This window comes from Coloeus monedula, assembly GCF_965178545.1.
Source record: "Coloeus monedula genome assembly, chromosome: 8".
NCBI classification, from domain to species: Eukaryota; Metazoa; Chordata; class Aves; order Passeriformes; family Corvidae; genus Coloeus; species Coloeus monedula.
The window spans coordinates 32543107-32615195 of NC_138788.1; the positions used below are offsets into that span (position 1 = coordinate 32543107).

General features: G+C 38.3%; 1 protein-coding gene across 1 annotated transcript; it reads right to left on the reverse strand.

Annotated features, from left to right (window-relative positions):
* Positions 1–17297: 17297 nt before the first annotated feature.
* Positions 17298–49143, reverse strand: RAB11FIP2 (RAB11 family interacting protein 2). Its single transcript, XM_082285639.1, has 5 exons — positions 48675–49143; positions 37522–37964; positions 36372–36831; positions 25207–25252; positions 17298–21613 (listed from the first exon to the last, which is right to left on the reverse strand). Exons 1-5 carry the CDS (start codon positions 49025–49027, stop codon positions 21386–21388), a joined length of 1530 nt encoding a protein of 509 aa, XP_082141765.1. The 5' UTR covers positions 49028–49143; the 3' UTR covers positions 17298–21385.
* Between the last annotated feature and the right edge of the window lie 22946 nt (positions 49144–72089).

Here is a 72089-nt window from a genome sequence, read left to right on the forward strand (position 1 = left end):
GCACAGTGACTTCAGAACAGTGGTGGGACATCTTCCAGGCGTGTGTGCAGCTCCATAATGGATCTTAGACACCAAAACCGGGCAGGGACAAATGAGACATCACCTTACCTCAGGGTTACAGCTGACTGACACTGAAAGCTGAAAAACGAGTCTAAGCAGCATGACTGGCCCCCCAGGGCAAACAGAAATGTCCTGACCTCTCCATGTGTTATCCTGCTGTCCCCAACTCTTTCCACTCAGGGATAGCAGAGGAAACTGAGGAAAGCATCAATGGCATCATTTCTTCAACACGTTGCCACCATCAGTATTTACTTCTCTGATTCTCTATTTAACCCAGAGTAAAACAAAACCAATGACACCATTCCTAATATCAAATATCACTGGATGGCAAAGCTCACAGCTGACCTTTTATAAGTTGGGAGATGCAAATTTTAACCATGCTGGTGAAAACTTGAAGAGGACAAGGTCACTGTGCTTCAGAGCCCATGCCCTAAGCAAAACTGTCTCTTGACCCTGAAATTGGTTACCTGTCAATAGCTACACATAAGGAGGAAAAAAGGTTCAAAAGCCTCATAAAATCATTAGGGGAACTGCTTTAAATGGATCATGTCACATGAAAAGAAAATCAAAACTTATTCACAAAATGTAAACAAAAAACATTTTCGAACAAGGCCTCTAATTATGACAGCTACCATGATGAGTAAAATAAAAGAATATTGCCAATTAGAATCTAATTTCTCTGCAGTATCTTAATACAGGGCCTCATTTTATAAACCTTTTTAATAGCGTAATAGTAGTGCCAAATTAGTGTATTCTTTTTATGTTATTAAAGGTAATCATAAATACAAGCTTTTTCAAGAGTGGAATTTAAAGTTAGCAAATGCATGATAAAATTTAGGGCTGTCTCCACAGTACAAACAGAAGAGTGTAATAACTTTTTACCTTCCATAGTCCACATTATTAAGGCAAGCTTTATGTAGGCTTTCAATTTCTTAAACCAAGTCGCTATCAAATTGCCTTTGTAGCAAAAAGGGATGGATTTGAAGAAAATATTTTAAGTGCCAATGTGCACGAAGAAGAAATCATTGATAACAGCAATGCTGCCAACCAAAAATTACACAACTCAGTCTCTATGCACAAAGACCTCCATCTAAAAATAAAGTTATAAGCAAATCATAGGAGAAAGAATCACATTTCATGTTATACCAGTGCATGGCATATTTATCATCCATGGCAGGTGTTAAAGCGTGGCTGAAACAATAGTGTTGAAAACATATCCCAATAAATTATCTCTACTGCATTGCTGAGGCAGAAATGAAAATGAAAAAAGAGAGGCAAAATTAAAAAATTTGTCAGAAGCACATTAAAAATAAAATAAAATCAGTGTTCTGTTTAATGTTCTTGCCCTGAGTAAACCTCCCAGTGGAGTCAATGAGAGATTATCTTGGGCAGGGAGTACTGAGCTGGTCTTAACACATTAAAAGATAAATCATACATGGCTGACGCAAGTCGGGGAGGGGGGAGAAATGTTACAGGAAATGTTTATCTTTTCCAAATCTTTCGTGAGGGCAGTGTTAAAAAAATGTTGATGTGATTGAAGCATAATGTCATTACTTGCCAGGGGAAATACAGGATGTTAAGAGGCTGATTAACCTGCCTTCACAGTGCAAGCATGTGACCCTAAATTTGTACCATATTAACTTTTTGTCTTCTGAAGTTCTCCAACTGCAAACTCATAGGTAAACCCAAAAGGTGCAGCCACTGCAGGTAGAGGGTGAGATGGGGGCTGTGGGACACACTGAAAGCCAGAACTCAGCTGAACTTTTTGCAAATACAAGGAGGGTCAGCTGCAGGAACTTCATTTAGATCCGTGCTTAGCTAAAGGTAACCGCGGGCAAATTATGGCCCCTTCAGCCAGAGAGAGTTCAGAGCAGTACTGCTTTTGTCAGCACTGCTTGGGCTTGCACTGAGCTCCTTGATGCAAAGAACAGAAGCTGATCTAAAACATGCACATTTATAATCTGCCCTCTATGAACTGTGTGCATAATTTCTTTATGCTCCAGGACAGACCTACTGCTAAATAAGTTTTTTTCTGCGGCCTCCCCCAGCTTTGTAACTAACACTTTTCTTTGATTTACAAAACAAAGTTCTCACCCTTGGCTGTCAGGGCTTTCTATTTTGGGCTGGGGCAGCACTCTTGGAATGCAGCAGATCATGACTGGGTGCTGCACCTTTGCTTCATGTGGGGAAGAGTTTCCCAGGAGCAGCACTTAAAGGTTTGAGGAGAGCCGACTGCTCCAGCACAAAACACCAGAGGCAAATAGATGCTTGCCAGCTCATGCCTCTTAAAACTGTAAGAACAGGCTGTTCCAGACATATATCATGAGATTCCCGGTGCTGCTGACACCTCAATGCCTGTTGGAACACCAATGAACGGCATCATTACTCTTAAATTCATTAATAAGGTCGCTTACTCTCTGGTGACTCTGCAAAGGTGTGAGCCTACCCACCTGCATTAGAGTGAGTCCGTAACTTCTCCCAGTGCCAGTAGAAAACAGCATTATGGCAAAATTATATCAAACTTCTGATTAAGAAATATTAAGAATATAAGTTTATAAAGTCAAATGTTCCAAAGCTGAGAAACAGAAGAATTAATGTTGCCTTATTATTCACATCTGATTTTTTCCACAGGATGTACTATGAAATTAAGAGCTGAAATTGCACCTCTTGCTCTCACCCCACCCTTCTCAGCTGGCAGATGAGCTTTTAAGACTCATTTCTTAGAGACGTTTACAGGCTCTCAGCTGTCTCAGTGTTTCATATTTCTTAACTATGTTACAACATCCACAGGAGTTGAATTGGTGCAGCAGTGGATGAAGAAACTCAAACCTCACAGTTGGTTTGGAGTGATGGATGAACAAAGAAGAGATTTTACAGGGAAAGGAAAAATGTGTGACACGTATTTGAAGACTATCACACTGGGAGAGTACCACTCTTGAGACAGGTGACTCAGAATACAGAGCACAGTTGAATTTTATTTTTCCAGTCCCCATGGCTATAACCACTCCAAGACAGTTGTCAGTGTCCCTATAGGCTTCTGTGCCCTGTTGGACTTGCAGATTCTTACCACACCTATTTGTAAACAGCTGCCTGGGCTCACCAGTGGGTCCTAATTAAGCCTTTTAAAGTTCTCCATTGCAGAGTCCCTGAGATCTGTCATGGATAGGATAACCTACAAACAAACCTGATCCTCTTCACTGGGACCATCCAGAACAGAACAGCAAGGCCAGAGGATGATTTGCTAATTATGTCCCCAGCCTGAAAGATAGTGGCTTTGGCTCGGTTTTCCTTCTTCATTACAGTTTTCTGCATGATTTGTGGCAAATCCCCAAAGCCATCACCTGCCAAAGGATGCAAGTGCAAAAAGCAAGAGAGGAATAAAATGTAGGCACTGGGGAACAGAAGTGTGACTCCTCAGGTCACATGTGCACCCACGTTTTTAACAGTAAGAAACCCTTGATGTTTTTAGCCCAGCACCACCATCACCCTCTGAGTGCTCAGTGCCCAGCTCTAATACTATGCCAGAACATGAGTGGCCTTGCCTTTAACACTGTACATTCAGCAGCAGCTCTTGCAGGTTGAAGGCATCAAATATGATCATCACTGCATCAGAGAACTGAGACCCTGCCTCCTGCCTTTACCAGCCCTGTACTTTGTGTGCTTTCTGCAGTGCTGGAGAAGCTTTAGCTACAAAGTGGAGTGTCCTTGTGCCCAGAACTACAACAGCCAGTGGCAAAAGCCTCTTCCTGGGAAGCAGATGGTTTGGATCCCAACACAGTCATGCAGAACGGGATAGAGAACTTGAATTTCTTACAGCTTGGCCAAGGTTTCTAATCACTAACGTGGTTTTTATCCTCTTCACACTCCCCTTTCCCTTCATTAAAATTAAATTTTAAAAAAGCCAGTATAACTTCCATTTTTAAAAGGAACTACAGAATCATCTTAATTAGAGAAGAGAGTGTAGCTGCATTATTATTTTGTGTGTTTGTGTAATTATACACAGAATAGTAATACACGCCACACATTATTTTGGCCAAATCAGTCAAAATACCAGCTTCAACATCTCATAGTGTCCTTAGATTCATCTGCATCAATGAACAGTCTGCAGTGCATTGCAAAAGCCTTTTTCCATGTATGCCAGTGAATGTAAGAAAACTCAATAACCACAAACAAAGTGTGTGGCGCCAATCAAATAATTTTAAAGTGAATCTAGAGAAACAGAAGCGGTGTCATTTTCATGCTACAGGGTGCATTTTATGTTACTTGATTATCGAACCCTTTATTCCATTTGCTGTAACAAAGGTTCCAAAATTGGAGTGCACCCACGGGAACACCGTTTACAAGATTCATTCGGAGATGTATCAACAGTTCAGGCCCACGAGGTACAGGAGAACATTGTAGAACATTCACAGTTCATAAACCCTAATATAACAACTGCCAAGCCCTATAATATCTTGCTTTCAGAAGAACAATTCACTCCTTTATACATCAAACAGCAATTTTCCTAACTGCGGTAATTTTATATGTGATGATAAATTCGGGTGGAAATTAGCCCGATAGTTTCTCAGGAAATGTAAGGCAAAGAAATTCCCTAAACTTACTGCACCTTTTTCAATATTCATGTATTATTTAAATACTTAACTATAATTGCATTTCTTTGGAAAAACTGGGTACCTGTGCTCTTAACACCGTCTTAGGTCTTTCTCTCCCAACATTAGTCTCAGTGTGGTTTGCAGGATTTACCATGACTACTTATAATCACTGGTTGAAAAATTGACAGGCAAGGTATTTTTCCAAGAAAAGTACTCTGTAGGGCTTAAGAAATAGATATCTTGGTAATCGAATTCAGAAGGGGAATGCTCATACATGTAAAGAAAGGTCATTGTTGGCTGAAGTGTGACAGACCTAGTCTGTATTAATTTATACTCACCTCATGAAAATCCATGACTTCCCTGAATTTTGGACTGACTTCTGACAATTGCAGATCCCAGCCAAATATAACAAGCTTTTACTACGGTGACTTTCAGGTTGACCCATTTGGGATAATGAGCTGCACAAAAAACTAAGTGTAAAACTTAGGAGTTCTCCCTGACTTAAAAAGCTCCAAGGAACGAGACTGGCTGCAATTTGAACTCTGGTTTGCATAAGCCTTTATGATATCTTGCAGCATCAAAATAAATCCTCGATTTTTTAATTACTGTACCCTAAGTGCCCTAAGTCTTCCTTAGAAAAAAAAAAAATTAGTCCATCAAACCCAAATTAGATAAAGTCCATTTCAGAAGGAGCTGACTTTGCACTGGACCCTAAAGATTAAGGAAGACCCCATAAACCGGATTAGGTATCTTAGATTTCATATTCTTTATTTCCCACTTTAAATAGGGATGGGTAACAGAAGTAATTTTAAAATGTTAGATTTTAAAAAAGGCTTTCAAAAACAGTTACATTTACTTAATTCACAATATCTTTTAAATTTAAAATTAAGAAATATTCACACAAGTTTTCTCTAAACTTTGAAGGAAGTTAAGTTACTGATTATTTGAAGTCCTGGCTAAATATCTGTATCAGTTAGTCAAAGTCTAATCCATATTTTGACAACACTATCCTTTTCTATTGTATAAAAATGCCTTCCTTTTACCTCAGTTTTTTCCAATAGTTCTGATTACTAATTAGCTCATCCACAGCTGAGAAAAAAATCAAACAGGAATTGCAAAATGGAAGAGATATTATTTTCTTCTTTCTGTCTGTATAACAATACAGTGTAAGAGGGAGAGATCTATCATCTCTAAAATTATGACAGATAAGGATGAATGTAAATAAATTGATTCAATTTTCTAATTAAATACAATATTCCCTTTGTTTAATAATTGAATTTAGATGAATTTACATTGTTTTCTTATATATCTAGCCTACCCAGGATAATTTATTTCAGTAGCATTAATTCCTAGATTTTATATCCACTGGAATTATAATATATACATAAATGACGATATAAACATAATCCAGCCCATAACAAATGCAAATAGAAACAAATCTATACAAGAGCCTAAATAATAAATACAAGATAGTGTTCCCTATATATAAGCAAGTTATTGCAGCCTTAAAAGTGTTCTGATTGTTTATTGGTATTATTTTAATTAGTTTTTTATTATTTTGGTTTAAATCAACTCAACATGGCTCAGTCTTTCTAGGCTGCATTGCAAGCCTCTAATAGCACATTTCCATTCTTACCAGAAGGTTGGGCTGGAGGAGGTTCAGTGCTCCCAGTGTGCTAAACTCATCATTTTCCTTCTGTTCCTGTTGGAGAATTTTCCATTTTTCCCTCCTTAACCTCATTATCTATCATACTTTAACTGTGCCTTTTGCACTTTGTTAACAAGCATTTGTACATCAAATCTGGGGGTTGGTTCATGAGAGTTCCATAAATAATATTTTTATATAAATTTTATATGACCATGATTTTTGCTAGTCCAAGGAGTGCATTGCTTAACTCACACTACATCCAGAGCCTTAAGGGATACCAGAACAGGATTGTCCAACTTGCCTCCTGAATTCACTCATTCACTTGTGTTCAAACAGACTTTAGTTCTGTCAGCCCAGCTCCCTCTATATCCTCTGACTCTTGGGTAAACATCAATTTAATGCTAACCTCACAACATCTTAAATTATTTCCCAAATTCCAGATTATTATAATTTCTATCTCTCTAATATAAGTAGGTAAATCAATAAATTGAATATTCCATGTTTTATTCTACAACTAAATGTATTTATAGGTGCTAGGTGACTTGAAATTTTTTTTCTCCCTTACAGTCAATGAGAACTTTATTTGACTGTATATTCAGATAAAGTTTTATCCTTTTTACGAGTTTCCCTTTCTAACATGAACCTTGGAGAACACAGAATCATACATGACTCTATCATTTTTTATAAACTTGTTGTTGTCTTTATTGCTACAGCAATAATTTTTCTGCTAATACTGATTGACTACTTTTTATCAGAATAAAAACACAAAACTCAGTATTACCTGTTTTTAGAGCCCATATTAGCTTTTATTAAAGTTTGCTCTTAGATTTCTGGAAGTAGTTGTCACTTCTAACCTCAGCACAGAGACAAGACCTTGTTGCTGCCTACTTTTACATATCTCTGGGAAGTTCTGCAAAGTTTGAGTTGAGTTCATTATTGAGTTCATTAATATCAGCTAACTGGAAGATGACCTAATTCCATTCCCATTTGTGACAAACACAGTCCTGTTAACATAAAGAAGTCAGTGTAAAAGTATAATGGATTGCAAGAGGGGTTTTTTCATTGGTTTGTTTGTTTTTACATCCTAAAAGATGTTACCCAGTGCAACTCTGCATTCTGAGACACAAAACCATGAGATGTTACATTCCTGTGAGGAAACAATTTAATTAACACAGATTTCCTGGAAAGGTGATGCTGCCTGAGGGTATGGGAGGCTGGACGAGATGATCCAACCTGAGGTCCATTCCAGCCTGAATTATTCTACAATAGACATCCCATCCCAGTGAGTCACCAGATATTTTTTATACTGACTGGGAATTTCTTTTCCCCTGAGTGCTTTGGTCATGAAGAAATAATCCAGCTCTCTTGGTTAGACTTGCTAATGGCCTTGTTGCACAGACTGTCTCTTCTACAATGGACATGAAGAAGAGAGATGCTCAAATTCAACTTTTCCTCCTCTCTAGGGCTGTGTCATTATCTTCCCAGTAGCAGCTTTTCCTCATGCCTCACCAGGCTCAGCCCACATGGAGGCACGGGGAGTAGAGGAAAGTGCTTTTGGTGTGGCAGATCCTGAAGGGGAAGGAGAAGCTGCTGATGCAGGAACAGCTTCAACCAGGAGTCCACCTGCAAGCTGTGGAAGGCAGAGGAGATGTCTCAGGGACTAAACAACATCCAAAGATGAGAGAAGATCCCAGAGGGTGACAGAAGGAGTCAGAGTTTGAATTTACTTTCTTTTTCAACGGTTCAAAGGAATTTCAGCAATATTTACAAATACACTTTCCTTGCATAAGGAAAGGTGTTTGGTGCAGTAGAACTCTTGCAGAATGAACTGAACAGCAAATTCTCATGCACTCAGCTCATTACACAGATGCACAAGACTTTCCTTCCAGGTGCCTCAGCCCGGCTTGGTAGGAAGCATCACTGTCAAAAACACTTGAACAATTCCTGTAGCAAATTTGTCAGTTTGGAAACTCAGTTTCTGGGATATTTGAAAGACAAATGCTCTGCAGAAGAAACATATTGGGTTTTTATCTCATCCTTAAGATATTTACAATAACTTATTATTTGTTCAAATGGCAAAAATCCCTTTTAATTACATATATTTTCTGAAAACTTCGGAGCTACACTAGTTTTGTGAGTCATTTGTTAGGAAAGATTGAGGTTTTTAAGAGGATCCAGCTGTAACTTGCCCTGAGCACTGTATAAATTCTTCAGTAAGTACTTGTGTCTGAGTGATTGAAAAACATACCCAGTAGTTTTGTTTATCAATGCAAAAACTTGTTTAAACATATTCAGAACTGTGTTTCTGCTTTTATTGAACATAATCTCTCTGTTTCTCTTATTAAGGATGCTTTCATACAAATGATCAAAATTATGAAACCTTATACCTCAGATTCACAGAGAACTGAAGAAAATGTAATGGTGGTAAGTTTTGATGTTTTCTGAAGTAGGAAAACTACAATATCTCTCTACAGTGTTTTGGCTTGGGGATAGGTGCTTTGAAAGCATAGCACATGATGTTCTTTCACCCAGAAAAAAAGTAGTAAAGTAGACTTTTTTTTGGCAAAATAATAACTATCCTAACTTCCACACAAATCATCCAAGTAAACCGAGTCTGATCTCTTCATTCCCAGCCTTTCTGGGAATCACCACTTGGCACCACTGTATGCTTGTGCTTTCCAATTACTGGAAGGAAAAGATAAATTACAAATGAGGGAAAGTTAAGATCTTCTTAGAAGATCTTCTGAAGAAGCACCTAGCTGTGATGGCGCTTGGTTTAAATATTAAGAACACAAAGAGAAAAATCTGCTCTGCTTTAGTGGGTCACTTGATGTGCCTCAACTGATTTATTTCTGGATTCAGAGGTGTTGTCTCAATGTTCTGCCTGTGCAAGCCAATAAAATGCAACAAGGTGCCAAATGTCTCCCAAGCCTCGTGCTGGGTTTGCTGCCCTCACTGAAATGCACTTACTAAACAGTCCTGGGATAATGGCTTTCCTTTGGAGTTACAGACCTCAAAAGGAAAGCTGTTATTCCAGAGTGCATTGTCCTCTCTTGAGATAAAGGGAGAAACAAAAGAGAACCCCTCCTGAAATGCCTCTGATATTTTTACCCAGGCAACCTCCCAGGTCCCAGCGGAGACTCGAGGCTGTAACTCAATGCATGATTTTGTATAATTGGACCCATCTTAAATTGCTGTCTCCTAGTGTTGCTAATGCTGGAGTCTGACCTTGGCTTTAATTTTTAAAAGTTTACTTTGCTGAGGCTTCTCCTTCTCAGCTTCAGTGATACTCAAAACAACGGCAGAGCAGCTAATAACTACAAAGTGGGCAAACAACAGAGCAATCATCAAACTTTTGTACTCAGATACCATTTTAGACACCAGTGATATTAGGAACAGAGAAGGATTTAAATGTGCTTTGACATGGGAGATGATACCGGGGAAGATAAATGTTTTAAATCAAACTCTGTTTAAGATAAGCACAGCATACAAAGTAGCTACTTGACTCTTGATTTAAAAGTGCAGTTATTCTGATACATACTTAAATATACAGAACTGTATCTGGAAAATAATTCCAATGAGCTATTATATGAGTAATGAAAATACAACATGCTTGGGCTGAGTGCCATTTTATTTATTATTATTCTTCACCTAATTTTTACAACTTGCAGAAGTTCATGCTCTGCACTTATTTGAAGCCAAACACAGGTACAGGTGCACGAACGTGTAAAAGTGTTATTAAATAGCTGAAGGAGTAGCTTATATTCACAACTGAAGCTGTGGCAAATCAACATCTTTGCCTGCTTACTTCTGTGTCAGAAAAGGCAAAAGACTCAGAAAGCAACAGAATGATGCTGCTGCCAACTCACAAAAATCCTGGGCTACAAACACGTTGTATTTTGTGCAATTTTAATATCAGACAAGCCAAAATATTTCATTCCCAAGGACCAGGATTTATATCTAGCCCTAAATTTTCCTCTTTGCCAGCAAAGCTAATTGCTACTTTGAAAACAGGTGGGATAAGGGTCCACTCCCCTGGATCTAATATAGTCATTAAAACAGGGGCAAAGTGGGAATAACTGTTAATATTGGGATTTAGTAGCCTTTTAAGCTCTTTTTGACCTGGTATAATGCCAAATTTGTGCACTAATACCAAAGTTTGAAAAAAATAATTAGGAATTTCACAACTTTATACTTTGTAAGGGTATGGGGACAAAAAAAGGAAAAAAAAGTTTTGCATAGAACTGAGCCTCCTGAGTTTTGCTGCTCTTGAGCAGCGGTCTGATAAAAAGAGATTCATGTTTTTTAGCAGATATGCTGCCAGCTTTTCCCACAGGGAGCAAAAGGCAGCGTAAACTCCAGGGCCACATCAAAATAAACACATTTCATACCTGTGGGAAGCAGGGAGGTTCAGTGCTCCAATAGTCTAAATAATTAATGTACAGTAGTTGAGGGAGTTGACAGGTTAGGTATTAGGAAGAAATTCCTCCCTGTGAGGGTGGGGAAACCCTGGTTTCCCAGAGATGCTGTGGCTGCCCCATCCCTGGAGGTGTTCAAGGCCAGATTGGTCTTATGGAAAGTTGGAAGTAGATCATCTCTGAGGTCCCTTCCAACCCAAATCATTCTGCATTTCTATAATACAAGCTGATACAATGTACAGATAACAATAATCCAAGTGTCGTGCTGAGATCCTCTCCTGTGCTAACTGCAAGGGCTACAAACTGCTTAAAGGCTTTCAGACCCTGACTGTGCTGTCCAAGTACCAGTCCTAGGTTAGCAAGGAGAAAAATATGACATCCTGCATATTTTAGAATGTGATGATCTTATCCCGCAGTAATTGTCTAAATGCTCTAACGAGAAAGCATCGCCTTCTAAAATACTTCAGAGAAAGCATCACTTTGTACCTGGGACTGCCTGAGAGGCGATTCCAGCTGGCCAGCATCATGCCAGTAACTCTTCCCAAGCTAGAATGTCAGCTGCTTTGTATGGGGATTTATTGAGGGAAGGACAGTCCCAGGACATCACAAATAGCGCTCCTGGCAGAAGACCACCACTGCACTGAAAGATTTTAATTGTAATAGCAATTCTACTAACCTGACATCTTCCCTTTATAACTGCACCACTCTTTGTTTATATGTCAGTCTTTGAACAGCTCCATTAGCCTTTAGTCAGACAATTTTTCTTTCCAAGACAAGTCAAAGGTAGAATCAAAAAAAGAAGTAAAAGATTTAATATTTTTAGTATCTGCTATTGTCCTTTGGGCAACAAATAAATAAATAAAATCAAAGGCTTGTACATGAAGTAATTTACTTTGGAGGACAATTTGTGTGATTTTTTTCCCAGGCTCCAGGAAAATCTGAGAAACCTGTTACTGTTTGTGTTCACAGCATCCACCGCTCCCCTGAAGAGCAATGCTTACTGCAGCCAGCCCGTTATTGCCTCCTGAAAGGAAGCAGCTATTGCTTCTCATCCCCTGCCCCTGGAAAACTCAACAAGCTCATTCTCCACCTTTTATATTCTGAGAGAGCTGCTGTTCCCTTCTACAGCTACCTCATGTATTAACATCTGATAAGTTTTCAACATAGCAACTACCCAAACTCCTCCTCTCCCTCTAAAATTAACATTTCTCTTTCCAGCTCCTGATTGCTACAGACCATCATTGCTGAATGCTTTTCTCTGGCTATTTCTAAACATCTTGAAGTTTTGTGACCTTCAGAGATGCCATGATGGTGAGAGAGGCTTAGGTTTCTCACAGAACTCTCTCTTTTTTCCAATGCCAGCTTTTTTTAAGACACACACAACCACAAAGCACAGCTTTCCACTCAGTTACAGCAGCTGTTTTTTGCAAGTCTACATGGTTCTCGGAAGGATTCAGGGAAATCCTCTTTATTCAGGCCTCCTCTTTATTCAGATGAACTGCCTAAAACTAATGAATCAGAGCTGAATGTTCTCATAGTCCTAAGTCAGATGAGGAAGACACTGAGTGTATTTAACAGAACATGTCCTCAGACTTGGCAGCTTTCCAAACAAGTCAGTGATGTCCCACATGACACGATCAGCAAATGTTACCTTTCATTTTGAATGCTCTTTGGCTGACACGCTTCTGTGTAGTAAACCCAGACAGGAAATGCAAAGGTTTGTGGGCTTGCAGACAAAGAACATCCTGAGCAACCCATCCTGACTGATACTTGAAATTCATCTGCTGATTTGCTCCCTTTCCCCTAGAATTAAAGTGACTTTCTGGTCTTAGGGGAACACACACCTTATTCAAGAAATCTGTTCTCACCTTGCCATTTATTTCACTGCGGTTTGCTCGATTTAGAATGTAGCTTTGAGTCATCCTTCCAAAGTTCAGGATAGTTTTCCAATGAGATCCTCAGAAACTTGCTTTGATCCCGGTTTTGGCAGTCAGCTCTCGTCACATATTTCATTTGTTACTTTAGATGTAAGGCCCCGTCCAAACCAGCCCAAGAGCAAAGAGGAACAGCCTCCAAATATGGTCAGAGCTAAGCCAGTTTCTGGAGTAGTTTAACACATGGGCGTGAGTAAGAATGAAGAGAACTGGAACAAGTTTTAAATAATGCTCTAAATAGACTGTGGTGAAATGTTCAGCACTTAAAACTAAACAGAAAATCCTGAAACAGATAAAAGAATAACCATGAGCCTGTTAGCAAATATAACTGTGGTGATCAACTCCAGCAATAAAATTCTGCTTAAACCATCTGAAATCATATCCAATGAAACAAGGGTTAAGTCCCAGACCCTTGCTGAGTATTTGGTTTATGAAGAGCTAATAAAGTTTATACCATTAAACACAACAGATGAGTTTTTTCTAAAGCAATTATACTGGACAGTTATAATAAAAATACTTACCAGAAAAAATACTCTTCAGTATCCACCAACTGAATCTTAATTCAGATCACACAATTCTTTTGCTTTTAATTAGGATTATTTTATGTCTCCCCACTATTGATGGATGTTCCTTTCATCAGTCTCTCAACTTCAAATTCACACTATTTCACAGTACTCTCTGTGTGGATTATGAGGCCAATTACAAGAGGGTCTCAAACAGTAGTCACATTAATCAAGAGAAATGTTACATGCATTGTAGCCAAATATAATCTGGCCATTAACAAAAAAAATTAAAATGTTTTTCAATGTGAAAGTATCAGAAAATAGGAAGTTTTCTATCTGATCCTGGAAACACAAACAAGCCTGGTATTTACACGCCACCTACTTCACAAACACCAAAAAGCCAAGACCACACCTCACAAAGGGTCCACTTTTGTAACTTGGTCCTCAAAAGTAGTACCCAGCATCTGCTGCAAACTGATTCCTACTCTGTTGTCCTTGAGTTATAAAGAAATAAAGCAAATTCGATGTTATCCTGTTGGATAAAGGAGTGCCTGAAGCTACATACCCAAATCGAGCTGCACTGCAGCTCAACATAAAGGCTTATACAAATTTTTAGGAAAACCTTACTTCTCCCAGAGCTCACTTTTAACTTTTACAAAACACAAAAGAGTCTATCAGATACTTTGGCTTTGTGTACTTTGGAAAAGAATAATTTGAAGTCTCACAATATATCCTTACAATTTAAAATATGTAACTGTGGTAGCTTTTGAATCATAACTATAAAATATTGGAGCACATATCTATAAAGGAATTAAAACTATAAATTGCATGAACACTTCAAATTGTTTCTTGTTACAGAAGTTTAATTATTTAGTTTAAAACAGCATGTAAAAACTCCTTAAAAATAGCATATTTAAATTGCTTATCCAAATGCAATTGCTATGAACAAGGCAAGACTTTTCTTTTAAAAAAAACCCTGACATTTTGTATTTTGTGCTTCAGTGTTTCTTAAAAATAAGCACTAAGTAATCTACAATTAACAAAATATAAGCATATTTAAGCTATGAATTATAAGTTAATGAAATAAGCTGCTTTAATGGGAAAACATTTTATTAGGAAATGGAAAATACCCATAGCTGGAGAGTCAGCAGTTGCTTTTAAAGGATGCAATTAAGCTGCCATTATTTTGGCAAAGCTCTGGTCTCAAAGAGGCAGATTTTCCTAATGCATTGTAGAAGTCCTTGGCAAATTACACAATATTCATTAAATTTAAATGGAGACCCTTGATGTCTCGTGTAAAGATGTCCCAGGGAGTCAATTTTCAAGGAATTCATAATGTGAGCAGCAAGTTATCGGAGAAGGAGACATTCAGCACCTCAGAAGGTCCCAGATGAATGATTTAGAGGAGGTGATACGACACATTTTGGCCACTCCACAAGACCCTGAGCCAGACACCCACTTCAAGTAACAGCAAAAGCAACCTGGCCAGCCATGTGCTGCACACCCCAAATTTCCTCAGACACTTCCTAACTTTCCTAGGAAGGTGGTTTGTCCTGAATTCTGAAAATCCCTGAACTTAATACCAGTGTCAGCAGGGCTGAAAAAGCAGAAGTGACAGCTCTGCTTCTGCACAACACCTGTCCCACAGCTAAAACTTTGGGAAATCATCTCCCTGTTAAACTCCCACTTTTAGGGGGCTTTCACCCTGCCACCAATCTTGTTAGTAAGGGATGCTGTGTTACGTCTTCCCATTACAAACAGAACCTGGCACACACTGGGCAAATAGATCCCTTAAAATCAGACTCCTAGTCCTACTAACTTTTTATTGTTGTTGGGGTTTTTTTGATCCTAACAATGGAATCTCCCCAGTGTTGCTTCTATTCATTCCCTGCATGTCACACAGCAGACACTGTTTAGGCTGAAACAAACAAAAAACATCCTGCAAAGTTTCTCCCCTTTTTAGTATTCAGCTTCATTTAAACGTTGCATGGCCCTAAAACCTTTTTAAGCTGCTTACTTTTAAAGTATAAACATGTCAGTGTTTAGCCACGGAGGGTACTTTTCTGTCCTAAATCATCATCCATTTATCAGAGACTGATCTACATCACTAAATGCTGTAAAAACACATTATAAATACATTGCAATAATCCCCATGTAATAGCCACTGGCTTCCAGCACTGAATATACTGGTATTTGTTTAAATATTACACAATCAATGCCACAGTTTCCAGGTTGGGCTGCACTCAGTGTGGTAGCCTTCTCGCATAATAACTCAATAAGCAGTACAGAGAAAACAGCTTCCTTTAGCAGATAGTCTTATTCCTATCTCTCCTAAAATGGACTATCACAAAACAATCCAAAAAAATAATCCAAATTTTAATTCATTAATCCAGAAAAAGAGATGGGATTTATCATCATTTAACTTTACCAGCATGCCCAGTGTTACACAAAAGGGTAACGTATCCCAAGTGAGCTGCAGCCAGAACTTGCACAACACTCCCATAAAAACAAATTAAAATAGGGAAATGAAATCCTGATCTTTACTCTCTATGGTTCCATAAAAAGTAACTTTAATAAGTGCAACTGGAGAGAGAACTGTCCTTAGTGATACTTTTAGTTTACATCTAATTCCAATAGTTCTTTTAACTGCTAAACTATATTTAAAATATCCTTGAAAACCTTTACTAGGGGCTTGAGGTGGCTGCTAATGAAAACTCCAAAGACAACTTCATGCTGGTGAAACTGGAAGCTGTTTAATCAAGCTGGGCTCTCACATTGTCAGTAGGATTGCAGCTGGTATCAGCTAACAAACATTATTCCTCTGAGGGTGGGAAATGGTGTGGCTCCCTTTTCAAACGGGCACAGGAACTGAGATTAGTTACCAGATGTGAATTACAGATGGTATTCAATAGGCAGTGTGGTGCTTTCTGAAACCTGCCTTCCTCCTGTCCTCATTCCTCACCTCTCACGCACCGGGACAGTTACAAAATCCGTGAGCCATGGGGTGACACAGCTGATGGAATCTGCATAGAAACATGTGGAAGTCCATGGACAGCTCATAACTGGCTGTGATTTCCCATCACCACCACACTGCATGGACACCTCTAAGAGAAGAACCCTTTCTGAGCTTTCTAAGCCCATAGACGTACTGACAAAGGACCTGTTCACAGAGCAAGTTGACTGCAAGGGAATCCCTGTGGAATTCAAGGCTCCAAGAAACTGGGTGAAATATTCACAGAGTTCTTTCTCCCAAGCCTGGACTGTTTTCCATGCCTCCTTTACCATCCAGAAAAACCGCTGTTGTCAGGGGACAGACTTTGCTGTTTTGCTGCTTCATGGGAGAGCAGAAAAACTTGTGGGAGCATTGAAAAAAATACTTCTGGGCGATGGGGGAGGATGCTCCAGTTTTCTGTCATTCTGGATGGGTTTTTGTTCTGTCAAGTATTCAGAGAAATATGTCACATGTTTTCCATATCAAAATTTGCACAGTGTTTGTTCTCATGCTAAATGCTGTTCTGGCCTGCAGTGCCAAAGGTCTCCTGGTAATATTTAGACAGCCATGGCATCAGAGGAATAGTGCATTTAAAGGGATCGCAGATACCATACTAAAAAGGACATACAGATTAGTACATTTAGGAATATGCCATTTTTTTTCACTAATTCTAAGCTTTGGACACTAGCGAAGAGATTTCCCCTAATGGCTACCCTGCAAACATCTGGGATATTCATTTAGAGCTGTCCCTAAGGAAATGCCCCCCTCTGTGGTCTGAGAGCCTCAACACCGTGGAGTTTAGGAGTCACATGCTTTGCATAACACCAATTAATGTCACAAATCAAGAAATACTGCGGTAGTGCATTGTGGTGCTTTATTAGTGTTAGACATGCAATATTTATTTAATGAACAGAAATGAAAATATTAAGATAACATTTTAATCAAATTAAAAGATCTGAAGTTGCAATAATGGAACAAAAATAAAGTTTTTCATGCATTCTAAGTTTATAGTTCTCACAAGTGCATATAGTTATGATTCTGTACCATTATTTAAATGTAGACAAACTACCATTGATTGCACGAGACAAAATAAAACCCTTAAGTTATAAGTAATGTTCATATCTTTTACAGACTTCCTATATAACCTGGATCTTCAGCTTTTTATAATACATTGTAATACAAGACATCTGGAAGCTTCTAAGATGAATAGGAATGGCTCGGCCACTTGTAACATACAGTGGCTTCTTCAATGTAGAAATTATAAAAGATAAAGCAAATGCCCACCATGCTTTAGGAAACTGTGACCTTTTCAACAGAAACAAATCTCAAACCCCTTCATAAACAGATTAAAGTGCTACCTATTGCATATTAAATACTTCCAGTGACTGTATCGAAATTTTTAAGTTAGAAATCCCTGAAAATAGGGTTTCATACGAAAGTGCTGACAGACCCCTAAATCAAGCATCATGAACACAGCAGTGCTATAATCCTTCAGCAAGTACTTCAAAGAAGGGGAAGTTAGCCAACATGCTCTAAATTCACCACTGTGAAAGCCCAGCTAACGCCTCTATCGTAACTACAACAGCAATGGTACATAAAGAGCAGAAAAGCATGAGCTCACTTTACATACTTGATGTAGGACAATAATCTTTCTTTAAAGCTGGAAGTGTAAATAAACCCCCAGTGCAGCAGTAAACACATTAAGACAGCAGTTCTGTTTGTTTTAAGATGCATCTAAGAAAGGGCATCCTGTACAGAAAGAAATGCAGGCTAGTATCTAATGAGCATGATTTTCATCAGGTCCCCAAATCACGAAACCTTTCTAAATACAAGGCAACATTTCCACAGCTGGAAAATTACAAATAGTTCTTGACACAGAGCCAACAGCAATAAATGTAGTTATGTATAATCTAGGGAGAATGCTACATTCATTAGGAGGTGGAAAACCAAGCTAAACGTAAAATACAGCAGCAAGAGGTAACATATATAAATATTAAATATCCTTCTTGAATGGCAGAAAGTTTCTATTTCTGACTTACAACTTACATTAAAGTATGGCCTTCATATTTGTCCTTTAAGTAAGCAGAATACACGGCTATGAGCAGAGCTGTTTCAAAGGATAATTTCAAAGTATAGTGCATGCATGGATGAACTCTTATGCTAATTTATGAGAGAAAATATCCAAATAATATGGAGATGCTCAAAATTTTCATCTGTATATTTTAAAGGGCAGGAAAGACTGACCACAAGTGGCAAGATTTTATGGGTTTAAAATGATCTGCAAGAAAGTCTAGAATTTTATCCTATGGGAAAAACAGAACTTCCTTTGTTTTCAACATACAAATTACTCTGTACGAAAAGTTTTCATCTGAAAGCTGCATGGTTCAAAAAATACGTGTGGTGAAGATGCTTTTTAAAAATAATCTCAAAATATAGGAAATGCTGAAATTTTCTTTCTGAGCAGAAAATGATGTGTATGTAATCTTTCACGAAAAGCAGCTTGTATCTTTACCTATAAACCCTATAAAAATATTTTCATAGTCGTTAATGTCCCATTCTGCCTCTCTTAGCAACGTTACCTCTTCTTAAATTGCATTTGTTGTTCTTCCCTCTTTCTTGACAAACTGTTAGAAACAAAAGGTGCTTTTATTCACTTAAAGATCAGATAAAGACTAGATAGCACATTCAAAGCTTCACTAAATTTCTTCACTAATGCACAAAAATTGATCTTTTCGCTACCTTTAATCTGCTTATCGTTCTCGGTATGCAAATATGTCAAATGATCTGCTTTTAGTCAATTATGCAGTTTGCTATTCTACATTTACATTCTAAAAGAAGTGATTTCAGAGGTGCTAAATATAGTAGAGTTTCATTTTAATAATTAAAAATTGGCTTGCATGTGAGAAGTCATTGGAGCACATTCTCTGGTTAGTGCAGTGGTTAATCCTCACTGGTGTGTATGATTTAAGCACTGTGGATGCTAGAGAAGGTCTCATACCAGTTAGCTGAAAATGAGTGTGGAATTCCAAACAATTGCAGAACATTTCCCCATCAACAACATGAGAAAACCGCTGGCTTTGGCCAAACATTTGAAAATGTTTAAGAACTTCTATGGAAATACTGAGTAACCGAAATACATCTTGGTGGAATTAGAAAATTAAAATCTAATTGAGTGCAAAACCCAACTTCCAACAGCAAACGTACCATAACCTGGTATATAACCTTTGGCACTTTGAACATATTACAACAAATTTACAGTCATCGAGATTTTAAGTGGGTCAAAAGAACATTCATGTGGTTTCTGAGGTACCAAACTTGATACAACTTGATACATTTGACAAAAGAGAGACTGCCTGGTGTGGGATGGATTTCTGCACTACAAAATACAAATGCAGAGCTCTACAACTGGGCAGGGCTGGGATCTCTCAGGATCCATCCAGGCACAGGGATCTACACCCAGGGATCTCACCGGTGGGTTGGGAACTCTGGCAGCACACATTTTAGGGACAGTGCTAAATGGGGACGGGAGGTAATTGCTAAATAAAAGACGAAAATAAAGGAGGGAAAGCCAAAAAAAAGTAAAAGAAATATGAGAATATTTGTACAAAGAAGTTTTTTTTGTAACAAGAATAATTATGTGCTGTCCTACAATACTAATGACATCAAAAGCAGTCAGATAAAACTTTTTCAACCCTTCCACATATTCAAGATATTACCAATTTCTGCAGTTTTTAAAATGAAAATATATTTAAATCTTTTACAACAACAAGAAAAAAACTGGAATTTAATTTCAAGCTTTTTGGTCACCTTGGCAGCAGCCATTTCATGGTGCTGTAAAAAAACCCAACAGATCAGGAGCAGAAAGAGAGGAAAAGACAGTCATCCTAAATCCAAATCTAAAATATTCTCTGTACATTTTTTAAATAACATTTTACTGTTTCACAGCAACAGAAAATCCAAGTAAGACTCTTATTAAGGAAATTAAAATTAAAATCTATTCATGTTAAAATTTTGAGGGTTCTCCTACAGTATTTTCCCATTATACCTTCATCACTATATTTTTCCAATTCATTGAATAACAGATACCTTTTTCATACATCATTTTACAAACAATTATTAAACGATCAGGAAGATATAGACTACATTCTTGGTTCATTTGCCTCAATGAAAACTGACTTTTAGAACTATTTACATGGAATACAGACATTTTTAATGAAAAGCCTAAGTACTCTATATGTGTTTAAGCAACATGGCCTATTTCTAAAGGCATAGACTTTGTTGTCATAAGATTTAAAAAGTTAAGACACATATATCATGTAAAACTCAACCTTAAATTGATTTATCGTGTCTATTTAAGTCAGCCTCTCCATTTCTTCTACATTTCCATGGCAGTAGACTTTGACTGAACAAAAGTATTCCTATCTTTATTCCATACTTGAGTTCTCCAGCTGTACCTCTGTGAACACTGTTCAAAGTACTTTTAACACATAAAAAGGCATGCAGTAATTCATACAAAAAGATCCTCAGAACAACCTTATGTCATGAGCTCACTACCAAAGTTCACTCATTAAACACAAAATTCAGCATTTAAGTGTAAAATAACTGGTTCCAGCATGTGCCATGACAGAAATGGCACGGGGTTTTTTTACATTGTTCTATAAAAAGCACATTGTATAGAATACAGCATTTACTCTGCAAGGATTGTGCATCACTGTTTTCCTCTAATATGTGCAGAACTACATTCCATTGCAACAAGCCACACTTAGATTTAGTAGAGTACTACACTGGATTGAAAACAGTGGTCTTGATGGCATGCTGTAAGAAAAGAATCAATATATTTGCCTAATACCAATAATCATTCAAGAAAACATTCATAACAGCACAGGCTTCCCAGTTGAAACTGCCACATGGTGAACACTAAGCTGTTATATAAACTGCATGGACATATTTAATATGTATTATTAACTCTATTTTAAGTATTCTGTACTTAAAGGTGTTTTCAAAAAGAAAAAAAAAAAAAGAAAAAGTTACTTAGGTAATCTAACAGAATACTACTTTTGGCAGCCCTGCTAGTGTTTTGATTAAAAAAACAAAAAGGAAAAAACCCACGCCATTGTCTCTCCTCCCCATTTTCCTGGAATTTCTTAGGAGAAAAGGAATGAAGAGAAGTCAAAATATTAAAATGTGATCTCCTTCCACTAATGTATTCAGCAGAAAGTACCCTCAAGTACCACTATCTCAGCTTTTGGAAAATTTGCCAGCTTTCCGAGAAGGTTCATATGGCACTCTGAGAATACTGGGGGTTTCCTCCATCACTCGTACCAGAAGATTGTCAATGTAATCCTCGAGCTCCCGAATGTGGGTGTCCTTCTTCTTGAGTTGCTCTTTGTGTTTCACCAGCTCCTGCAGAACCTCCTCATAAGTGAGGTTTCGGTATCCTGCAGTGGCGTCGAAAGGATTTCCTTCCTGCAGGTTAAGCGTAGAAAAACACCAGATTTTATTAAGCAGTTCAGTGTTCCCAGAAAATTGATTGGTTATTGCTCTTCATGTTTCTCATGTGCATCTCTTGACATGAAAACCAATTTCTTTCAGCAACACCTCTGTTTGCTGCAGCACTTTTCTCTCCAACATCCCCACTGGAGCAGACAACTGGAGATGGGCTGCCCAGCTGGATGAACATTTCCCACACTGTCATCTCCGAAAAAAATCTTCTCAGTGAGATGGACACACAGTCAGTGTGTCAGTCAGTGATCATACAAGCAGTAACCACAACAACAGCTGGCAGGTCCACTTTGGGAAACCAACCACCTTAACTATAGAAGAACAAGAGAAGTGCCCTAAGAACTCAACTCCTACTGCAACTTCTCTAAGTCTTTGCCTCTGGAGAGCATCACAGCAAAGGATTTACTCAGCTCTAAATGACATCAGCCCTCATTTGTCTTTCATATTCATATTTTTACTCACCAGTAGTTCTCCAGGCCTTGGCTTCTGAATCACATAATAAAACTTTCAATTTTAAATTTCAGGTGAAGGTAAAAGGTTGCCTCTTACTTGCACCAGAGTGCTTTAGGTAGAAATAAATGTGTACTTACAAAAGATCTTGCTTGCTTTATAGCAGGAGAGGCCCAGAATTAAGCAGCAGGGAAAACAAAATTGTTTCTGTAATGATTTCTGATGATTCAGTAAGTGCAGGTATTAGCTGAGATGGACAAATTAGTCATCTTAAAAATCGCAACATGTGATCCAAAACATATAAACCTGAACGTCTTCTTTTGTGTTAGTTTATAAAAGTATCAGCACTGTTAGACATGTTAAGCAGGAGGCTTTATCTCATTCAGAAATGAAAACATTTAGAAGATATGGAACCTAAAAAATCCTGCACTTCTAAGAGGACACATGAGACAGCTTTTGTTTACAGCAGAAGCATGTCATTAAAAATGATAAAGTTTGCACAGCTAAGAAGCACACCACAGAACAGTCATACTCATTCCCCTTCCATGCCCTATTCCTTTTCTTTCCCTACAGCTCCATACTTGCACACTGGCACATGTCCACCCATTAAAACATGCAGCTGGCCAAAGTTTTCAAATGAACCTCATTAAAAGTGATGGTGCCCTGCAAATAGGCTGAAGTGTGACAGATCAGCCTCTCCATCAATTATATTCTAACAGTAGCTCTCAAAAATATGTGCTTTTAAGGGTTTCTCTCTACATTTGTGACATTTAATGTCACATTTATGGACGTATATTCGGTATTTTAAACTTACCAAGTCAAGGGACTGTAAGTAATCAATAACTCTCACTTTATTAAAATGGCTAACCTGATGAAATTTATAAATTGGTTAGTAATCAATTTTCAACAAGTATAGGAGAGAAAATAACTTCACTTTGTGGTCATAAGTTTAGCACATTTTCTTCTACAAGAAGGAAGTAAAACTTTCTCTTTATGGTAGCAAATTTTGGTACACACTGGAAAAAATATCATTAACACTTACATGCCTGAAATATAGGGTTTGCCTAATATTCTGATTTGGCAAAGGAACAGGAATTAAGATGCAATAATGACTTTAATTATGCTATCAAGTTTACTGGAAAATTGTCTGTAATATATATGCTTTAAAGATGTTTTATCATACACATGCTCCATACACGTCTCGGGGCAGGGTGGAATAACTTATCACATTAATTATGCAAGAAAATTCTAGCTAAAGTATGTTAGTATTTAGAAATTAATATTGTTAAAATTAAGAAGATCTTATAAGTTCAGTTTGGGCCAATAGGTGATATATGAATGTATAAAGAACACCTATGTCTTTAGATATCAAAATTTAAGTGCCTAACAATAATCTTATAATGAATTATTAAGGAAAAAAAAAGATTCTAAGCAACAAGCCATGCAAAGAATGATTGTCTCAGCTACAAAACCCTGTTGGAGTACACACTGCCAGCCAGAGGAAACAACGTTAGATAAAATGAAGGCCTGGCAATCCCTGATCATCTCTTCATTGTTCTAATGAGGAATTCTGCTCTGGGAATATCATCTAAGCTACTTTCACATCTTTTGTCCTACTTACTTCATCTTCCTTTCAGTTCTTAATTAGGCCTTAAAGAGCTCACACTGCCCTTTCAACTGGCTACTGCTCCCATTTAAACACTGCTTTCAGAGACAGGTGTTGGCATCAGAGGAGAAGACATACAAACATAATTACTAAATAATATGCACAAGGAAGAAATATAATAACTTGGTGAGCGTTATTATTACAGAATCTAATAACAAATTACTTCAAACACCTTAGAAAGCAATCCTGAATATTTAAAAAAAAAATTCAAATGGTTTCATTCAAAACTATGATTGAGATATAGTTTCTTCCCCACCTAATTTGTATTTTGCATTAAATGAGCACCACATCATAATCCTACAACTGACATTTAGGGTAGCTGGTATTCCAAAAGAAAAATCATCAAGGATTTCTTTTATCACCTTTAAATCCTTTAAATAAAACAATTCACATCTTATTTCTTAAAAGAATTAAACCGATGCTTTTACCAGCAATAAATTACACGATTTGCAGTAGTACATTTGCAAGCACATAGAAACTGTAATTATGGTTACTTTACAAACAATGGCTGCTAAGTTAAATCAATTTTTTGATGTCTCTTTTTGTCAGAGATTAAGTAACTGCCTGGTAGAATTCAGTTTACTATCTGATCAAAGGCAGCCTTCAAATACTCTGACATCTCCCACCAGCTACTTACATTATAAAAACTTGGGCATTTACAATAACATCAAATGTTATTACAAGTCATTTACATAAACCAGCAGAAAACAAACAGTACAAAGTCATATTTGCTTGTGAAACTTGTTTTCTATATATTTTAGAGATTGAAAACAAACCCACTTTTAAAGATGTCATCTATTCACAGAAAAAATTCTAGTAAGACCACATTTTCCTTCAAACAAAGACACTGCCTAGGCAATCTGTGGATTAGTTTTTGCCTTTTCTTAGTACACAATTTATTCTCAGTGCTTTTAGAAACAAGAGCATTTGGAATATTACCTTCTAGTATTTCTATTTTTTAGTGTTTTCAGCTGTTCATTTATTACGTGTATTATTAATCCTATCATATATGAGATCGTAATTTCAATTTTGATCTGCTTTCTAAAGACTGTCCTCAAGTCTCTGATTATAGTAATGACTCCTGTTTGGTCAATTAATACATCACTGCCTAGTGCAGAGTTCCTCACCTGACCATTACATCTCTAGAATCATCTAAACCACCCCCAAAATTCCAGGTTTTTGGGTTTTCTTACTTTTTGTGCAAAGAACTACATTTCTTCTTCATCATACCACAGGTAAACTCCATACTGAGTGCAAAACTCTTCTTTATTTCCAAATATACATTAAGCCTGTGCTTTTCTATTTAGATTTTCTGGATATGTCAAAAAAACCCCCAACATTTCCATATAAGAGGTAAAAAAAGAACAAAAGCTTATAAGCTTACACAAATACCAATTAGTTGGCATTTACTGATGGCTTTCCATAACATTTCATAACTCACCGTTTTTTTCCTGAGATCCTCAATGCCAGAAGGATTCACATTAAAACTGTAGGAGAAAAAAAACAGACAAACAAGTATTAGCAGTGTACACTTATTTGACCAAAACATCTACTAGAAGACAGTACTGAATTAGGCATGCAGCTACAAAGTATTTAAGATGATTTATTTTCTTGATTTGTTAAACTTAGGAAAAGAAAATATTAGAAATTAAAGGAAATTTTAATATATTTTGTTCATAATTCTTTGCATTTTTCATATTCTTTTTGTCATAAAATTTGAATAACTAATTAAGAAATGCAAGAAAGGCTATTATGGATTGGGCTTCCTTATTTCTCCTCTTATCTCTAGACTTACCTTGAGCTTCTAAGCATGAAGTGCTACTTTAAATGAAATATCCTAGAAACCAGTCCCTGGGATGAGATTGATAAAAACCAACAACCAAACCCTACAGACTAACAGGTATTCCCAGCTTTCATGGCAGCTCCTAAAGGACAAAGTTCCTGTAGAAATTCCAGTGAGATCACCAGCTTAAGTCAGGACTGAAAAGCCATCTTCTGTCAGCTACATTTATTTTGTACTTAAAATTGAGTAAATAATCTATTATTTAATAAACCTGGTGATTATTGTGCATATCCAAAAAGCACAGCTCTTTGATGATGTTGTTGATACTGATAAAAACAGGCACTGTCTAAATGTCAGGCTTGAGAAACGGCCCACTGGTCTCTCAGCTTGGTGTAATTATTAGCAAGTATCTTCAAAAATCAGTGTTGCTGTGTTCTTAGGTACTTGCTACAGCAAGTTTGGAGAGAAAACATTCTCTGAAAATGTGTTGAGAGTTCAGATATGGCTCACAAATATTATTTACTTGGTAGCACCACGGCAGACACATTCTTCCACATCACAGAATCTACAGTTTTGTTAGACTGCATGTACTGGCTTTGAGGGTGATGTTTGACTGAGAGCTACAAAAATATATCTACACTTTTTTTTTTTTAAGATTTTTTAAAGCAGGGAAAGTATTTTGTGACTGTTTACCACTCTGTTATCTGAATTTATAAGTCATGTATTTCATGGTGTAAAAGTGGAAGGGGAAAAATTTATGAACTTAAAATATGTACAATATATAAAATATAAACGATGATATTTTTCTGTAAAGACTCTTTTTTTCTTATTAAAGTTTTTTTTTTACTTTTTTTTTAAAATTCTGTACATGATGTTTAATTTCCAAAGCAGGCAAACCTGCGCTCACACAGAAGTCCTGTAAACCATCTGTGGGCTGAGGGTATTAGACAGAGACTGGATTACAGGAACAGTCACAACTAGAAATCCAGAGGTGTCTGAGGAATCAAGTTTGGCTAATTCCCATTCTACCTGTTTGTAACAGTGATCCCCAGCAGTCTGCCTTGTTTGCTGGAGACCACTTCTGAATGAGGGGCCTCTTTCATCGGGTATTGTCCGCCAAGCCAAAGGCAGGATTCCTCCCTCACAGCCTCCTTTCAACCTCACACTGATGTGTCAAACACATGATGAACTCGCTCCATTCATGGCTGCCTTCCGTGATCCGAGTACAAAAAAAATGAGTTAACTGAACTGGATCGAATTAGCTTGGTGAAAACCAAGAATGTCTCTATTTAACGAAGTGTGGCGTTCATTTGGGATATCTTTCTTTTGGGACTGTTTCCTCATGTTAGACAAGATACAGAATAATACAGCCTGACTGCTCAACTGGGCAACTTTCTGAAAGGTTAAAAAAGCAGGATCTTTCACTGCCCTGAATGACTTTATAGTTTCTGTGAAATAAGTTCTGGGACTCTTTTTCATAGCGGCAGCTTAAAATGAAAGCAGCAGTTCTGACTACGAGAAGCTGCCTTTCAAAATTAGAAGTATAAATCACTGGCAATATGGACTAGTTGTTCAGGGTTTTTTTAAGCAGTAAAAAACCTGCAATCGTTTCTGTAAAATTGGGGACATCATAACTACAATTACAAAAGAGAACATCTGTGTATTTTGCAAGAAGAAATTTGAATACGCTTGCAAAAAAAATGAAAAGCTATTAAAATATTCCCCAATAAAAATCCAAACTCCATGAAGACTCATATTTTAAGGAGATATGTAGAAAACATACTGCTTCTCAAGGAAGAAACAGGTGCTGAGATTGCATATAAAAACATTTTTCTAAATCAAAGTGTCTGCTAAGTAAGGTGGTAGCTTGTTGGCCTTGCTGAGCTCCGCAGGGTTTCCTGCCAGTGCTCCCAGCCCGAGGTGAGTGTGAGCAGATGCAGACTCCCACCACTGCACGCCTATTTCAATGTCTGAGGACCAGGTAATGCCTCAAAAGAAAATCCTGTAAAGTTATGAATGCATACAGTTGGTGGAGTTGTCTCTTTGGTGTATTGAAATTCACGAGAGCATTTATTTTTTAATTTAAATTTCATCACAAAAATACACCTCTAAAGTTACCATCTCACTTGATTACTGGCAATAATTATAGAAAACAGGCCTCTAGGACTGCAGCCCACACTGACAAGCATCATTCCAGCAGCCATTCTCTTGACTTCCTAAAAGCATTCTGGAATCATTGATCTAAGCAATTGTAAAAAATAACATTGTTTTTTCCTGTGTTACAGTCACAGTTCATAGTGATAGCATGAGTTATAATCCAACCTCTGGGTTTTTTTCCCGGGGTTTGATAAACTGGCAGGGAACTTCTGCTACAAAGAAGTTCACATGTTCACAGCTTGGGGGAAAAAAATGTATCTTTCTGGATTTTTGTGGGGGTTTTTTGAGTGCAGTTTACTGTGACCAGTGACTGTTAAAAACTGGCATTGTGGGATTCTATAATTATTGTTTGTCAATTTTGCCCAAACTAAATTTGCTCAGCTTACAAGTAAAAAGATACTTCTTTTCTAACAAATGCACTCCTCATGTACCTCAAGGTGATGCCTCAGGTCCCATACTGATTTTTAACTGTTTTTCTCCTACAAGTAAGAAACTTTCATTCTCTCAGATCACCTTTAAGACACGAGCTACTAAAGGGTGGTAAATGACACCAGCACAGACTAAAAATCAGCTTCAGTAGGATCATGGAAGTGACACTGAGCCACTCAACTTGTACATCACCCCTACCCTTCTCTGGTAGAATAGACTTCTCCAACCCAACACAGCAATTAGTCCTGTACCTCATTTCACTCATCTGGGAATTCAATTAGCGTCCTTAACAGCTACTTTATATAAACTTACATTTTTACCAGATTAAATCACATCCATTATTTTATTATTCCATATTATTTTACTGCTTTGGATATAACTTTCTTTTTACATTTTTCTTGAATTGCAAAGTTTGTTTTAATTTCTGGGGTTTTATTAGCTTGGATTTCAATTGTAGCTCATCTGAGATGAGAACCCTTTCCTATCGTCCTGTTCCTGAGGGGAGAAAGTGATGAGAAAGAAAAATAGTATAAACTAATAATGGAGACAGATACATTGCAATGCTGCTTCTGTAGAGGGGTTTGGGTTACTATTTCACAATCAGAGCAAGCACATTATTTTGCACTTTATTGTTATCTTCTCTATTTAAAAACATTTCATTAGAACTACATAAAACTTTTTTTTCCTGATAACACCTATCTTTTATGGTAGTTAAATACTTCCATTGCATGTTGATAATTTACAGTTTCTATGGGAAGAATACAGTGGAGTTGTGTTCAGGATGTGCCACAAGCTCAAGTTTATGAGTGCATCTTATAATTTTGTCTATTGAAGTTTAATGGTAGTTAAAAATTCAAACATTAGGTCTAGTGGCTGCTTAAATATTTAGCTTCTGAATGCCTAGAGATTAAAACAATCTTTATCAAATCTTTCCTATAACTGATTTAAACATTTTACTGCCATTTACTCTGACAACATAATGAATGGGAATCAGACTCCTAAATTATGCTCCGTGCAAAGAGTGTTTTCTTAAGGAGCAAAAGCTTTTTACTTTTGCTATTCATATTAGTTACATGATAGTAGTGTATATTATTAGAAACTAAAATCAGGATATTTACATTAATCAATACTATCCAAAGTATTAAAATTTATGTTAACATTCTGTAAAATATCCATTATACCAATGAGCTAAGTGTGAGCTTTCAGTTTCTTTCCTTTAGTATGGAATGTCTGCATACAGGTAATTAGCAAAGCTCCGCCATATTCATTTCCCATTAGAGTTGAAATTCCTATTCCTATCCCACTACTTGGTCTTTGGACTGATTTTTACTACAGTGTTTATGCATTTTTCTTTGGATTCTCTCAACATATATCAAAACCTTGAAATATTAAGATGCCATTTAGGTTATTACCAATGCACTAGGGAAAAAAAAACCCAAAAGAAATTAATAAAATCAGATACAGTTAATGAAATTCAGAAACTTAGCCTTCCATAGAATATTGTCAGCCTGCTGTGCCTGGCAATGCAGAGTTCACTTCATACTCTGAGAAGGAATGACTGTCTTGTCTGGCAGCTAAACAAGTACAGAACAAGCATATTAACATTTATTTTGCAATTAGATTCTGGGGAACATCACTTAAGACACTTCATTATATAAATTGCTCTGCTGTCAAGCCATGTTCCATGGCTTTTTGGAGCTTGGGTAACCCCAGGAAGACACAAAAAGAGGATCAGGTTTTGTGGCTATCACTGCCTTTTCTTGATTAGTTAGAATTTTAAGTATATAAATATTTCTCCTTTTACTAGGAGTTGTGCTATAGCAAAAAAGTCTTTTTCTCAAGAGACCACTAAAGAACTGTTAGACTAAAAGTTGTGCCATGATCTCCACTAGAAGACCCTATTATTAGAGATCTCTAAGTCAACAACAAACAAACAAATAAAACAACCCTAAAATTACACTTTACACTGAAATTTCCAGATCTGTAGAACTAATTCTTAGTTCTTATAATAATGAAACACACACACAAAAATGCATTGCTTTTACATAGTTTCTGCATTTATTAATAAAGAAACAATAGAAAAAAATTATTCTTTTTTAAAATTAAATAGAACAGGCAGCACATCTTCCCTTGGGAAAGATAATATGGCTCATACATCCTCTCAAAAAAGATTTCACATGCTCTAATGTGCACCAAGAGACAGTGAAAGCTTGAAAAAGTCTTGTCATGCAGCCAGCAGGATGAACTTTCCTAACAGTATCCCTAAAACAGTCAACTAATTAGGAGTGACTGATTGCTGGTGAGGAGTCTGCAAAAGTCAAGATTAATACTGAGTATTTCTACAATATCCCTCTAAGAATTGATTGCTCCAGCCCACCTTAGTCATGTCCTAAATGCTGTGACCACTGCTTTGTAGGAGCTTTCCAAAAGATTTCATTATTCTCCTATCACATGCAGTGATCTTTTAAATCATATGATAACAGTCCTGGCAGGACAGACTAAGAATCTCTGCATGACTTCTGCTTGTTTTTTAATTTCTCTTTACCTCTCATGTACCAGCAATGTATTTCTTTTGTTGAAATAATGTTCCACTGACAGCCTTACCACATTGAATTAACAAATATTAATGGTCTAGACAACCATTATAGCACTGTCATAGTCCATCAATACTCTACCTAGACTGTAGATTACAGTTGACTAAAGTCTAGTCAAATTTCAGAAGAGAACTGAAAAAAAATTATTCATTTCAAGAAAAGGAATGCAGAAGTACATTGTTCTTAAAATAAGACACGCTAACACTAGCAGAGGAAACAAAATTCTGAAAATACCATAGTTCACCTGATGCCATTTTTTGACTAACAGAGAATAAATATGCTAAAATGTCTTAACAGATTTTATTGCTTTAGTAAGCACAGTAATATATAGAGAGCAACATTTCTGACAAAGGCACATGAAAATTAGAAATAGTGAATTGTATTGCACACTGGATGTCCTATTTGGCAGAGAAATACACAGCCACTACAACCCTTTGCTCTCATCAGGCAACTTCTGGGGTTCTTCCAATGGAGCTGCTGCCAGTAACTCTGCAAGACTGAAACCATTTAACAGTGACTTTGATTATGTTGAAGTTATTGCACTAATAACTCACCCTCAGTGTGGTTTGGGATAACAGGTTTTACTTTAGAACTTCAGCTGACTCGAGACAAGCACCTGCTCTACTCTCAGAGCTCAAGTGACAAGCAGTAACCCAGAGGAACAACAGGATGCAGCAAAAGCTTCTTTAACTACCTGACCATCACACATTCAAAATGTTAATGTTTGTTGAAATGTAGCAGACATCAGCTGTTCTTTAGACCTAACAATTTAATATGATCCAAACACAGCGCTGTGATCAAGAGCCTCCTGTTTTCATGGCACCTCACTCGTTTTTTTACAAATCTAATAATGACCATATCAAAATGCAGAGGCATTGCTTATTTCAAACATTGCCTCCATTGGGAAAAACAAAACTGCAGTCCCTGATTTGTTTGGAACATGTGACATTGGAGAGACAGGCAGCTCTAACAGCCACATGTGATGAAGGGGGGAGAGAGGCTGAAGAAAATAACCACATTCAGAAATTACAAAGCAGAAATATGCAAAAGAGTTTAAAGGTTGGGTTGGTGTCTTTTTCTTTTTGAGTAGCAAATTTGAAAAACAGCTGAAGCAGTAAGAGAATACAGAAAAAAAAATTAATATTTTCATAATTTATGCTCCAATTCACCAGTGCCTAATATTATAAATATGAGCATTATTTGTAATTGTTATAGTGAAGCCTAATAAGATACAAGGTTCTTTTTCCTCCAGTATTCCATCTTCCACATTGCTTAGAATGTGACACACTTATTGCTACAACTTGAGATAAAGTGTAATCAGAATGCAGACACAAGCTTTATCTTCTTTTCTCTGAAGTATAACAATAGTTAGGTCAAGAAAATGCTACTTTAGATGGGTTTTTTAATGCCTCGCTAGATTCACATATATGTATATATGTATACACAGACACACACATTTTTTATGTGTGTATATTATATATATATATATATATATATATATAACTGCTTAGTAGAAAGCTTCCAAACACCTATCAATCCAGTTTCCCAGATCTGGAATTCAATCTGACTAGTAACAACCTGTCAGCTTTAAATATTGGACTATTTGTCTCCCTGTGTCCAGTGCCTAAGATCTTGTTAATTACCTAAACTCCCTTTCTGTAGGTCTTGTTAATTACCCGTCTCCTGTCTCAGAGGACCTTGTTAATAACTTGTACAATCTCTCTAAAAAGGTCCTAATAACACATTAAAATTAAAGATGCTTTTCTTTTAGCACTTGTCAAGTGGTGTAAATTGAGAAATTTTCACATCAGTTTATTAGCCTGTAGTGTAGTGTCATGTATTTTCCTAAACAAAAACAATTTCAGAAAAACGATGCACAAGCTTTGGTTATGGCACAAAACAATCTTTGTTTTCCAGAAGCACCCTCAGTTTCTTTAACTGTGTTCAACACAAAAGCCACGTGGCTTCTGACTGCAAATTAACCTCCTGAGAGCCATGACAATAGCAGTAATTGTAAGAATGAGTGCAATTTGAGGCAATATTAGGTAGAAGTTTCAAAACAGTGCATTAAGAAATATAAAACCAAAATTATTACTGGTAAATGCTGGCTAAGAGCGCTGGATGTTTGCTTAAAAATTCCTCACTGGTTGTATGATACAAAACCTCTGGAACTAACAGATTTTGTAATATTTGCAAAACTAGCATTTTTTATTTCACTATGACTCCTGCATTTTTAAATTATCAAGGAATCAGCTCATAAATATCTCTACTATGCCTGCAACAGACAATGGAATCCCCCAGTCTTAACACTTAAGTAACACTGCAATATCACATCTAAAAAACATTTAAAAAAATACTCATTTATCCACTCAGCATTTGCAGGAGGTAACAAAGTATCATCCCTATTTTACAGATTTAGCCAAAGCCACGGAACAAGCCTCTGCCAGATCAGAGATCAATAGAAATTAGGGGTCCATATTTTGTGATTTCCTGTCAATAAGGATTATATACAAACCAAATAGGTTTTGTTTTGCTTTTCCAAAATACTTCTAAAACCTTCTTGAAACAAAAATAAATAGTAGAAATAAAAATAAAAAACAATTTTCAAATAATCCTGGCATGCTTGCTTTTAGAAAAAAAAGTCCTACAAGTGTTGCTGAACCTCTTCTATAATTTTTGGATCAGCAACATGTGGAAGATGTACTTATCTTCATTCGTTTAATTAGTAAGAGTAATTAGTGACAGAGCATGCAGACAGCCAGCTCAGCACTGAAGGATGGGCTGGTGAAGGGCTATTCAGCAGCTCACCCAGCCAGCAGCTGATGTTATGAGCTGCTGTTCTCCATATTGTTACTGCTCAGCCAACATTACCAGCCACAATTAATTAGGATGGACTTAAGCCTGACAAAAAGCTCACCAAAGTCACTGAAAAGCCTCCCACTAAGGTTACAGATGTGGCTTCAACAGTGCTGAGAACTTGACATTCACACTGTAAACATGAAGGAGTTGGGTTTGGTCGATTTTTTTGGAGGGTTGGGAAAGAGGGCTGCTATGGGTTGGATTTTTTTCCTTCCACTTTGCTCTATGTCCAGCCTGGTCCCACAGACTGGATGTTGTTTTATGGCTACAGTGTGCCCCTGGAATACATCATCCAGCTGAATTTCATCAGACAGGAATCCAGTTCAGGATGTTCCATCACCCAAACCAAGGCTTAGCTAAGCGGGGTTAACTGGGAGATCCACCTGCAAAGCAAACACCTGATCCACAGCAGAACATTGATTCTGGACACACCTTAATAAAAAAAACCTGCCTGGTTTACTTGCAGAAATGGGATTCATGCAAAAGAGCTTAATAGCACACTGAGTAAATAAGAAACAACCCAAAGTCTAAATTCCCTGTCTACACTTTCTGCATACTGAATTTGTTACCCAGCCTCATTTACTTTGTGCCCACATATTCATACAATTCTTTCTTCAGCATTACTAGTTCAAAAAATTAAAAATGGATTCCATTCGAGAAATACTCCACAGATAAAAGGTAAACTTAAACTGTAAACTTATTAAATATGCACATTTTGTATTAGTTTCTACTTCAAAAGAAAATAACTGTATAAGATACATTTGAAAGAAAGTAAACTAAGTCTAAAAGGTTCACACATAACATCATAATGGAACATATAAAAATCAAGAGCTTCTAACATATAAAAATCAAGAACTTACTGCATTCTAGATATTATGCCATAATAGCTGTCTCACAAAAAAGGTCAGAATGTTTACTATTTTTGGCTTTTTGAAAATAAAATAATATCTATTTGTCTTATCAAAAGTTTATGTTTACATAAAAGTCAAGAACTAGTAAAAGGGACTCTCATACAAAGAAGGAAACAAATGACTAGAGTCCTTCTGAATGGGCACTGTGATGAGCTTTTTAACTACAAAACAAAGAAAAAAGTCCATCATGATTACCATTAAGTTTTATATTTATCAAGATCTGCTGCATTCAAGAACTTCAAAAGATTTCACTACTTACATCTAGCATCTGCCTGAATGCAGTTTCATTTTGAAAAAATTAAATACTATGTAATTTTAATTGTTATTTAAATTATTTCTCTTTAAAGGAGCTTATTTAAATGGAAGTTTAACTTCTGACAAACCAATCTACAACCTAACCTTACACTAACCCAGAGAAATACTTCATTAAACAAAAAATATTCTAAGATTGTCTATAAACATGTTATTTAAGACACTAGGAACTGACTTGGCTCACAGAAGGCACTAAGAAGATAATTTGTTGAGGTCTGGATGAGCTTCTAGCGACAAATTCTTTTCTACAGCAGTTCCATTTCAGTTCATTTACCAAATTCACAGCCATTATTAGTTTTGTTAAGAAAATGATTCTAAGTTTAAATCAGGAGTGCATGCATTCTAACCCATGAAAAAAACTGAGCTGGGACACAATAAGATCCCTCTGTTCTAAAAGAACAAGATAATAAGAAACATTTTTCTTCTAAAAGAAACTACTCCTGTGTCATTAATTAAGGAATTAATACACAGGAAAAGGTGAATTTTCTAGAACCATGTTTTCCATTTAAAACAGTGATTGATCTTACAGCCTTTAGATTCCAGTATGAAGCATTTTAATTTTAAATGCATTTTCTACTAAATTTTAGTCATTACATAGAAATGAATCATTACCTTGAAAAAGCAAGGCCTGCTAATTTCTGGCATTTATATACAAAAAAAAAAAGAATGCAAATGAATGAAAGTTAATTAACTTCTTAAACGTTTATCTATTGTGACCAGTATATGTGGGTGGGAGTGTACATAAATATATATATATTTTTACATATAAAAAGAGAGACAGACCGGATATCTTTCTCACTAGCTAACAAAACCCAGAAAAGAAACTAACTGTGGGTTACACTTTTTTTTTTTAAGGAAAACAAGTAAAACATTGATAGACAAACAGAGATTAAAATGGATTATTTAAATCAAAGTTTCTTATCAGCCCTTGTAACTTAATTCATTCTGCTCAATACATGAACTGCTGCCTCGTGCAATGATTCCAATATACATCAAACTCAGCAAAGCTGCAGTGAGCCAAATGAATTCAAGTGAGATAAGTGGTCATGTGAGGGCTCCCATTTAGAAACAGAATGTTCTTTAATTCTTGCACTCTAACATATAGAACCTAAATACTCTTTTTTTTTTCCCCCAAATAGTGACATCCACAGGATTTCTTTTCACTACTCCCATTTTCACCACTTTTTTAGTTATTCAATTTCCTCTTTCCCTTACACTTGAAACCTTTCCCTCTCAAAACCTCACTTAGGGCAATGTAACTATTAACAACGAATGTTCAGTTTAAGCAGAAGTCTTCAGGGAGAGCCCATTCTGAAGCACAAACAGGTCTTCCACAAACACAAGCACCCAAGAACATTCACAGCGCATACCAGTAATAAAATGTCACTTCAAAAATAAGTATGAAACAATCAAATTATATAAAAAGTTCGTAACTTTTACTTAGAAACAGACAAGCACTGATATAATTGTGTATAAAGCAAAGACTGTGCTCCTCAACACTTCCCATTTTCATTTATATAACATGTTCAAGATATCAGATTGAAATACAGCAAAAACCTACCTTGAAGATGGCAACATGCTTGTAGGCTTGAAGTTTGCCATAAACGGATTAGTCGAATCACAATCAAAACTCTCCTGATGAGCTTCCCCAAACGCACTCGGTGATTTCAAGTCAGTAGAACTCTCTGATCCCCCATTGCTAAGTTTATCTGACCTCTTGCTATCTTTTTTTCCAGTCACTCTTTCAAAAAGACTAACTTTCTCTTTCTTCTCTTTTTTAATTTCTTTTCTGATCTCAACAGGTTTGGAAAACAGACTTATGTTTTGATCCCACGTTGCTGGGCTTTCTTCAAATGGATTCTTCTGTCTTGGCAGTGTAGCAAATTTTTGGGGTAACGAAGCACTCACATTAAATGGGTCATTTTGTGCTTCAAGTGCAGTTTCATCAACTGTGCTGTCAAGTTGGTTCATTTTAGAAGTATCAACACTTAATGTCCTTCTGTGTGGAGATTTTAGACTCCCTGCAAACAATCTGTCATTAGTGTATTATCAATGAGACACTATATCACAGTTTATGACATGTAGAAAACCCATTCTAGCTTAGATCTAGAAGCTTTGCAATTGAGTCTCGGTTCAGAACACTGGTGAGTAACTAAGCTATTAAAGAAAAAAATTAACAGCTGCGGCCTCGATTTCACGTTTCAGAAATGTTTATGGATAGGCACCACAGGAAATTTTTGTTTCCTGCATGAAAACAAAGATCTGTAGAGAAGACAGCTATGACTGTTGTGCCATTACAGAAAGAGACAATAGTATGTTAGTGCATAATAACTTTGAACAATGCAAAATACTCTCAGTTCTTTGTATAAATCAGGTTTAAAATTTGGTGATAGTTTTTGACTTTTTAATTACACTTACTTTTCACAAGATGTTATTTCTTTCACCTGGAGTCCCCTCTGGAATGCAATATACTCTCAGATGAGGACATAATAAGAGAAAATGCTAAATTATCATACATTATGAGCCATGTGAGTTATTTCTTATGCTCAGAAACAGCAATTATGAGCCACCAGCAACTAAAAGTGTAAAAAATAGGCCAGTAATATCTCTTAACATTTTGGCCTTGTAAGTGCTTGATGAACTGAAGCACCAGATTCTGAATGCCCTAATAGCAGTGAGCTGTAGCTCTAATGGTCATGAGTTTTACTTACCACCTTCATCAACCGAGCCAAAGGACTCCAGCTGACGCCTGAAAAGATGGGAGTAGCCAACAGTGCTGGATTTCATTTTGTCTGAGGAGACGTGTGGTCCTGTTAGATCTGACATGGAGTGAGCTGAGGACAGCCGCTGAGGTCCCAAGAGGAAAGGTTTTTTTGGTTTTGATTTCATTTGCACTTCACCACTACACACCTCTAGATTTGCATCAGGTATGTGAGTGCTTGGGATGATTGCAGAGGATGTATCTGAAAACGTCCCATCATTTTTCCGACCCTTCATTTTGTCTTTTAGTTTAGCAAATGGGGACTTGGTTTTGTCCTTCATTGACAAATCAAACATACTTGCTGTCATGTTATTCCTCATAAACTGAATATTGACGTTTATTTCTCCTCTGTCTTTAGTTCTCTTCCCTTGTCTGGATTCTAGGGGAAACCACCTTAAAGGAGAAAGAGCGCAAATTAAGTTGTGTTTTCTGGAGACTACTCATTACACTCTGGTTAGTTGGTTAATGCATCCGGTTAGCACAATTTAAAGTATGAAAACCCAAATCCTACATCGAAGATTCAACCATTCTTGTACTAAAAAACTTCTTTGTTTATATTTGTTTTCAAAGAGAAAACTTAATAACTAAGCAAGACGAAGTTCTTTACAGTGTTCAGTTGTTTCAAAATCAAAATCAACTCTGGAAGCTGACTACACTTCATCAAAGCTAATGGGCTTCCATCTGCTTACAAAGGAGAATTTGTACTTAATTATAAATATAGATACTTTTTTTTTTTTTTAATAGTTTTCAAGTGTCCTTTATTGAGTAGTGATGTGTATTAATGTATTCTACGTGGCAACTACTTGATCTAGTGACCTTTTCTCCTTTGATTTTGCTCAGGTTTATACACTGGCAAACATTTTTCCCTCTTTCCTTTCTTCTAAGCACTGGTTAAGATTTATGTCAACTGCAGCAACACTGGCTAAGAAATATCTGAGAGCCCTGAAAAGCCAGCTACCATTTCAATTCTTCAACTGCCTCCCCTCTGGATGCTGACAGTAACTCCACGAGTACAACTGTGAGCACGTAGGTGTATCCAACAGCATCCTCTCTTTTGCAGGTCACCAGCAGGATTAACTTCAGAAATATTTCCTTTGGAACCATGACGTAAATCCCCACTTCTTGAAAAGAGATCAAAGGTGTGATCATCTGTTTCAAAAAGCCAAGTGTGCTTCTTTGCCAGGTCCAGCAAAAGCTTTATCATTATCCAAGTGTCTTATTCATTCCCTATTGTGCTGCATTGTCCCATGGAAGCATCTGCAGAATTATGGCTCAATCTTCCCTTCACAGCTTCACCTAAATGAATGACCAACACACAATCCCTCCTCCACAACCATCACCAAGAGCCCTTCCCCTTTTCAAAAAGGGGTACAAGGGCATATTTCAGATCCACCAGCTCCAAAGAAGTGCTCTAACCCCACTGTCAGGAGAAATCCATGCACACGGATTCCCACAACACTGCCTTACCACGAGTAACTTTTGAATTGGAGAGACTAAGAAATTAAATTCTCTATTAACAGATACAAAATTGATGATACAATTATACATACATGCCTTTTTTGGTTGTTGTTGTTGCTTTGTGATGTTCACAAGATTTTATATTTCATACTAAAGTAGAATAATTAAGAAATATCAGACCTCCTCTGTTCTGGCCCTGAACAACATGAATCCAGACCAGTAGAGCCAGAAGCTCAAACCAGTAGAAGGATAATTAAATCTTTAGGAAAAAAACTTTTCTTCTGTTGTGAGGTAACTTCATTTATATACTTTAAATGAAATGCAAAACCTGGAATATGTATCTGAAGAAGATGGATTGTTTTTCCTTTTAGTTAATAATGTTTCACTTCTTTGGTAACTGATTCCAGAAACACTTTAAGTCATCTATAGAGTCCTTAGAGAAAACACACACAGAACCAAGAGTCAGTTGCCTCTGTGCTACATAACATGGTAAAAACTGGAAGACAAGATAGCCTACTTTCTTTAAAACTCTTTAAAAGAAAATATGTTTACATATTCCCTTTAAAAATACAAACAATACACAGCCATAATGAGCAACCCCTTGCTCAGACACATCCTGTTTGTGCAGATAAAAAACCCCAACAAAAACCATCCTGAATCTGAGAAAGCTGTCCCATGGTTCCTCAGCCACCCTCTAAACATATACACCAGTACAAATAAGGCTCATGAGTGTTTTAATAGATGCAGGAGGCAGAAAGGACTTCACTTTTTGACATTCAAATGTAATGGCTCAGCCTACACTGTAACAAAACATTCCATTTTTCCCTCTCCTCACAGGGTTCAAACATTAATACTCTATCTCTGATAAAACTGATGAATTCTTCTGTTTCTGCTTAGGAATTACTGAAACTTTAAACTGATGAATGACACTTGTTAACTTGTCTTAGAACAACAAGAAGACATGAATTCTTAAGCTTTTGCTATGTGGAAGAATGTCTTTTATTTTAAAAATTCATTTAACTCCATTATTGGCATTCTTATCACTAATCAACAATGCTGTGGCATTACCAGCACTTACCTGCTAAGGGCAAATGCCATGTACCATTTTGACACTTACTTCTTTTTAAAAAGAAGCACACAACTAATACCTTGCCTTCACAGTTTCTACATTTCTTTTCAAAGTAGACCTTGAAGAACTTGACATTAAAAACAAGTTCAGCTGGGCAAACAAAGAAACTCTCCCTAGGAAGACAACAGAAGGTCCTGCTGGAACCAGGTTCAATACTGCTACTGATTCCAACAGAATTTAATCATAAACTCTTCTACTCCAGCAAAATTCCTCTGGTCTTCAGTGGAATTTCTATTTGAATAATGATTGCTGGATCAAATCTTTGCATGAAAGACAGATATTTAATTTTCACAGGCATTTCAAGGAGGCTTCTTTGTTACCTTGGAGAGTTTATCTTGTTTTAGTTACAATGAAGGTTCCATATGCTTCAGCTCATAACAAGACAATATGAGAAGCAGACTCAAATCATGATTTTCTTCAAAATTCAAAGGCAACTAATTACTTTTTTAAACAGATGAGAACAAATGCAGGCAATGCATTTATGTGGAGCTGCACGTGAATGAGCAACTAAGTCTGTAGATGTTTCTTAGAATCTGTTTCGACAACACACGGGCGTGAGCAGCAAATAGAAAAAACAGCTTATAGAGGAGAGAAAAAAGAATCGGAAAATGAAGTCCGCTGTTTTCAGATAACAACATTTGGGTCCTAAAACACTAAATTCCACTATACTACTGCCAATTTAAAAAATTGAAATGTATTATAAAAGCCAATAAAACTTGCTATTTTGGTTTTGTTTACAGTACTTTTAGCCACAATAAATGCTCCATTTGTCAGGCTGCCATGAGCTTATTCTATAGAAAGCCTGTACAAAGTAGGAAAATAGCCAATAACATACATGAACAAAACAGGGTGGCTTTTATGAGAGCAGATGCCCTTTTACTTAATAACCAAATATTACATCCAGTCTTGCAGACAGTCTTTATTTAAACAGACCTTGTACAAAGTCTGGTAAATTTTCCCAACTTCAAAGGAAGCCCTATTGCCTTTGGAATCACATTTATTCTTCTTGCTCTCACCTTCAAATATTCTGTAGGGCAATGTCCTCCATACACTCTCCAACTTTTTCGCTGTGGCTTTCATCAGAACAACCCTTGCTTCTTTCCCTTGTCTGTTTTTCAGGGTGCTAGTGGGCTCTGCCTGTCTTGCACAGGTTTCTGTTAATTTTTACTTTTAAGTATTCTATAAATTGCTGCTCTGCATGCTGACAATTTTCTTGAATGTGCAAAGAGAAGATCAACATGCAAGGCTAAAGAGGAAAAATCCTGCTGACCAGGCAGCCCTGAAAAGCTAAACCCCTATGTGAAGCAGCAGGGCTACTTCCTAACCACAACAAAATCAGTTGATTCTGGCCACACCTACAATTAGGGGTGGAAAAAGCAAACACTCACAACTTGTGCAGTATTACCAGCAACAAACCCTTCACCTTAGGAAAGAGACAGGAAGGGTGAAGGAGAAAACTGAAATAAGCTACTACAAATGAGCAAGTTACAAAATCATGGCCTGCCTATTTCCTTTAAATAGCTAGTGATCTACAAACAGACTTTCAGCTGGTTTTTCCTCCCCTTTTCTGATTTTACTTGTTCTCCAAATCTGCCACAGTATCTGACACTTCCAAGTCTTATCCCTCTCTCTCCTCTAAAGAAGCATCACTCAGCCTATTCTGCTCACCATGTAACAGTGAACAGGATGGGCTGACAGCATGGGTAAGAAAAAACACTACCTAATTTCAATTACATTTTAATTACACATTTTAACAGCCTCCAAAAGCATTGGGTAACTTGTCTACCAATCTCAACAGGAATCAAGTGTTCCAGCCAGGACATTCAACCTGTGCATGACAGACAATCTCCCAACTCCAAACATGGAAAGTATTGAAGGAATTTTCCCATCTTTCTGCTTCTCAAATACATCACTCTGCCTTCCCTCTACCAGTAATCATCTGTTGAACTGATCTAGTTTTGCTTTGCTGAAAGCATTAGATTGCATCCGAAGAATTTTGCAAGATATTTATTCTAATCCACAAATTATTGAAGAAATTTTGCAAAAAGCCACATAATCATCACAGCATCCGCCAAGGCTTCTGACCTTGAGTTTACAGGCAAAAATCAGCATCATGATCTGCTACACAGTAATGAGGAGAATTTTCTATGCAGGCAGATACTTCTAAACTTACCCCTAAAACAAACCATCAGAATCTCAATGATAGAACATGTCCATCAGCTGTCACAAAAACAAAGTTGATGAATACTGTCATGCTAGATGCACTGAAGAAACTTGCTTTACGAAAGCCCACTGACATAAATGTCCACAGCTTATTGATAAAAAAACAACATCCAAAGCCCAGAACTGTCTGACATTTTCATTTAGCAGCGTATGCACTTTGAAAAATACAGAAGTATGTTTTGTGATAAATCATTCCAATACCATACTGAGAGACTGCCCCAAAAGTCAGCAAGTAGGAAAATTAAGCCAAGGGGCTGAGCACAGACTACATCGTGTATGACGGGAAATTAAGAAGAAAACAAATTATTTATTAAAATAAGTGATGACACTCCCAAAGATGAATACTCTTACTTTCTGGAAGCCAACTGAAATGAGATACTCAAAGCAGTTTAAAATAAATACTACAGAGTGACATTGTAACACCACAAAACATATGGGAACTGACAGCTATCACAACACCCTCACTACAGGGTTTGCTAACATCAACTCGAATCAAAGTCATTAAAGTCGTCTTAGTTTACTTATTATTTTGGCTAAAGACTATGTGTGAATACTTTTATTTTAGAAACAAAATAACGGAAGGTATGAGAATTAAAGCCAGTTATTTGAGTTGAGTGTGTGTGCGAGCATGTGTGTATGTGCACAGAAAATGGAGAAGCATATCAATCCAGATGGCACTTAGACTGACTCAGAATTATGATGTATTGAGAGGATGTGCATGGATTTGTTGTCAAAATGTAAATGCTGGGAATATTACTAAATAATTTGAAAATATAAGTCCATAAAGCTATAACTGGGCAAAACTTTGTTTTCTCCCATAACCATCTTTCTCTTCTGTTCCTCACTACTCACATTCCTTTTTTTTTTTTCTATTTAATGAGTGGTATCACAAAACAAGCTGCATGGATCTCCAGGCTGCCCTTTATTTCTGTGCCTTTAACAAATTTCTGTTACTACTCTTCCCACTTTTGACTTGAGTGGAACAAGATTTTTCTCTTGCTCTAACCACAATAAAGACATTTTTTGTTACACCCTGCCATTTCCACTATTACTGAAGTTCATCCCTTAAAATGCATTTTTCTGGTTTAAACTAAAGTTAAGACTAAAAATTAGTAAATAATAGTGTGTTATGTTTTGCAGAAATACTATTAAAATGGTTCCCACTCATTAACAAGTACCGAGCCCATGTATTATCTATTTACTCTTGTTTGCTTGTTCATAATTCCAGATGTATTTGAAGTCACTCAACTCAAGTGCCTCCCTCTTGATTGTGCTGCTACAGATGAGAGAGAGGACAGAGCAGAGGCAGTTGAAGAGGGAGCTCATATCCAAGACAGAGGCTGCCAAGAAAGAATTCACATTAATTTGGAAAAAGTAACACAATTTGCATATCTTCCAGGAAGCTAAGCAGCACTAAAGTAAGGGCCTACAACACAGAGGTACTGATCATGGTCAACCATTAGTTCTCTTCGCTTGCTGAGAAGCTGGTTTTGACTTTTTTATTATCAATATAAGTGGATAAGTATCTTTAGAAAAGGCCAAGATTCCTTCACTGTTTATGCTCAAGCAAGCATTTCTTTTAACCAGTGCTGCAATTTGTATGTGTGTGGAGGGGAGTGTTGTTGAGGTATTATAGACTCCAGGGAGAAGAGGAACTAAATCAAAAATAAAAGATGTCTCCTCTGACATTTCCATAAGAAATAATAACTCTACATCACCTGCCTCCTTAAATTTATAGCATTCCAAACAAGTGTTGCATCTTAAATCAGCTGAACATACAATAAAATGAGCCGTCCAGGGAAGCACACAAAGGAATGGACAATAAACAGAGTGGAATTAGAGTAACAAGGATGAAGCAAAAGCTGAGGAAATAAGTAACATCAGGAAAGTTAACAGCAATTTGTTCTTCTAGTGCTGTGTTCATTTAGCCCTCAGGTGGAAAAAATCGAAGCACAGTCATTGTAAAAAAAACCTGAAAAATGCTTCAGTAAATTAAGGCATGTCAGCAAATAAGTATTTTTCTTGTTCCATGGTAACTCAAAAATTTGTCTTGATGCTATGCAATCAGATTATCAGCAGCATTAAGGCAACCATGAATTATAACTGAATTGAAATTATTACAAAAAAGCATATATTCTTTAAAACAATACATTCATTGATCATAATTTACATTTCAAATGGAAGAGTAGAAGAGGTATATTTATTTTGCAAGAGCAGACGGAAAAAATTGTCCATGTATTTCTTAGGATGAATTAAAAAACCCATGCAACGTTATTGCAAAAAATAAAAGCCGTGTCACAAATGTAACATTTGAAAACTTTTGCTAAATACACTTTCATTTAAGCAGTTTTTCCAAAGCCTTTTGAACTGTAGTAAAATCTTTCAGCATCTGGAGCTTAGTTTTCAGCTCTGGAAAAAAGAGCAGAAGTAAAAAGTCCCTGTCCATTTCCAACTAAAGCAGAGATGTCAGAGACACAAATTTATGAACTTTCACAGTACAATGGGCATTGCTGCACTAAGGCAGAAAAAAAATGAACTGGGATCCCGCAGACGCTTTGGATGAAGTCTCTGGAAGAGATCTAGTGAGGGACCATCTGAGCCGCATCTGGATCTAACTGTTCCAGGAATTTTTACTTTTAAGAATTTGAAAAATCGTCAGTTTCAGAAAGGAAAAGGACATTGTATGATGCTGTGTACAAAATTTTCCCTATCAAGTTGTAGTAAATAGACTACTTTGTTTCATTAAGTCTGGAGCCAGAGCAAGTTTCTTAGAACACAAGACAAATCCTATCATGAGGCCTCTGCCTGAAAACTTTACTGCAGGGAGTATTTGTCTTAAGATGTGACAAGTAACAAAAAAAGCTACACAGAAAATAAAGGATTATTTTTCCCTAACATAACGTTCCTGAGTCTGCAATGATTTTTGAAATTTATTTCTTCCAAATTATAAAATATTAAATTAAAAAAATATGTAAAAGGCGAAATGTCACACACCCCATGGTCTTCCTAGGAACTCAGAATCAGCTGGTAGCCTTCACTTCTCATACCTCCTTACTAAAAAAGCACTAGGGAATTGCTGACAGGGTTCAGCATTGTGCAGAATATTAAATATCTTTTTTGCAATACCCTGGTGACTCTTGAGTCTGTCTCTTACAGCACCATATGTACAGCTGTGTTGGAAAGAGGAAGCTATTAAATATATTAAAAAGTAGAAATATTACCAATAGACACTTCATCAAATAACTGGATCTCATTCATCCCCAAACAAAGCAAGAAATGTTAAGGTTACATCAACATAAGAAAATAACTCTGGATTTAATAACAGCACAAGCCTGTTGAACATATTTGAAAGTAAAAACATTGCTTAATAAAACAGATTAGTGTTTCTGAAACAATGAATATAGCTTTCAACCATCAGAATGCTTTGGTAGCAAAGACATTGGACTTGGTTTTGAAAGGTGCTGGGTGTCTCAGTTCCCACACCATAGTCACAGTTAGAAGGTCTTTGGGTCCAAATATATTACCCTTAGTTTACTGCCAACACAGGACTAGGAATATTTTGTATCAAAAAGGATTTAATAAAGGGGAGGGAAAAAAGAGCATTTTGTTTGAGATTGCATTCGTAAATCTGTTCTTGAAAGTTTGCCCTCGTCCCACACACATGCACGAATATTGCATCCACATCTCCAAGTAATGCTTAGAGGAGACAGCAACGACACACCTGCGTGGCACAAGCGCACACAAGCACACAACCAGGAAAACTTCTCAAAAACATCTAAACTTCAGAACTCCGAGTTACTTTGTTTCTAAAGTGAGTTTTAGAAAGGACATTTTTGAGGTTTCTAAGCACCTAAAGACACCAAGGGGAAAACTGGACTTTCAGTGGCTCCTTCCTCATAAGAATTTAAATCAGCATTAAGCGAGAACGCACTGCCAAAAATCCCACTTGCCGCCCAGCCGCACTTTTACACTTACATAAGACTTTTACAAGTACGGCTGTTCGGCCCTAGAAGCCTAACACCCATCAACTTTTAATAAGATTTGCAATCTTAAATGCTCAAGTAACTTCTGAAGAAAGCTCTTAGGCTGTTTGTAAAACTTTCCCCATAGGCCCCCATCTTGTGCAGCAGAGCTCGCAGGCAGCGCGCAGCGTTCCCGAGGAGCCGCGGCGATTTCAGCGGTGGTCTGGAAGGAACTGCTTCATGTCTACATAGCAGGAGTTCCTCTCTCACACTTCAGAGAAAGAAATGAGAAAATAACACCTATGGAGCCCTGCTAAGCATAACTTCCTATAAAAATACTGCAGATCTGAATGTTTATTTAACTATCACAAGGACTGTGTTACTTACCCCACTTAAAAATTTCTGGAATAATTTTGCAAGAATCCAGTACTACTTTTGCTAAAACTGGTGCAAGAACCTATGTTTCTTTTTCTAGGGAGAAGAGGTTTTGCTACTCACAGTAATACAGGAATAATTTACATATTTTACTCCAGTTTCTGAATACATATTTCTATCTAGATTTACATTTAGTAGCATTCCTCCCTCATTCATTCACCTTGTTTATCACCTTGTTTCTAGGTGTTGCAACTAAGGCAGATGCCTACTGACTTGCAAGATAATTACAACTAATGATTCAAGAATTTTTAAGATGCATGTCTAAAGAGCAGTGAAACTTCTTGAATCAAGTGTTAACAGAAATTAAGACCCTAAGGCTACAGGCATTACCATGTATTGCATCAAGATAACTGGATTGTCCCTAAAAACGTAAGCAATTAAAAAGCGTAATACTCCAGACAGTGAACCCACAAGACATTTTGCAGGAGCTACTTCTTTGTTTTTCATGGTTTGTGAACATACTGTTTTGCAAAAAAATCAGTCTACAAAAACAAACACTACGGCAATGAGAGCTTTGACTTGTCTTTGGCGCTCTTCAACCTCAGCCATGCATTTAAGTAGCACCAAGTTTTGAGGTGGTTTCAGAAGAAACCGCAGTCTGACCAAGAAGCCCTGCCTGGTGTTAACCATATGGATTTCCACCTCCAACTGCCAACGCTGCTGGAGGTTCAACCCTGGCACAGTCAGAGACAGACAAGTGATGCCAGTCTTTTAGTGGCTTGGATGCAAAGTCCAGCACCTCACCACAGACCCACCATCACTATGGATACCAGACTTCAGTTTTAACAGCTGAGATTTGGGAACAGGAGCTTTTGTACTCTACTGAAGAGACACCAGAGGAGGAAAAGCACCTGGAGTAGGAACTTTTTAACTGCTGCAGAAATATCTGTCAGCTTCATATGTCACTGTCTACATAGAGCTCACTTGGAGGTCTCCATGCTGTTCTTATTCAGCTCCTGTGGGACAAGCATACCTAAACCAAACCCAAAGCATGGAGTCATAGGCATGCCTACAGTACTCTCATACCTACAGTCTGAGTTACAAATACACATGGAGGATAAATGATGCTGCTACCAAACACCTTTGTGTAACCATGTCCTGACTAGGAACCTTAAAACAACTTCACTCATTCAGTTGAGAAACTCAGAGAATTAGGTAAGTACAGTTCAACTTAATAAACTGCTATGATGCCTTTTAATTCCTTTTTTTTTTTGCATTCCAGTGCCTGAACTTCCTGGCAAACACAATTTTATTTGAAAAAGGCTTATGTAGGTACTGATGGAAGCTACCACAAGAGCCAAAATTTCTCTTCAGGCTTCTCAGTTAAGGCCTGCTGTACAGTGCAGCCTGTGGGATTGTGGCCTAAGATTAATCAGGACCAGCAAAGCACTGTGCTGTTGTGGTAAGCCTTCATTAAGTCACAGTTCATTGACCACTAAAACATAAATATAAAATATTTAAAGACACATAGTTGAAGCAACTGAAGGAAAACAATTTTAAAGAGAACCACACCAGGTTTCAGGGCATCTGAGTCTCACGCATGGTTCAAACTGAGGTAGGAGTTGAATGGGGGTATGGCCCTGCGCAGAACAAAGAAAAATGCTTAGAAAAACAGACTGTAATGAGTTCATGTTACACACAAGAGTTTGTCAGAAAAGTTAACGTTATTGACAGTCCTTCCCTGTGCAAAGTAAGCATTGATTATAGTAAACTTCTCTGGAAGAGGTCAGGCCACAATGACATAACTGTATAGGTTAAGAGACTGGAACACAGAATTGACGACAGAATTAATTTCATTTCAATGTATGTACATTCATAGTAATGCTATTATTTCCCACCCTCCCCAAGTGCAACTGTCCAAGGAATACGAATTATAATGAAAAAACCATCACTTACTCTGTTTTCCGCCTTTGCTTGTCTTCAAATATATCATTCAGGTTTATGGCCACCTGTCCTAAAAACCTGTCCAGCCCCACCAGCGACCTGTGCATGACAATCAGGTACAAGATGTATTTCTCTGGATTCTCCTGCATGAGTAATCCAGGGAGCTCGAAGGAGGCCTCTTCTTTCCAGATGGGATCCAGGGTCTTCTCAGCCACCGAGGTGGAGTACTTCTCCTTGCCCAGCTGTATGATGGTGTAGGCATCGTTGCTGCCATTTTTACCTTTTGGCTTCAGACCTTTGGCTTGAAGGACCGTAACTTGCACGTGAGTTGGGAACCACTTCTGGGCTTGCTCTGCCAACATCATCTTTGAAGGTCGCAGCAGCAGCAATAACAAACGCAAAGTCTGTCAGTCCTCGAGTGACTGTGTAAGGGCACTTACGGCGGAGACACCTGTCAGGGGCTCAGCTGGTCCTTCCTCTAGCGCTCCTGGCCGCGGGTGGCCCTCACCAGCCCACGGGTCCCCCCCTTCCCCGGCAGCCCCACCTGCGGCTCCATGGCCGGGGGCTGCATGTCCCGCCGCAGCCGCGGCCCCGCCGCCCTCCCGCGCCCGGCCTGGCCCTGCCCGCCGCTGCCGCCGGCCCGGCCCCGCGCCGCCCCCAGGGCATCCCCCGGGCAGGGCCGCTCCGCCGCGGGGCCCCGCAGGCCGGCGGCGGCCTCCGCCTGCTCGTCCCGGCTCGGTGCCGGCGGGAGCTCGGTGCCGGGCTGCCCTCCCTGCCTCCGTCAGTCCGCCCGTCCCCGCCGCGGCCGCCTCAGCCTCTCGCCGCGCTGCCCCCCCGCCGCCGCCCGGCCTGACGGGCCGGCTCCGCCGCTTCCGCCTTCCCCATGCTGCGGGCGGCGGCGGCGGTCAGAGGGCAGAGGGCAGGGTTCGCCCCCTCCCTCTCTTCCCTTCGCCGCCGTTCCCCGGCCGCCCGGACAGGCGCTGCCCAGCGCACCGAGCACCCCCGCTGCCCGCGGGCAGGGCCGGAGAGGACGCGGCTCCCCCGGGCGTAACGGAGTGCTGGGTTCCCGGGGGCCCCTCCCGGCTGAGATCCCCGTCCCGTTAATTAATTCATCGCTATTTTTATTTCTAGAGCGGGCAGAGAGTTCTGCAGGAGCTGTGGAGAGGAGGGAACTTGGCTAAAGGCGTCTATTGTTACTATTATTCAATATGAAGGGCTCGGGGGCGGCCATGGAGCCAACCGGGAGTGGTGCTGCTCTGGAGCCCACCCTGGTGCCTACCGCTTCGGGAACTTCTTTATTTTCAGCCCCATCCACCCGCCCTGGCAAATCTCTTGGATTTAAATGAGAGAGCGAAAATTACAAAATGCAAAAGTATTAATAATATTATACAAGATGTTTTGAGGACACATAATTTTTCTGATTGTACACCTGGAGCCTGCACGTGTTTACATGTGCACCTGTAAGCAGAGTCACGGGTATTAACATTGTTATTACCAAAATTAAAAAAATTAGGGTTGCAAGGCTATGTATCCCACCCCTGTAAACCATAAAAAGCAGGTAAACCAGCAGCCAGGTCAGATAATACTTCACCCACCACCCCTCACTCATGAGCTCCTGGTCCATGGCTCACAAGTTAGTGAGCAAAAAAACCTTGGGAGACCTTCTCATACACCTGAGACCTACTGGAAATGAAAAACATAAAGCTGAAGGCCATTAGGGAGTGTAAAGTATGATGCTGCCCACAATACCTAATGCCAAGCAAGTTATTGTCCAGGGCCATAAAAGTTTACAGTCATTAGCCTAAGTCCCAGCTCATGTCATCTCTGTACACAATTTTAATAAATACTTCATTGACCCTCAGTTTTTGGCTGGCAGTTATAGCTGTCTGCATGCTGTGAGAGTTAACACAGAATTGGCACTTCTTTCCCGTATTGTGTCTGATTTTTGTTGATATGAAGATAGGTGGTCCAGTTGGAAATGGTAACTTCAATACATGATCATATTTAGGCAAAAACATGTAAATGGATTATCTAGGGTAGTAATTTCTGAAACAGTTACAAATGCTATGGTTGTCTGCCTTGGTTTGTGATACTGAGATGCTAATAGTCAATTAAGGCTGCAGGTCAACTCTTTGGTATAAATCACCATCCCCCTCACCTGAAAACCCCTTCCCCTACTCTGCAGCTGTCATTCTTCCACATCCTCAGGTATCTTTCCCAAATGTTTCACAATGAATCTCCCAGGAGGAGCTGCTGTACTTGGGGAAAGAGTCGCTGTATTTCAGGCTGGAAGAGCCAGAAGGGATTATGGTGCCAGTGTTCTGCAGGAGACTTGGGCCATGGGGGAAAGCCATGGGGTTCTTGTTGGAAAGTAGAGAGACTTACGTACATCAGAATATTTCTGAAATTAATTTTACCACATACAAATTCCGTTTTAGTAGAATAATCTTCATTGCACTGAATAGAAACCAAGCTTGATGAACTCATCAAATCAAAACAAGAAATGAATTTTAGGTAGGCAGAATGTATTTATTTAATAGAAATTTAAGTCAAACATCATATCTTGCATGCTGCATCTTAGGAAAAGTTTTATGAGTTTTTACAACAGGCAGGTTTTGTGCTTTTTGCTTGCCTTTTATTGGTATTCTCTAATTTCTTATTATTGTCTCTTCCTAGACAGGGGCTGACTGGAATACATGTGCACACAGCTGAACAGGGGAAGGTGGAAGAACTTTTGTACTGCTGCAGACCATACATCAGTGCAATACCCAATCTGCCTTAACTGCTTTCAAAAATAAACAGATTATTAGTCCTCCACTCCTTATGTGCAATCTGGCATGTGAGAAAAGGAGTGTGGAACCTTTCCCCTTTCTCCTCTCTGCTCAGCTGGTGGAGCATGCACTGGGGAGATGCTGTCTCAACTCCTCCACCCCTGTGCTTGAAGAGAATTCTGCTCAAAGGTGCACCAGATATATTTTATTTCCTCTTATATCCCTCTAGGGTCAAGCTGAAAGCTGGCCTTTTGATTTTGTCCTCTTTGGAATAGGGTAATTGTCATCTTCTGGAATGTAACGTGGGATATAAACGACAAAATATCTCAGAGAAATAATGATATCTCCAGCAACACAGTGTCCCCTGGCACTATGTTAGAGCATTAATCCAGAAATGACTCAGATTTTCATTCACTAAGCCACCACGACTGCTCAGTGCCTGTATGCAGTGTAGGTTTTGCTCATCACTGTCCATGATTTAGTGACTATTACATTAGAAAATCCATTTTATTTCCTATGCACCATTTTGGTTACAGGACTCTACCATTCCTTCAGTGCACCATAGATAGATATCCACTGTTGTTCTGTAATAATAATAATCTTTTAAATTCACTGTTACTGCTATGTCATGTTTTCTGTCCAAGTCCACTCACTCTGTGGATGTCTCATCATGAATTTTCTAGTCCTTAGTTTCTTTTAGAGGATTTTGAGCTCAAAACATTATATTTGGAGCTTGCACTCAAATGTAGCTCTCTTGTATGCTACACTGTGGTAAAAAGTTCTTTCCCTGTGGATGGTTGGTAGTTCCTGTGTTGTTCTCTGCCTTGTCCCTTTTCCCTGTTCTGCCACTACCTGTATAGCACTGGAGAAAGCTGAGAAAAGCAAGCCCAGAATTCTTGTGATGAAGAAAAAGCCATCAAAGCTGGAATATGTGGCCTCAGAAAATTGTTTCTGCATTTCTGATTTGCAATAGCTGTCCTGTGTTCCTGGTGGCTACTCCAACACCCCATCTCCTTGTAGATAGTGATGAGAGTGAGTTTAAAAACCAATTGTTTATCACAGAACAACAGTGGATATCTATGGTATATTTAGTACAGAACCTTAAATCTCATGTGTGCCATCTATCTCTGCTACACATTCTTCTAGTCATTTCTGACCCAGAAGATCAACACTTTTTTTTTTTTTTTAAAGAGGGAACTCCAAGAATTATAGTGGATTTTTTTTAATTTCAGTAACTTGTAATTCCCTCTCTGTTCTCCCTCCTGAGCCTACAGTACATCTGATTGAACATGAGCCTTGATATTTTGGCTGCCCTTTCAAAAGAAAATGCAAGAAAATGTTTTTGCCTGTGCTGCTGAGACAATTCCATGTTCTGCTTCTCATTTCCAGTCGCATACTTGCTAAAGAGGATCAGAGCAGTTGTGTGTACACTGGTAAACTGTAGGAGGTAATTTGGTGATTTAATTTCTCCCTGATTTCCATTTATGAAGTAGGAAACATTTTGTTATTTTTTAATGAAAATGCTATCTCCTCCTTGAAATTATTTGCTGAATAATTCTTAGTTGGCAGATCACGGGCAATGTGTTTGCTTTGAACCTTAGCATTGCTGTGAGGAGCAGGCTGGTTGTGTCTCAACATGTGACAAGCTTCTGCTTTCTGCCTTGCTGACTAACTTTCAGTAGCTGTTGCAACTGTCCAGACTGTTTTCTGGAAAGGCTGTGCAATTTTTGAGACACTTTGTTGCCTGTTAGCTTTATCTTAGCTGTCGTTATTTTTTCAATTAGTGACTTCTTCAGGAATTCACTGGAATTAATTGGCTGCAGAAATCAAATAGCTGCGCTCAAACCCACTGCTGTGAACTGGAAGATTTTTCTCAAGCTACTGGTATTGTCTACTCTCTTGGTTTGAGAAGGATTCATTATGCTGGAAGTATTTTGATGTAATTATTAAATGCTAGAAGAATATTCATGAAATTTCTGTCCTGGCCCCAAATTTTGCAACCCGGATTTTCAAGGTTCACTGAGGCGGGGTAAGTTAGGCCACTCTCCTGGTGTGCATGCTTTCTTTAACCTTTCACATTCACTCTTACGGAACATCTCCTCAGAAGGAGGAGACCTTTGGCCTCAATACTAGGGCTGAATTTTCTCTGGAAGCTTTTGAAAACCCTACACACACCTCAGTGGTCCTGAGCTCTCAGGTACTGCCACTGTCATTTCTTCTGTGCTGTTATTCTCTCTAGCCAGCTGTGGGTTTATCTGCTTGGGATGCAATTTGTGTTTCTGCCCTGCCTCACTCTTCACCTGTCTTTCTTGCGTTACTGCAAGGAACGGGATCATACAAGAAACAGCAAAGGAAATGTGTCTCTGAAGAGGGGAGTGGGGACTTGGAATCAGGCAAGTGCCATGGAATTGTCCATTGTTCTGATAGAAATCCAGTAGTTTTCAACCGGAAACCTGCAGTCACAGATATGGAAGTACTGTGTGCAATATCAGACTTCAAATAAATGCCAGGTACCACTGAGAGTGTTGGAACCATCATTTTTTTTTGTTCATTTTTAGCTGAACATGTTTCACAGCCTTTCAACGGTCTCATCCATTGTGAAGTTCAAAGAGGCTTAAATGCTGTAAAACAGTCATCAAATACTATAATTAAACTTGCCAGTCACCCAGATTTGACCCAAACTGCCTGTGTCTCAAGATGTTAGTCAGCTGTCTGGGTTAGATTTCAATTCAGCCTTTTAAAAACATGAAAACACCTAGTTCTCAGCAACTTCTGCACAAACTATTGTGCTCTTCTGTCAAAGCCTCTCTGTCATGCAAGCTCCTTCAGCACTTCCAACCCACCATAGCCCTGGGATACACCCTGCCCTACACCTGGTAGAATTCAGACTGTCTTCAGCAATACCCCCACAGGTGACAGCACCAGTGACATGAAACTCTTTTAAAACTAACCTCTGCAGGCTAAATTCAGATTTGCCCTTGGCTTTCCTAAAACTTCATGGAAACCTCCAGGTTGACCATTGCAGAATTATCTGTTCAAAAATCACAGAAACACAGACTGAGGCTCACATTGAAGAGTTACATTAGAAGTGGAAATTGGCTACATGACATCCATTTTTAGACTTAAATGTAAACATTTTTTTTCTTGTTTTCGGTACGTGTCCAATGATTGCACATCTTAAAGAACTTTTATGCATTGGAAATGGACATAAGTAATACAGGGAGAGTCAAGGATAATTTTGTCATCTTTGCAGAGAATAATATTTTTTTGTGCTTGACAGAACCTAAGAGACATTAACAATAGAAATAAACAACTTCAAAATTATGACCTTTCAGGTTTCTTAATGAACCAGGACGAGAAAAAAAAAGATTTTTATAATTGTTTGAGTATGAGGCTTCTTCAGAAGTATTTTTCCTCTGTTTAAATAACTCCTGCATTTATTTTCTAGGTCATTTGTTCTTTATAGGTCTCCAAGGATCTCAGAGACCATTACCTCACAAATTCTCCAGTTATCAACTCCCTTAAGGAGAATCTTGGCAAATACAAGAAAATTATGTTCTAAAAAGAGTTCTTTGTAAGGTAAGCTCTGAACTTCTCTAATTGTTTTCCCTCTCTAGGACCTCAAAGGGCTTCATAGGACCTACACATTCAGCATCATTAGGCTGCCATGAGGACAGACTGAATGCAATTATTTGTAAGAAGATTACATTTTTATATCATTTGTTTGTGCACCAAGTTAGCAGTCACAGCAAGTGGGTAAAACACCTACCCACCTTCAAGCATGGTGTACTCCTTTAAATGAGTGCATAAATGAGTCTTCATTGAAGTTTGGTCTTAAGTAAAACAACACACTTAAACTTCCTGCTCATTCCTAAGACTTTTTCCCAGGCTTAGCTGCCCCCAAAATCTCTTCCCAGGGATTTTCTTCTACCAGAGGACTATCCTGTGTCTCTTCTGTTGTTGAAGGGTCTAATGGAATCCACCTGCAGCACTGAGGCCGCCGTGATTAATCTGCATTTAACTGCGGGTTCTCAACACTTCCTGCGTGTTCATAACGGGAGAATTCTTCTTCCCTGGTGATACAAAAAACCCCACACCCCAACCAACCAAACAAAAAGTTAAGTAAGTTAACATAAAATATTTAAGGAAAGAAGGAAGGAAGGAGGGTTGATGTGTCTGTTACACTTAGACTTAACATGTCTCCTTTCAAGTCCAAGGTACAGCAAGACATGGATTTTCTAACTCTTCACACCCCACATTGCAGTGCTCAGATAAAGCCCAGAACAATACTTGGTATTTTGGCAGAATTTTTTTTCTCTTGCCAAGCTGGTGAATAATTCAGATTTTTATACCATCTTTCCTCCTACCAATATCAATTTCAATTTGGATTCAGCAAGGTCTTAACATAAATATGTGATTAGAGAAGGAATCTAACTCAAATTGCTGTAGTTAAGTTTTATGTGTGTTAAATGTATGTACTCCAAGCACTCTTCTCCAATGTTACTTAAAACCCTCCTTTCTTTCAAGTGTGGTTTATTCTTAGAAAACTCAAGCTGCTCCTAGAATTCTGCTCGCAGTAAGAGACAAATTAGATAAAAACAACTTCTTGTGAGGAGAGAGCTTGCAGAGCTCTTGCAAGTAGACATGGAGTGCTGCTTAACAGCCTTCTGTGCCCTTTTGGTAAGAATTATCCAATAACTGGTATATAGCAGATAGAATTTCACTTTTCCAAAATATGTGTAGTGCATCTTCTTCCCAGCCCCAGAAGTTGGAAGGATTGTGAGGGCTATGGGAATACTGCAGATTTATTTTGGCACTGCCTAGTGCTTCAAGCATCCTGGAAATCAGCACTGGATATGTTCTCATAGTCTGGATGTAAATTAGCCATATGTGCATTAGAGGCATTATTTACAGATTGAATTGTGCAACTAACTATACTTAGGGCCTTAGATAAATTATTTCTATATTGGGTCCAATTTTTGCTGTCATTTACAGTAATATAAATCTAGGATCACTACACTGAAGTCAGTGGGGTAATTACTTTGAATTTTCTCCAGTGTGCTGGAGAGCAGTTTAGTCTCTGATTATTTGCAGCTCTGAAGGCTTTTCCCCTACGCTAGAAATCTACCAAGGCTCTTCTGTCACTTTGTCCACTCTCTAGAACTGTGCTCACAAAGTGTACCTGCACATGAAAACAAAGTGATACAGGCAGGATTACTTGGTTTTGGAGTCTGAGTAAATAAAAATGAGAACAGTTGCCTGGTGTTAAAATCTGTTGTTTCTTTGTTCTTCATATTCCTTTGTCTTTGCTTCCAAAAGTTTGCAACCAGAGCTCTTTCTGGTTAAAAGTCACCACTAACTATATCAGGATGTAGACATCACCCTCTGAGCCTGTTCACCACCACTTTAAATGGTGCTTTAGCAAAAGTGATTTGTCATTGCCTCAGAGTTTTCACTGCATCTTCATGGTTTAAACCAATAGTGCATCCTCATTTTACATTGATGTTTGACAGCATTGCCGAGCTGACTGTGAAAAAGCAGTGAACAGTAAAAGCTTTCTACAGCAGCTCTTTTGAAATTCCCATCAGCTAGAAAATTATGAAATCAAAGATGGAGCATACTCATCTCACTAGAAAGATAGAAACCCTGCTAACACATCAGAAATTGTTCTCTAGGAACACTCTTGCTGATGCTGGGGTAAATATGATTGTCCATATAAGAACACAGATGTCTCATCATCCAGCAACATACGATATTAAGGCATACCAATGTTGGATACAACTTCGTAGCTGTGGTTCAAAAGCTCATGTTAGGGGAACACACTGGGATACTGGTTATATCTTTTTCAATTCAGTGTTTCTAATGAGAAGAAGATGTCTGAATGCATTTTCTGTAAGTCATAATCATTTGAAAAAATGCATTAGCAAGCACAGGTCTCATAAGTGATTTTAAATTATCTCCATATTTTGTTTTCCTTCAGCTTCTCCTTTGTTTCTTTGCTGCTGCTCAATCTCATTTTTCCTTTCCCCATATTACTGTAACAGCATGTCTGCCTTCATTTCCAGTGATAGAAAAGCCTATGTTATTAAATGCTTCACTTTGTCAATCAGATATTCTTGCTGTTTATTTATCTAGGGGTCTTTTGTGCAGCATCCTGCAACTACCTGGGTCCTTCCATTGCTAGAGACAGTATCAGGAGGTCACAGAAGCTGATAATTGCACCACTGCTGAGTTTGAGCAGCATGATAATGGCTGGAGAGTGCTGAGTAAAGAGGCACAAGACTAATATTACTGTGCAAATAACCTTTACTCAGCAAAACTCACAGGCAGTTGTAAATACTAACTTAAATATTATCCCAGCCAAGATATGACTTCTCAGGGTCATCCCTGGAATTACTTAAATTGCAGAAACAGAGATTCACTTCGACATTTAAGTATCTAGCATATGTTCCCAAAGAAGACTTTTTTATCCAATGGCAAGCCTGAAATTTTATGTGTGAGAAAAAAACAGGCAAAAAGGTAAAAGAAAGATTAGAGCAGTTGGTCTGTGCATGGTATCAGTGGGATCGGACAAAGCAGATTACCTCGCTCCATTTTTATGTTTTCTGCAGGAAAGCACTGCCATGGAGGGAATCAGGAAGGAAAGAGGGGGCTGCTCACCAAGCCAAGCACAGATGACAAGGCTTCCCAGAGCATCAGCATTGCTGTGAAGAGGGAACTCTTCAGGTAGGTTTTACCTTGGTTCATATACTCATGTTGGCTTTGCCAGTTAGTTCAGCTGAAGAAGACTGACCTGCCCCAGCTCTCCTTGGTCACAGGGACCATCATGGTTAACACTTTTGCCCTGGCCAGAATGCCTCACCTGGGAAACCTGCACCCAACCCACTTCCCAGCTCTCCTTAGTCAAAGGGCCATCCAGTCCTGACTGAAAAGCTTCTGGGATGAAGAACCCACATTCCTTTTGTAGAAGTTTTCCTGATGACTAATTAACTTCACTCTTAATAATCCTGTTTTATCTGTTGTTGGGGAAGATGAAACAGGAAAGCCTTATAAATATGGTTGCCTGACAAAAGATTTTGGGAATATGAAAACTACAGGCGACATTGAAATGAAAGCCATTTTTGAAATACCAAGTCTTAGTTACTGAACAACTGGAAAACAATGGTATGGCCAACTGAAGGTAATCCCCTCTTGATTGAACAATACCCTCTGCTTGCAGGCAGGTCCAAGGGTCAGAGCAGACCCTACTAGCTCAGCAGAAGGGGTCCAAAGAGTATTTTTTAGAAGTTAAGATGTAACACTCTATGGTAATATAAGAACTCTTATAGGCTGTATGTAAATGCTATAGGATTTGTATCTTGTATTAGATTGGTTAGTGACAATTAGAATATTCAGTACAGAAGATGATTTATTGTATTGTAACCAGGACTTCATCACTACTTCTACACTCTCACCACTTCTTCTTCTTCCTCACTCTCATTCCTCTCACTCTCTCTCTCTCTTTACTTACTCACTTACACTCTTGCTCTCTTGGGCCTGCTCAGAGCTGCCAGCTGCAGCTCTAAGCAGTGCCCCTGTACCCACGCCCTTTGCAATAAACCGCATGTTCCAAGATCTGACTTCAGAGATCTCTCATCTCCGTCCGTCCTGGCCGTCCAACCCACCCAAGCTGCCACAATCTGTAATCAGAACTTGACCATTTCCAGCTTCTAGGTCTTGATTCATTTTTATATTTTAAATTATGGAGCCATTGCAAATTTTCTCCACATGTAGGTATTAATATATCAATCAAGTCTCTTAACCTTTGTTTCGATAAAGTAAACAGATTAGGCTGCAAACATCTATCCCTACAAGGCAGATATTCCAGATCTTGAAATCATTCTTTTCTGATCTATTTTCAATTTTCCATGGCTTCTTTGAAGTGTGAACACCAAGACTAGTCATGATATTCCAGTAGTTTTCCCACCAGCTCACACACAGCTGTACTTCTTGTGCCAGAATCCCTGGCCCAGTAATTCTGCTGCTAGCTTAGGTTTAGGAAATTCAATCTAGGGTATTAAAACACTTGCTATATATTTTCCCTGCATAATTGGAAAGCAGTGAGAGATCAAGCAATGGATCAAATCTGCAGGGGAAAAAAAAGAGGTTCCAATTCTCAAGTTAATTGTCCTGAAAAGTTTGGAGACATTTACTGTGGAGATACTCTCCCATAGAGCAATCAAGTGCTGACTGTAAGTCTGTTTATGCTTTGGACACATCTGTATGGCAGCAGCATAAAGAGTGTGTCATGCTGTTTAATATCTGTCAGGCTTTTTTTTTAAACCACTTAATAAGCATGTATGTAAATTCTGCGCAGTAAAAAAGTTCTAACAACTAGAACAAGAATAACCTTTTATGTGGTGGCTCCCACCCTTAATCCCAGCTTCTACATGCCAGTTCCTCCCCCCACTTTCACATCCCCATTTCTTGACAGGTGCCAGAATGTTTCAGAATTTTCCTGCAGCTTCACCATGGGAACTGCCATTTCACCAGGAATGAATTTGACCCGCTGAGCAATAAAGCTGAGGCAAAACACTTACACTCCAGCCAGGATGGGGGAATTGCTTGTTTTTCTGTTGGCATGTTCTCCTCTGGCAGTTTTTTTTCACCAAGGAGCGTTCCTTGTTCATTCAACCTTCCTCTAACTTCACCTTGAGAAAGCAACAGGGCTTTGAAAGTGTCGTTTTCCCAGCAACAGCTGCTGCTTTTAGCATCCAACAGTCTTTAAATCCATAGAAAGCTAGTTTATATGGACAGGGAAGCATTAAATGCTAGGAAATGAGGGTCTTTAGGTAACTATTCCAGATCTGCTATATCTGCAGTTACAACAATTGGTGGTGTAGGTGGTGTTCTTTTACTGGCTTTTAATGAGACACATTTATTACTGCCTTGCGATAAACCAAAGTAAAGCCATAAAAGTGACTTTCATTGAACATTTGTTTGAGTTCTGCCTGGGTCTTATAAAGCTTCATTTGTTCAATACTTCAGTTTTTGTTTTACATGCCTGCCACCTTTTTGGTAACAGCTGTTATCTCCTTCCATAGCTGAATACAATAGGCTTCCCTTCCACGACACAACAGGAACTTGTTTCATGACTGGTGTGAGACAGAGCTGGGATTTGATCCTTCATAATCTGCTAAATCAGCAGAGTATCCCAACCACTCCATACAACCAGGCAGAATGTGGGCTTGAAACTGCTCATGTTCGTTTGTTAAAATTTCACAACAGTCGAAAACAGTCACTGTGCAGGTTGGTGACAGAACTGAAATTTTAGAACAGCATCTAATCCAGCAGTCTTTGTTCAGAGCACTGAAGACCCATTGACTTGAGAGATCCTTGACAGACCCAAACCTCCAGCCACAGCAGGGTGATAAAAATAAATATGGTTTTTTTAGGTCCAGCAGTGAATTTAAAGCTTATGCATTTTCTTCATCTCCTGGACTAGTTCACATTTCACTACATATAAGTTCCAATATTGCAGCTAAACTCTCTGGAAATATTCTGCAAGAAATGTTCTTAACAATTCACCTCCGTAAGTTAATACCTATTAAAACCTAAAAATGAATTAGATTTGGAATTTCCTGGATTCTTGTGTTTGTCATGCAAATTTTCAGTGCTGTTCTTTTTATGATAATATGAAATAAAGTAGTTTCTTATAGTAACATTGTAAATCATTTGCTTTCTATTACACGCAGCTGGTTTTGTTACAGTAATGATTTTGTATGGGTGCACACTGCAGTGCGTATTAAAGGCAATGAAATATTCTTTTTTCAGGGCTCACATGCAATTGATGTTTGTGCAAATATAACCAGATAATGACAAAACAGTAATTTATTATAATATATTAACGAGGTTGTTTTTTCTCTCTTCTCCCAAAATGCACCTTCTTCCAAGCTGCCCTTCCCCCTGCAGCAAATCCTTTTTTTTTTCTTGTTTACAAAAATGACTCCCCACCCTTGCAGATGCAGATTAGAGTTTTTCAGCTCACTAGAGATCCAGAATCAAAATCTAAACCAGCTGGTGCTTTTACGCGGGTGTCTTACTTTAGCTTACTCAAAAGAACACAAGATGAACGGTAAGAATTAAATAAACCACAAATTATTTTGGGGACTGTCTGGTTTATATTAGAAGTAAACTTTTCACTGCTGGCTGTTGTTTCAAAACTATTGCCTCTATTTTTGATATTCATCCTTGGGATCTAACACAAACTATGTCTTACTAGTTTAATCCATTGTTAGGCCATGTTTAAATATCTTTTATTATAGTCATGTGCTATAAAATCGTTCTCACTGGAGTTTGCTGGCTCGAAGCCAAGGGGTAATGCAGCTTCAAGTGGCACAGCGCAGTATTAAAAGAATTTTTTTCCTTTGGTGTTGGTACTTACCAATTTCACACCTTGAAAAGAGCCCAACTACATCAAAATGTGATGTATCTACTTTGAGTGCAGGGACTAGAAAAATATTATAGCATGAGAGGAGTGCAAAGAAAACATTTCAACTGTATCAACAGTATATTCATTTTGGTGCCTGATTAGCAATTTGTGTAATTCCTTGCTGTGGAGCCTGGAAATTATATACATAGGTTTTTCAAGCTTCTGTTTTTAGAAGTAACTTTGTTTTTAACTTCCTGCAGCAGGACCACTTACAGGACTACAATGACCATTATTTAGCTCATAGTTAATGTTAAATTAAGTCATTTGTATTTAGAAAGATTCTTTTTCCTCCTCTGAAATGATAATTGAACGAAGGGTGTAACATCTCCAGTTCAGCCTCTGACAGCATTTTTTTTTCTCATGGAGAGCCACAATCACGCAAACACTACCAATAAAGTGAATAAAGAATGATAATAATGCTTGATAATGGGGACCTTCAGTTCTACAAGCATTTTGGCAAGAGCAGATTACTTCCCTGATGCATTTCAAAATATTTCCAGGTATGGACCAGGTTCCATTGGGGTGACCGAGGATTAGGACAAAAATAATTGCTACCATTATTTCATCGCTGTGGTCTGTACCGGCACCTTCACTGTAGGGTATGATGACATTTAGTCCTGTTGTTTCAAGTTTTCATAGGGAAAACATTCCAAGAAAGGAAGGAAAGAGACTTTTAGGAGCAGTTAACCTCTGCAGCTTCCAGGGAGAGCGCTAACATTCAATATATGCCAAACCCAGCCCATTACGTTGAATAATGAGTGAGTAGATCTGAAACTTTGTACCAGACAAGATGAAAACAGATTGGGCAGGCTATTGTACCACACTTTATTACCTAGTGAAATGTAATTTGATCCATTTGCAGGAGGAAGAACCAGAGATGCTTGTTTCAGCATTCAATTGTTCCAGAAAGATGTAAGTAACCCGGTGTTGTTATTTTTATATCGATTTTTATGAAACACGTGTAGTTACATTTTTACAAGGCAGGAGGTTCTCTTAATGATGGCAGCAAGACAGGCAGTGCAAATGTTAGGGGGCTGAGCACATTCCTCTGTCAGATGACAGAGGGCAAGAATATATAGTTTAACTTCGGTCTTACAGGAGTAAAACCAGAACCAGACATTCAACACCAGGCAAGTTGCAGTCAGGTTGGTTCCTGGAGAGGTGACTTTCTGCTATTGCTTCATTCTCCCAGTCCCCAGGTGGGGATGTTTGGTAAAATGAATTTACAGACAAAAGCTTGTGCTAGATTCACCACACAGCATCTTTAGTGGTGGAATTTCAGCTTTACACATGAATTAGGTTATTGATTTCAAGGTGTGGTGTGCTCTGCTGTGATTTAGAGATTTTTACATACTAATTTTTTTATTGAAGGTTAGAATAATTTTGATCCTGCCTGCCTGAATTTGCAATAAGCATGTTAGCAAAAGATTATTCTTGTATCTTTAAAAGGGAAACCGAATTTCATTAGCATAACTTCCTTTTCTTTTTTTTTTTTCCCTGAGACCCTCTTGAGTTGAAATTAAGAACAAAAAAAGGACAAGAAGATACTGTCAGGGAAAGAAAAAAGAAGAGAAAAAGTGTTCCTGAACTTGGCTATTACATAAATCACAGTAAAAATGCTGAAATGCTGTTGAGCCAGGCATGATTGTGTTTGGGAAAGTAGCCATTAAGCCAATATCAAATGAGACATACATATTTGGATATAAAACTCGACTTGCTGCATGCCTTTGGGAAGAAAAAAACCCCAAATGTCACACTTGATTATTATGGAAATATTTAACGTGAAACAATAGACTATAAATAAATTAACCCAGGAAATCAGACAGGTACTCAGGTGTCTTAGACTATTGCTTTATATTGAAGGTGTGTGTGCGAATGGACCTTTACATTTTTTGGATATTCAGTCACAGCTACTGGTGCTTTTCTTTTGTATTTCCATTTCAACATCAGAAGACAATCTACTTTTTTATAGGAGGCCCCTTCTGAGCATGTGGAAGGTATCAGGACCTTCACAGATTGACATTGATTCATTCACTTGTCTCTCTTGGTTTCTTTTTTTCAAAAACTGTGGCCTTTTGTTTTGTTTTGTTTTGTTCCATACAGACTCTACAGCAACTCCTGAAATGTCTAAACTCATATTAACTGGCACACACCTTTTATATTTTATTTCTTTTTCAACCATCTCTTACAGCAGCTCTTTCAAGCACTGATCTCATCTTGCTAACAGCAACCCCGTTCTTCCAGTAGGCTTAACCTCTTCTCACTGTTTCTGACTTTGTATTGTCCTGTCTCATCCCTAGAAGAAAAATCTCCATCTGAATTTCTTCACCACTACTTGGACATGGTTCTGTCTGGTGCTCCTTCCATCACCCTCTCCATTCCCTCTGACAGAAGACCTCCTGCTTTCATCCGGCTCCTTTTACCTTTGTGTCTAGAACAGACAGTGCTACCCTTTCCCTCTGGTTGCAGTTGCTGCAGCTACCTGGCCATGAAAGCTACACACCTCCTGCATTTTTACTGAGGTGGTTTTTTGCTGGGTTTTGGCTCAGTACAGACTTCTCAAGCCAGGAGCCATCCTATTTTGCAGAATGTGACAAACAACGCTGCAGTTTCCACTGGGAGTTGCTGGAAACATCATCTGCCCCTGCAGCCCAGTCTCCAAGAACCAGCCTGAAAGCTGCAGCTGGAGGTTGGCATCCTTTCTTCCCCAGCTGTAGCTCTCAGAGGTCACTGATATAATTTTAGTACTTGAAATGGTGCCTTGCAAGGGTTACAAGAATATTCAGTCCTGGACATAACAGGGAGTGACCTCAGCTGCAAAATTCAGGTGGGGATGCAGAGCCACAGACTGGAAGAGGAATATCCAGAGTAGGGCTTTGGTTCACACCCATTCCCAATGCACAACATTTGTATGAAGGAAGACTCTTCAAAGCACTTTGAAATGTGTCTGAATGCATGAAGAGATTCCAATGGTTTAAACATGTTTGAAAATCCCAGATGCAAAGCAATTGTGGTGCATTACACCTATCACTTCCCCACTTCCTCATTTTTTCTGTCTGCTTTAAATGAAGAAGTGTCTGAAATCCATAAATTTTATTTCTTTATCCTCATTTGAACACTGCTGTAGATGCCATTAAAATATCCATACACTGGAAATCTCAAGAAACATATCTGTATAATATGTTTAATAATTTGTCATGTTGCAATAGTAGATAGAGGCAGAAAAGCCTGAAAATAATTTTTTAGAAGCTTGTTGTTATAATGAAGAACCTTACCTGTGGTGAAGTAATAGTGCAGTTTTTTCTCTCATTTGCACAAATATGCCAGCTAAATATATAAATTAAATAAATGTTGGCTTGAACCAGCATATATCTCGGTGGTTTTTGTTACCTTTTTATTTAGAAGATATCAACTGTCTTTGCACAAGAGTTGTTTTATTTGTCCTGTCCCCAGAAGCTGAGTGTTCTTGTGAACTGACCTTTCCAGAGTATTTCTGTATGTGGGCTCTTCATCGCAGCTGCTGCAATCAGGCATAAAAGACACTGTTAACCTAAAAGGGATAGAAAGATCTAAGTCTGCTAACTTCTGCTGTCCAAAGAGAAATAAAAATGTATCAGAGGATGTCCTTCCCTGTATTTCCTGAGCGGAAATGGGTACAGAGACAATAGAGAGGTGATATTACACCCTAGAGCCAGATCTGGGGACGCTTATCAAGCTAAATGATTCCTTTGCTCGCACAATCTTCTCAGTTTGTTCTGTCCTGAGGGAGAAAGCATTCAAAAACACAATCACAGGATCTTTATTCAATAATCTGCCTCTTACAGTGATACAGAATTTTTAGGTCAAATGATGAATGGCAAATAAAAGCACAAGGAAACAGCAACTATGGAGAGTTTATATAATATTAGATTCTGCAGTAGCTTCAGCCTGGGGATGAAGGGGCTTTCCCTGGGAAGCAGTAACTGCTGGCCCTCTGGACAGAGCACAGCAGAAGGTTCCTGGAAACAGAGGCCATACCTGTAGATAGTATCTGACTTTTATCTGAACAGCAGATAGCTTTACAACTCACCTGCAGCAGTCGTTGTTAAGGGTCAGACAAACTCGTAGTTCATAGTGGGAAAAAACCCAACCACCCTGCCCAGCCCAGCACAAGATGAACACATCTGATAGACATATGGATGGGAGGGTGATCTGGAAGTTAGCTCTTCACAGCATGGGGATAAAAACAACTTCCAGATGAAATCACAGGTGTTCATCAAATTCTTTTTTAAAAACACCCCAAACTCTAAAAAAAGCCCCAAAGAGAGATTCTTAATCCTGTCAAAATAAGGAAAAACATCTCATGGTGTCACGACAATAGAGCAGGGAAGGAAAAGGAGCTCTGAAGTGAGCAACACTAATGGGTTAATTAATGATTATGCCTATCTGCAGTGGAGAGCTTCTCTCTTTACTGAGCCATGCTGGAGATTATTTGAATGACAACAGGGCTTAATCCGGCGCATCCTCCAAGACAGTGATAGAGGCTGGCTAAAACACTGCACTCTGCTATGGAACAGTTATTTGGTGCCTGTTCTGGTCATGGATAGATTTCCCCTTGACCACGAACTCTGCCTGGCTTTACTGGTAGTAGCCACTCTGGTGATTTAGTTTTACTGGTAGAGGACATCAAGGTGCTTTAGAGCAGAAGATTCCCCAGCTGGAGCAAATGGGACTGCTCAAACCATTCGATGGGGCAGAGCAGTGTTCATGCTGAGATAACAGAGTGCAGCTTTGGGTTTGCTGCTTTAATTGTTATGGCACAGTCGGCCTGGTATAACTTGAAGTTTAGACACCTCATTTTACAGTAGGTTCTGCTCGGCCATCTCTCAGGAGCAGATCAAGGCACCCAGGGAGCAATGAGCCCTCTTCCTGCTTTCCATTCAATTTCAATAGTTTCCTTGTGCAGTTGCCTCACATGAATCTTATTTCTGAGGAGCTGCTGGTAGTTTTCAAGGTGATTTACCAATGGCCCAGTGATATGAGAGCAGATGGGGATGTGATCAGGCCATGGTCACCCTAAGGTCCCTTTCTGAGCCACAGTTAACTGGAAACAGGGTGTAATGGCTTTATCTGCTCTGCAGTTCACTGTCCCATCAGGGAACTCGTCCCCCTACAAATGGCAGAGCTCCTGCTCGCTGACCTTTGCTGCAGATCTTTGCAGTACATCAAAAAGATTAATGGTGCGAGTTGGTAGTTTCAAGACCCAGATCTCCAAATAGAAGATATTTTTTAATTACTGTCCAACCCTATTAGACAGAGGATTGTATAACATGTGTTTCCTTTTAGGGATGAACTGCCCCAATGGCAGTCGCAGAGCACTTTTGCATAACTCTTTCCCCCTCCCCCTGGCCCTATCTTTGTGCTGATGTGTTAACGTGCAGACATCCTGCTAATGGCTTGGATATGCTTAATCTTAAAAAACAATTTTGAGGACAAGGTTGGGTCTCTACTACATCCCTGGGGGGGCTGTTTCCCGAGAGCAGGCAGCACTACCAAGTCGTTTTGGGATCTTAACTCCTTAGTGCCAGGTATGATTTCCCTTGAAAGATAAATCTCTCTCCCTTTACCTCATCAAATACCATCCTTGTTTTGGCACAAAGGTTTGGTTTATTTTCTGGTTGGATTCTCATCAGTATTATCCATATTTTTATCTTTTGATGAGGGTTTAGTCACTTAAAAGATGTTCACAAGCCTCTGCAGCAACAAATTGGCATCTGTGTCTTAGGGCACTTTCCAGTTTTACCTGAGGTCACAGTGAACAGTGAAATACATTCCTTTTCCACAGTGTGTTATTTCTTGAATTCAACCAGTAGTTTTCATGTGGACAGAAACGTTCAAAAAGTTCTCTGCCAAGCAAAGCTTCACTCACTGGCTTTTAGCCATCCATCAAACTGGGATGACTCCTTCAGCCCTTACCTGTATGAGTGATTTGGCGCCCTTCAAGCAGACTTAGATTACTTGGATAATTATAGGTTTTTCAAATGCGAGATGGTTTAGGAGCAGACCCATCATTTTCAGTGTGTAGGGTTTGCAGGGTGTAATCTTCAGTTTTATTTCAGAAATTATCTGGTCTTCTCCTGCTTTCTTAGCTGTCCACCCCTACTGCTGGTCAAGCCAAAATGTTCCACTGTTTCAAATACCTGGCAACAACTATTTAATTTGACAATTTGTAGATGGTATTCCTGTATTACCCTTTAGGACCTTAATAATAGGTTTTTCTTTAGTGAAGCATTAAAACATTAAAGGCCATAAATTCCACAGTCACCTGTATCCATTTATTGCTAATTTATTATGGAACATATCATAAAACTTTGCTTGACATATAGGCCTCTTCATAACTATAAATCTTTTTTCAACTGTTTAGATAACTTACGCTTAAGTTCAAGGAAAGACCTCTATGAACAAGTATTTTAAACATCTATTTATTATGCAGCACTAATATGTACAAACTATGTGGCAAATACTGAGAAATATTACTCTATAGTCAGATTTATCACTTCAGGCTTTTTGGGGATACATCTATTATAAAAATAAAATAAAAACTTTGCGTCAAGTATCTGCTTTATTAAAAGGTTTAAGGGCTCTAACTGAATAGAGCTGTTATTGCAGTTAACATCAAATATATAAATGTTTCTCTTCAGATTAAGTTTGCCATTTGTAACCTGACACTGCAGAAAGGATTGGAAGTGCATTTCACAGGGGAGAGCAAAACCAAAAGTTATCAGACTAGGTAATTCTATATCTAAATAGTGTCTATAGTATCATTGTTGCTACAGAGCTTGACCTTGCTCTCGTGCAGCCATTTTTAAAATCCCGATGACGCTGGATCATATATATGTATATAGAAATAATATAGAAATAATTCAGGCATTTAATTTACTTTTATCTCAAATAATTGCTTGGGTTTTGACACTGTTTATATTTCTTGCTTTTAAATTACCTGCTGTTGTATGTAAAAAAGAAAACATTTTCTTCCTTGTGGTGTATAAATTCAAGTTGCTTGGATAAATCAAACCAGCATTCTACAGAATACTACTCTTTTTTTTTTTCCTTTAACATTTTTACCCTGGCTGAATTATTAGCATATGTATTGCTAATAATACATATGCATTATTAGCATATGTAGTAAATAATTGGTTTTAGCAGCAATGCGCGTGCATACACCCAGACAGCTTCTTTAGCAAGAAGTTGGTTTGTAAAAATATTGTTTGGGTGCCTCATTAAAAGGCTCTGTTTTATTAATCCTTTTCCTGCAAATGAGTTTGTTTGCACATGGAAGGTCATTTTTATTTTTGAAACAAATTCCCCTGTTAGTGCTCTCACCATCAGTTCAGCTTGGTGTGTGTTTGCAAATGCTCTGTGGCCTCAGGATTTTCTTATAAATTGTTAAACTATATGACCAAAATCACAGTGTAAGGCCAAAACAGTGCAGCAAGCACAACTCTTAATTGGTATATTAAAGTCAGAAAAAAGGGATGGAAATCTTCTGCAGTCTTCACTAACTTCTACTCTTTAAAATGAGCTTGTTCATAGTAAACTAATTAAAACTGTACAGATTTTTTGCGTACTTGAGAAACCCCAAACCCATCTTACTCTAACGCAATCACAACATCATTAGCATCCAAATGGAAGCAAAGCAACTGATTCATCCAAAATGTACACAGATTGTTCACCAGTTTTCTGCTGGCTTCATCACTGGGTCCTTTAAGAAGGCTTGTTTCTTGGGATGGGACAGGGAGGATTCCTGCTCCATAACCTTTACATCCAGTCACCAGCCAGGTAGGGAAGAGAAGCAATTGTCTGTTGCTGCTTTGGACCTGTCTCAACCTCCCAATCACACTTGCTGATTTCTGCTTTCAGAACATCATATCGAAATATTTCCCCCTCCCGAATTCTCCTCCTGCTCTCTCCTTAGTCTCTTTTCCTTATCCTTTTTGCCAGTCCTTTCCCTTTAGTGTCCTTCCACTCTCCCCCATGCCCCTGCTCCATATACAACATATGGAGAGAGCCAGATTCATGATCTATCCTTAGTGCAAGAAAATCAGCAGCTACTGTTTTTGATAGACTTTTTGTGCCCCAGATTCTTTTTCTGGGGTTTATGTGTTCATAAAAGTATTCATTTTTTGGGACTTGGTGAGAAAAATAACAAATTCATGTAAAAATAATGAATCAATATAAAAACCTGCTCAAGAGAAGAATGCTAGCAATTTGTAGGCTTAAACAAATCAATTAGCTTTTGATTATATAGCAGACATCATTTTAACATTACTTATGGACTCTGTGTCTTTGCAACAGGCTTCCAGCACATCTCTAAATTCTGCAGTTCCACAGTAAACAACTTTTCATATTACTTCCTGAGAGTTGACCCTGATAGATTGTAATTAATTATATTGCTGATATCTGACAAAATAAGCAACTTTCCCAGTTATTTATGGTCTTAGATTTCACTCAACTACATGATAAAATGTCTCTTTAAACGTTGTCAGGTGCGGTGAAAATTATCAGCCTCAAGCAGCAAAGCCTGGGGAACAAGGCAAGGTTTAAAACTAATACCATGAGTTTCAGTTACTGATACAATCTTACCACAATAAAAGAATTATCTTTAATAAATATATTCCAGGACAGTCTGTGATGGGACTCAAGGAGCCAATTAAGTGTTGTATTCAAATGCTTTTTCTCTGCAGAAAAACTCCTGGGCCAGGCTCCCTTCTGGCACAAGTCTGCTTAAGTCAACAAATGGAGTTACACCCGAGATGAATTTGCCATGCTATGTTTTTCTAAATAGATTAGGGGTCATTTGAAAAGCTGTAAATAAACCTTTCAAATTCTTTAAGGAAAAAAGAAACAAATCTCCAAGAGGAAGAGAAAGGGAAAAAAAGGGGGGGGGGGGGGGGGGAAGAAAAAGAAGATTTATTCTGCTTTCCCAGAACTGCAAGTTTCCAGGTGTTCACCTTTTGATCTGGCTACAGGCAATGATTTTCTGAAGTGGTTTCTGATGGTGCCTGACATCATTTATGGCACTTCTGAACAATCTTGTAATGTGCTAAACTACACAAAATTAAGTGAGTTAGTGGCTAGCTAAGAGCAGCAAAAGGGCCATGGATATCACATGCACTTTGCTACTTGCAACAACATGTGTAGCTTTGAAGCAGAATTATTTCTTTGATTTGATAATGAGAATAAAATAATTACTGTTCTTAATTATTAATAGTACAGTGGGGTGACAGGCCCTTGGATTCTCAGTGTTCAACGCTGCACAAACACAGAGGCAAAAAACAAACATATTTTCCCTAATAACTTACAGCCCAGCTTAAGGGAAAACACAGCAATGGAGGCAGCAAACCATAGGGAGGGAAAAGATGAGTGGTATGAACCTACATTAAACCAGCAGTGTTGTGCCTGGTTGGACAGGCCACGTTGCTTGTGCTTGATTAAATTTTGTATATATCTTATTCATCGTCTGTAATTAAAACATAGAATAATCCTTGCCATGAGCAGAACTGGACTCACCTGGCAGATGCTGCACCACTGAGCCAGTGGGAATTTTGCAATTTATTTCCATGGGTGATAACACAAATGATGCTGTTGAGCTTCAGGCAGGCAGGACAGCAGTTACCTCTGCAGGACTTGGGTATGAAATCAAACTTAAAATGGCTCAAGAGTCAAAACTGGCACCTCTGGCAAGGCAAAGCCATTCACTCAGCTTCACTTTTTTCCACACAAGCTGCAGTTTATTCCTTTTTCTCAAAAAAAAATGCTGTCAGAGAAGAAATTTTCTGTTGTGCCCAAGGAGGGAAACTGCTGGCCGTGGTTTTAACCTCTGCATCTCTAGGTTTTTTAAATTGTTTTATCTCTGATGGGCTCAACTTAGTGAGCTCTGTAGAGAAGGGAACTGAACACCTTAGTGGTGGTGTGTGGTGTGGGAGCAGAGGGCAGATCAGATCTGGAAAACCTGAGGATATGATCTATAACTTCTTTCAGCTGGAATTTGCTCAGAGCTAAAGGCCTCTTGTGCAGATTTGTTGTTGCCCAGGCAAAGGGTGATAAAGAAATGTGATTATCTTGTCTCCCAGTGTGGTTGTTAACATGTGGGATCTGTTTCCTTCTGTGAGACACAGAAATCTGTGCAGTGTTTCAGCACCCAGC

Excerpts from the sequence above, each read along its gene's own strand:
- RAB11FIP2 (XM_082285639.1), bottom strand. The coding sequence starts at position 49,027 with ATGATGTTGGCAGAGCAAGCCCAGAAGTGGTTCCCAACTCACGTGCAA. Across the intron at positions 36,832-37,521 it reads TGGCTCGGTTGATGAAGGTG|GGAGTCTAAAATCTCCACAC; the intron begins GTAAGTAAAACT and ends GATTGTTTGCAG. Across the intron at positions 25,253-36,371 it reads AGCATGTTGCCATCTTCAAG|TTTTAATGTGAATCCTTCTG; the intron begins GTAGGTTTTTGC and ends TTTCTCCTACAG.